The sequence below is a fragment of the Carlito syrichta genome, unplaced genomic scaffold (assembly GCF_000164805.1).
Source record: "Carlito syrichta isolate Samal-C Ts95f unplaced genomic scaffold, Tarsius_syrichta-2.0.1 Scaffold91100, whole genome shotgun sequence".
In the NCBI taxonomy this organism is placed as follows: Eukaryota; Metazoa; Chordata; class Mammalia; order Primates; family Tarsiidae; genus Carlito; species Carlito syrichta.
Genome location: NW_007035196.1, coordinates 620,663 through 692,751, shown reverse-complemented (window position 1 = coordinate 692,751; position 72,089 = coordinate 620,663). Strand labels below are relative to the sequence as shown.

Sequence of the window (72,089 nt, the reverse complement as noted above, 5' to 3'; positions counted from 1 at the left end):
CTGACAAGGAAGACCATAGATACCTACTGGTGGGGAAGGGGTTACACAGGACTGAGAACAGAGATTTCTGATTCTGCGTGGAGTTGTGACCAGATGCCAATCCCAGACACTCGCTTCCTCATTCTTAGAGCATGTGCTGTTGATTTGTCTTGGGGTGGGGAGTGCCACCATTCACCACACCCTTTCCCCTTCTCAGACTGACTCTTCACTAGGCAACCCCCACCAGACCAGGAGCCACCCCGCCTCACGGATGAGGCTGCTAACCCTAAAAAACATTGTTTCTATACGTCTTACAGGTGTGGAATGGAGGCTCAGAGAGGTTGAGCATTATGCTATGGTCACACAGGGAGGAAGAAGGGGAACTGGGACTAACATTCACATATTCTTTTATGGAAAGCCTTTATTTATGTTGTAGCACTACACCATTCCCTCCATATAGCTAGGACCAGGGTGTTAGCAAGGAGAACACAGGGATGATGGACAGGAAAATGGGCTTGCCATGAGAAGGGATGCAGAGTGTATGAATGGACCAGATAGCTGCTGAGATTCCCTGCCATGGGACCTCAGGCGGACTTGGACTCTACTCCATGCATTACGGATGCTCACAGCCCTCCACTGGATGCTGTGAATGTCCAGGAGGTTAACGAGCTCACTATCCCCTTGCTACTGTTTTTGGGCCTGTGGGTGCTTTCTCCATGCCACATAGTGTTGACCCAGACACGGTGATATATTCCTTTTATTAGGCAATGCCCTGACCCTAAGGAAAACGTGTACACACAGATTTTGTTAATGCAAGTATGGTAGCCTTCCTGAGGATTTGGAAGCTTTCTTCCAACAATGCAGACAGTCTCAGTTTGAATTAGTCACTGCCACCCTTACCTTATCTTATGGTCAGCTTTCCTACTCTTGAGTTTCAGGGGGAAACATAGAGTTTCACCCATTTTCTCATGCCTCTGAGCTGCTGGGTGCAAAACAGCTATTCTTACACTCTCTCATAGTCCCTGGCTGAGGCTAGAGCTTCTGTTCAAAAAAATAGAAAACCAAACTCCACATGTTCTCACTCATATGAGAGAGCTAAATGGCTACAAAGATGGTAGCAATAGACATGGGGGCCACCAATGGGGGGAGGTGGGGAGGGGGCTAGGATTTAGAATCTACCTATGGGACACTGTGCTCCCTGTCTGGGGAATGGGCCACCTGAGACCCAATCCTCACCATGACACAGTATGTCTAGGTAATGAACATGCTCATGTACCCCTGAATCTAAAATAAAAATGGAAAAAAGGAAAGCTCCCCTTCTCTCTCTGCCCTGAGGCCACTGTCTCCCTCCCCTAGGTCCAACCTTATTTGTCCCCCAGTGGTTGCAGCCACAGTTTGCGGCCACTCCTATCAATATCTGCTGTGGAAATCATTTTTCTCTGACAGCAGCGGCTTGACCCACCCCTGCCCAGAGCCTCCAGAAAGAAGCGGCTGTCCTTGAGGAGAGAGAGAAGGAACTTCCTCCAGGTGGAGCAGCCACAGAAAGGTATGGTAGCTGGACAAAGCAAGGATGTTTAATGTGTAATGTGTAATGGTGTAATGGTGGTAGGACCAAGGGACACACTGTTTGGGGAAGCAAAGCAGAAGGTTCTGCTAGCCTGGAGAGGACTCTGTGGGAATGGAAGGACTTCTTTGTCTCTTGGCCATGCAGGGAAAGTAGTGACTAGTCCTTAGACACCCTTATGTCTTCAGCAGAGTGTCTGATTCATAGAGGCACATGGTAAATACATGCTGAATGCATGAGTAAGCCCAGGGAGCAGTTTTGTCACCTGTGAAAGGGACTTAAGGTATTAGAGAGTAGGTGGGTCCAGGAGGGCATTTTATTTTTATTTATTTGTTATCTTTTTTGAGTCAGGATCTCCCTCTGTTGCCCAAGCTAGAGTAGAGTGGCACGATCACAGATCTCTCTGTAGCCTCGACCTCCTTGGCTTACGTATTCCTCCTGAGTCAGTCTCCCGAGTAGCTGAGACTACAGGCATGCATCACCATACCTGGATAAGTTTGAATTTTTTTGTAGAGACATGGTCTTGCTATGTTGCTCAGGCAGGTCTCAAACTCCTGAACTCAAGCAATCCTCCCACCTTGGCCTCCCAGGGTGCTGGAATTATACGTGTGAGCCACTGCACCTAGCCCAGGAGGCCATTTTATAATCTATGAAATCTTACTCAGAAAGGCTGTCCCTGCTCCCTACTGGTCAAGCCCTGGGGGTCTGAAGCTGACTGAGTCCCGGGGACCCAGACTGGTGAGGCCCATCAACCTGCAAACCCCTGAGGGACTGAGCCTATTTTATTCAGCATCGCACTGATGAGCCCCAGCACTTATGAGGCTTTGAGAGTTGATGAAACGTTCCCCAAAGGAAATCATTCCAAATAGGGACCATTGCGGCCACAGAGTGGCACCATTGTTCCAGCCAAAACCCACAGAGCCTGCAGGGAAGACCACATTGCTTGGAACCTTGAATTGCATCCAAACGCCTCCAACGTTATCTGTCCGTCTCTAATCTCAATACAATGATATGTTCTCATCCCATAACAAGGGGATTAACAACACCACTGCAGCTAATTTAAATGGAGGAAGTCTGTTTCAGAAAGCAAAATTCCGAGATGATTCTTTCCCTCAGGTGGCTGAGGAGGTACTGACAGGTTGGTAGGGGCAGTTTCTGCACAAATTGGAGAAACAACTTGCAGGCTGAACTCGCCAGACAGCTCTCTGCTGTGCCAATTCGTAGGCCGCAGAGTTCACTGAGCATTCCAGCCCTTGTGCACCATCTTGGTGGCTGTTACAAGGGCAGCTGGGGACAAATAGAGAAAGAGTCCCCAACCTAAATTCCCATCACTCTTCCCCAGAACCTTTTGCACCAAGCTTTTGATGTAGAATGTCTCACTTCTCCACATGCTACCCTTTCTTCAAGGTTCAATTCCCTAAGAGATCTTCTGTGCACCTCCTACCCCTAGGGAAGTATAAATTGCTATTGTTCCTCTTCTGGGAATTGACTGCTGTGGGGGGAAGAAGGATGGTTGAAATGTGAGGACACTGAGTGCCTGGGGAAGCAGGCAGGTGGGACAAGACGAGCAAAGGCATCCGGGATGCCTTGACACTTTGTTGATTTTGTGAGTGTGTTGTGGGTTGGCTGAAAGTATATGCATGTGACTCACAAGGCTGTAAACTTACATATTCAGTAGTTTTCTGGGTTATTTTTCTAGAGTGTCTCCAAACTTGGTTGGTTTGCGTTGGCTTCAGAAGGTCACATAGTGTTTCTCTGAGCTGAGCTATGGTTGGTTCAATAATAGTCCCCAAAGATAACTAGTTCCCCCCAAGACATCCAGGCCTTCTGAATTCTGGAAGCTTTCTGACCCAATGGGCACTCGGCAATCAGACTGCCACTCACCTTTTTCTGTACCTGTGAATTCTTGACTTCCCATTGAGAGGGCAATTCCCTTGAGGGCAAACTCCATTCCTTGATCTGGTTGTGGTTCCTATACACAGCACACTCTCAGTAGATATTTATGGGTGTTGAAGAGAAAAGTAAAACATATTGCTCCATATTCAAAGGGCTGGGAGATGTTTAATAGCAAAACATAAAAAGGGAGCATTCTGCGGGTCATTACTCTTGTTCTCAGTGAGCTATACATTATGATTTTAGATCATAATCTATAAACTAGTAGTGTGACTCTGTATTAATATTGTTATAAGAAATAACATTAATAATAGGTGCATTTATTGAGTGCCTGATATATAGTAGTCACTGTGCTGTGCATTTTACATATTTAGTTTTCCCAGTGACCCTGGGAGGCATTATTTCTGTTTTCCACAGGGAGATGGCTCAGAAAGATTAAATGACCTGCTCAGGTGTCTAAGTTAGTGCCGGCTGAGCTCTGTGGTTGACTGTGGGGATGGAAAGTCCAAGCTGCTTTCCAGGATCCCTGCCCAGAGGCACCAGGCCCCACAGTGGGTGCTGGGGTTGTGCAGAGCTGCACATCATCAGCTCTCACTCTCAAAGAGCTCAAGGGCACAGAGAGACCATGGCTGGAAGAACAGCAGCCTTGGTTGGGGGGGGGAGATGTGGTCAAAGGCAGTGCATCTTGGGAATCTTGATGGAGATGAATCCCTCAAATTGTCCTTTAGTAGGAACCAGACCAGGCTCAAAGTACAATGTACTTGCTCAGCAGGCCATGTGCAAAGAAGGCGTATCGTTGTCCATTTGGTATGATCTAGGAATTACCTGGGAGACTTTCTTGTCCCCAAATATCTCCCTCTCTGGCCTATTATGGTGCCCTGAATGTTACCATTCATTCTTATTTCCTTTGAGTTTTAAATGTTTTAAAATCTCTCAACATCCTCCATCATCTATCAAACCTAGCAAGGGACAGGTTGAGAACCATTTAGGAAGAGGACAGGTGCTTGGAAGTGGCAGTGGCTGGGTCGGGTCTGGCTGTCTGTGTCTCCTGCCATGATTGGTGATAAGGCCGGGAGGCAGGAGAAATTCTGTTCAATGAACGTAGCAGGTGCTGCTAGCAATAGAGATGGAGGAGGGAAGACAAGTCTTCAGCAAAAGATGCCTGCAACAGAAATGCATTTGGGGGGACAAAATCTCTGACTTGGCACCATGCATTATTTTGGTGGTAAAAAAAGGCACAAGGGTCTCCTGGGTGCCTGCGCAAATACTGGGAAGCTCACAGTCACTCCTGGTTGCTGGAAATCCCTTCTGCCGAGGACAGGCTTTTCATCCTACTATTAAAAATTATTAGGCTACAGCTGCAAGCCCTTGGAAGTGGCAATTGCTAGTGTTCCTCTCTCCTGAGAATCTATTGATGCGGAGGAATGGAAAAGGGTTAAAATGTGAGGGCACTGAGCTCCTGGGGGAGCAGGCAGGTGTGGCAAGACGGGTGGTCAGAGGCATCAAGGATGCCTTTTCACTTTGCTGCTTTCATGAGTGTGTTGTGGGTTGGCCTGAGGTGTGTGCATGTGACTCACAAAGTTGTTATCTTGAGTATTTAGTAGTTTGGGGGTTACTTTTCCAGAGGGTCTCCACATTTGGTTGGCTTGGATTGGTTTCAGGAAGTCACATAGAGTTTCTCTAAACTAGGTTGTGGTGGGCTCAATGGTAGTCCCCAAAGATCCAGGGCCTAATCCCTGGAGTTTGTTAACATTACCATATATATGGAAAAAGGGACTTTGCAGATGTGTTTATGGATCTTGAGATGGGAAACGTCCTGAGTTGAAATTGTTCTGGATTATCCAGGGGACCCCTCAGAGTAATCATATTTCCTTATTAGAGAAAGGGAAGAGAGACTTGGAAGAGAGAAGACCATGTGATGGAAGCTAGGGAAGTGGAATCAGAGTCGGGGAGAGATGCTGGCTTTGAAGATGGAGAAAGTGACCATAGCCAAGGAATGCAAGAAATGCAGATGTAGAGGTTGGAAAATTCAAGGAAAGAGGTGTTCTCCTAGAGTCTTTGAAGAGAGAGCAGCCCTGCCAACACCTTGGTTTTGGCTATTTGACCATTTTGAACTTTGATCCCTAGCACTGTAAGAAAATAAATGGGAGTTGTAAGTCACCAAATTTGTAGCAATTTGTTATAACTGCCACAGGAAACTAATACACAGTGATTGGATTTGAATGTTTGTAGGTAAGTTTGGCCTTTTTTTCCTCCTTTCATTTCTTCTTCCATGTGATGATACAGTGTTTTTTTCTCCTCCCAAAGATGCAGCAACAAGGTACCATCTTTTTATTTATTTAAGTTTTATTTTTTATTTGTTTCAATAGTTTTAGGTTTCATGGTTGCATTGTATAGTGGCAAGTGAGTCTGGGCTTTAAGTGTACTCACCATTCTTTCCTGTACCCATTGTAAGGCACCGTCTTGAGCAGAGCGTACAAGCCCTCCCCAGGCACCAAGCCTGCTAGTGCCTTGGTCTTGGACTTTTCAGCCTCCAGAACTGTGAGAAATACATTTTTATTGTTCATAAATTACCCAGTCTCAGGAGTTTTTGTTATAGCAGTGCAAACAGACTAAGACAATAGGCTAAGATGAGAATTTTTATCCACGAGACCCTGCCTTTAAGAAGCTTTCATTCTAGGAGTTGAGATGAGACCCACAGAAATCTTTGAATGCAAACTGTGCACAATACTGTTTCCTTTCACTCTCAGTTAGCTGTGGTATGGAGCAGTGGGTCACAGATGGGTTTGGGCTCAGAGGGACCTGAGCCTAAGTCCTGGTGCTACCATATATTAGCAGATCAACCTTAAGAACGTTACTTGAACTCTTGAATTCCAGTGGCCTCATGATAAAGTGGAGTTACAAATACAGGCTGCTGTGGACATAATGAAATAAAGGCTGAAATAAAGTCAGGGCTACCTCTGTGCCTAGTCTAGAAGTCTTAAATCCTTCCTCCTTCTCCCCATAGTTATACAAGGTATCGATGGTTCTGAGTAAGTGGGGAAATAATTGCAAATTAGATGAAACATATGAATTTGAGACTGCTTGGAGAAAAAAAAGACCAACAACTTCATTTTGAAGATGGAGAAATTGAGACTTAGAGAAATTATGTGACTTGCCTAAAGTCATACTACAAGTCAGAGCCTGACTATAGCTCTGGTCCTGCCACTCAAGCTCCTTATTATGCTATGATATGCCCTAATACTCCTTTTCTGTATTGCTCATGACCACAGCCCATGACTAGTTATTTGGTCTTTGGTGTTACTCCCTCTTGCAGGTAGAAAGAGACAGAGCCGGGATTAAGTGATTAGGCACAGACAGAGAAATGAAAAAGCGATTATTCCTAAATCAGCTTGGCATGTACATTATTGACATTAGGCAAGCAGAGTGGACATTTAGTGATGTCATCTACTGTAGCAGAAGGGATAATGGTGTTAAAAACAGAGCCCTGATGATGCTGAAAGGACAAGCGCTTCATTTTCCTTTAATATAATTGAGTTCCTTTATGAAGACAAAAGAAAGAAAGAGAAGAAAAGAAAAACCTAAACCCTGTAGGATCTGAACTGGTGTGTGCAGGGAGTACCTACACACATGACTGGGGAAGTAGGGGTGAGGGTATGCGTGCCTATTTCCATGTGAGCTGATATAGGTATGATGCCCTGGACTAGAAAGCCTCAGAAAGCAGAGCCTGACACAAGGGTTTGTGAGCTGGTGCTTTATTTTGGTAAGTGATTGCAGGGAACAGGAGTGGGGACTGAGAGAAGGGAAACAGAGAAGGTGGGGCAGGCAATCCAAGTGTGCATCGGCAAAATGGCCACTGCTGAGGACTGCTGGGATCAGTCCTGCTGGAACCCTCTGTGGAGCTGTCCAGGATGTGCCTGGGAGTGGCTCACTTGAGGAAGAGAGAAGTCATTATCTGGGGGTGTTAACAATCTTTGCCCTTTTAGGCTAGCTCATGCTTCAGAGTGACTGCAATGTCTCTTGTTGTTTCATAGGCAGAGGGTGGAGAAGCCTGGGAACAGAAAGGGACACACACACACACACACACACACACACACACACACGGCAGGGGGAGAGAGAGAGAAAGAGAGAGAATGCATGCAGTCAGAGAGGCAGGGTTGCCTGATTACATCTGCTTGCAGTTGGTGGCTTTGGTAATGGATGGGATTAAAGACAGGCAAGGAGGATGTGATGATGCACAAGAGGTATCTGATACATTCTCCCACCAGAATATTATTTTTCATTGTTGAAACCTCAATCCTGTGGTGCTGTTGAAAGCATCTTCCACACATTGGAGACCATAATTAGATGGGTTTTGTCCAAGCTTAGGAAACTATTTAGAACTTTTGCAAGCTGATGGTAAATAAAAGGAGTGACATTGGCCAGGGATCTATGATACATTATAGACTGTGCTAGAAGAAGGCATGAGGAGATGAATATAACATGAGTTCCTGTCCTGAAGAAAGTGTCAGAGCAGAGGAAGGGTGCGGGCTTGTAACAATCAAATGGGGGTTAACATTTCAGTTCCTCAACTTATTTGCAGTGTGGACCAGGATTACCACACCACTTCTCGGAGCTTGTTTCCTCATTCAAGATGGGACAAATAATTACTTCTCCAGGGGCATGATATCAGGATTAAATGATGCAGTGAATGGACACTGCTTAGTTCAGTCCCTGACACATTGTGTTTAAGATGGTGGTAGTAAGATGCTTACTTTCTTTTCTTTTCTTTTTTTTTTTTTTTTTTGAGTTGGAGTCTCACTCGGTCACCCAGGCTGGAGGGCAGAGGCATACTCCTGGTCACCGCAGCCTGGATCTACTGGACTCGGGTGATCCTTCTGCCTCAGGCTTCCAAGTAGCTGGAACTATAGGCACTCACCACCATGCCCGGCTAATTTTTAAAATTTATTGTAGAGATGAGGTTTCACCAAGTTGCCAGGGCTGGTCTTGAACCTATAGGCTCAGGCAATCCTCTCACCTCGGCCTCCCAAAGTGCTGGGATTATAGGCGTGAGCAACCGTGCTCAGGAGAAGCTTATTTTCATATGAGAAGATGTCAGTCCATCAGTATTCCAATGCACCATGTTGAGTAAGTTCTATGTTAAAAAGAAGCAGAATGAGGGGTATGTGAAGGCTTCCTGAAGAAGCCTACTTCAAGATAGTTGATTCAAAAATACACAGAAAGTTGACATAACATGGGTATATTTTGAGAAACCATTAGAACTAGTAGCAAGTTCAAGGCCCCTAACAGGGCCTGGTGAGTAAACCTAACCAGAAAGGAACATGGTCCACATGAAAGAATGTTTGAGTAATAGATATACCGTGTTTCTAGATGGGAAGAGACAATATGTAAAAGGTGGCAATTCTCAAATTATTTTATAAATTCATTAGGTATATTTATTGTTAATGTTAAATCCATGGCTACCTCATTGTTGAAAAATAAGTTTATCAGTATCTACCATCTTATACCTTTTGATGTAGAAATTTCATTTCTAGAAATCTGTTCTTCAGCAATATTTAACCAAGCACAAATATGTCCAAGATTCATTGTAATAGTTTGGAATTAGTAGAAAATTGGAAGCCATATAACTGGTTTCCAATAGGGAACAATCATATTATATTATGAAATGGAATGGAATGGAATGGCATATACGACTTCTGACAATCTATATGTATTGACAGGGAGATTTTCTAAGATGTTGAGTCACAGAATAATATGTGGAGTATGATTCCAATGACATAGAAGACATAGTGTGTGTCCATGTGCATAATGAAGATATGGGCTAGAAAGGGCACCAATTGCCCTGGAAATCGAGCAAGGTTAAACAAGGACTTCATTTTTTTTTTAAATGAAAGAATATTGTGTTTGTTAATGTAAAAAAAAGTTGAAAGGAATTAACAGATTTATTTTCTTTATAGGAACAGACTCAATACAGTTTTGATATATAATTGTTCCAAAATTTAATTCTTAAGTGACACTACTAAATTCATGAAAATAGCATAGTCATCAAGTAAAAGTTCAAATGGGGTTATTTATTTCTATTTTTCTTGACTTATGGCTCAGTATTTAAAATATAGCTTTTAGTCATGATCACTGACTACTGATTTTTCCATTTTAAAGATTTTTTAGATTAATCCCCCTATTCATGTGAAAAATCAATGTTTGGGTGACTTCTTAAAGTTTTATGTTATTTTTTATTCCTGATCCTCCATATTTTTTGCCTTTTGACCTAAATGACACTTGAACACACTCTTGATTTTCACATTTTACCTTACATCCTGCTGTGCTGCTTAAATGTATTGTACAGCCTGTTAGTTATGCCCAGGAGACCTGTGGGTCGTTGTCTTAGTTGACAGAGCCTACACTCATAATGTTCCCCTCCCTTTCTCACGGAGTCACCAGCTGGTTTTGCAGTTCCAAAATGGAGGGAGTTCAGGAGCTGGTCTTTTCCTTTCATTTTGCCATTTCCAGGGTCATGCTTAAGAACCTCAATCATGGTGCACGCTGGGGGTGTTAAGGGCTATCAGAGTCTTCCAGGAAGTTCCAAGACAAGCAAGTCTTCCTCTTTGTGGCATTTTCTAGCATTCCTTGATGGGCTGTCATGATACTAACCTTTTGTTCAGGAAAGGGGTGTATGGAAGGAAAGAAAGCCAAGAGAGAAAAAGCATACCTCTTTCTTCCACGGCTTATGAGAAAGTAAAGTGAAAGGTGAGCAGGAGTTTGCCAGATGAAACAGGGAGGGTGGTGTAGGCAGAGAAGGTGGTCAGAGAGAAGGAACAAACTGGGGCAGGCATGAGCCACAAGCAACTCTGGACCCTGGAGGAGGCCTGGCAGGGACTACCATGTCAAAGACCAGATTTTGACTTCACAGAGTTTCTCTCTTTACCTCCTGTTTCTTTATATATATATATATATATATAAAATGGTGATGATTCTAATGTATATCTCACAAAATTCTTGTGAGGATTAAATGAATTAACATTTGAAAAGTGCTTAAAACAGGACCTGGTGAGTGGTTTGGACTGTATGTATTACTATTATTATGAACAAGTTGTGACCTTTAATTTTTTTGATCGTTTCCCAGTGTATGATTGATCTGTTTTGTTATTTTTCTTAGAAATTTTTTTCCAGTTTTTGGAGAGAAAAGAAGCTGTCAACTTTGTATGTTTAAACAACACAGTGGTTTTATTTTAGAAACAGTCCCTATTATCTTGTCCTGGTCAAAAGCTTTTTGGCAGTTGTTTTTCAATTGGGTTCACCTGTTCTGATAAAAGGTTGGCTGGCCTCTGAGCACATGTTCTTTCTGCTGCTGTTTCCTCTTACTGGAAAATCAATGACAGCTGACATTTAGTGGGACTTTGAGTGGTCCCGTGGAACTTGTTGAAAAAACTTTTTACTTTGGAGGAAAGCTGGGCTTTTGGTCCAAAGTTCCCCACAGTGTCTAGCCTTCTGCCTCTGTGGGCTCTGGGTGGCCCCTGTGGGTGAGGATGGTGAAGTGTAGTCTGCCAGCAGGGGGGTGCTGGCAAACCGGTTCTGGGGGATGGGAGCTTTGATTCATAGTAGTATTTATTGATAACTGTGGTGTAAATTCTCCCATCATGGCCAATTTCAGTCTACCAATAGGAGGTCACTAGGTGCAGAGTGGGAAGAGAGGAGCTCACACAAGCTGGTGTGAGCTGACTCCGGAAGGATGCGGACAGGATGAGAGAAACCTTACTCCTATAGCAAAGGGGCTGAGGCAGAGGAGGCTGAGAATGATCCTGTGGGGATTTCTTCCTGAGCAGGGAATGTTGGAGGAACCAGAGGAGAATTAACATTGACCGAGCATCTCTTGAGTATGTTCCGAGCTGGGTGCTTTGCAGACATGATCTCATTTGATCTTTGTGATGACATTGTGAGTCAGCAAACTTCAACCCCATTTTCATACAAAGGGACAGAGTCTCAGAGGAGTTAAACACTTGCCCAAGGTGACATAGTGACCGAGCTGGGATTGAAAACAATAGTGGTAAAAGCATAGTGACTCCTGGGATTGGAAAACCGCAGGGAATAACCTTAATAAAAAAGTTATGGGTAATTCTCTATAGGTTTTAACTTCACCCCAAAATCATGGGTTTAAGACTGAGGAAGAGCTTTTATTCAGCTCGATCCCTCATCAAACAGATGAAGAAAGTGGGCTAGGACAGTCTACTTTTAGTATAAGGCAGGGCTAATATGAGAGCATGTGTTTGCTGAGAGTTAGGAAGGTGCTCTGTGCTCATGAAAGAAAGGGGCTAGGAAGGGAACTTCACTCTCCCAGGCCCATGCCCCTCAGGGCGAGAAGCAAGGGCACCAGTAGCCTAACTCTGGGAAGACTGAGTGACGTCTGGAACCAGCATAGCCGATGGCCCACAGGGGTATGTGCATCCTCTCTCCTCCGTGGGGAAGGCTGCACGGGCTGAGGGGACACAAGTGCAAGGCTTAAGGATGATGATGAATTCGAGTTTTCAGCTATACCATCTAGCCGGGGACGCAAGCTCCATGGTGCCCACCAGAGGAGGGCCACCTTTGTAAACATAGTCCTTGGCATTGTGGTCCTTGCTGGTTTTGCTGTCCTGTGCAGGGTGGATAGGGGAAGGTTGCTGGCCTCACCTCAGTTTAGCCTTTGTCTATTAGGGAGGAATTGAGTGGGGACATTTCAAACCTGCTGTCGTTTCTACTTTGGTATCCTCTGTGAATGTGATTAATGAGCACCTGGTTAGATGAGCCACGTTGACTAGGGGTGGGTTACCATGTCTTAGAGGAACTGCAAGCATGCTTTCCTACCACATCCTGTCTCAGGGCAGTGGGCTCTCACTTTCTGCCTGTGACCCATGTGCAAGTTCACCTGGGCAGGGCCTGCCTCCTCAGCTCTTGCACCACTTTTCTCACTCTAGATGGTTAAGTGGGTAATTCGATTTAGGACTACTTGTCAGGACTTGATCATTTTAATGGTGGAGGCATAAAATAGGTACTCAGTGGAGATAAACAGAATTAGGGTTTTTTATTACCTACCATACTGCCTTCTGGGGGTGGTACATAGCCTCCTATAACTTATGGTGTTGTGCCATATAGGGTTCATTCACTTTTTCACTCTTTAATGCATTTATCAATAGATATGTATGTGCCAGGACTCTGCTAGACCCTTAAAGATCTCAGAGGCAGGACCCTCACCTTTCTCCTCTGCCCCCACCCTTGGGTCCTGACTCACAGCTGCTTACTCAGGAGTACTCAGCAATGCGATAGGGTGCATCCTGGTCTTCAGCCTCTGGAGCCCCTTGGGCTTACTCCAGGCCCCCCTTCACCCAGGGTCCTCAGATGCCCAGTTACAGGCTCTGAGCCTGCGGTGTCAGATCACGTGCACACTGCCCCTCCACCACTGCAGATGTTAGCTTGGACGATTAATCTCTGGGATTTCAAAATTTTCAGGCTTAATGACCCAGCTCTGGCTCATGTCTATAAAAGTCAGGGAACCTTAGCTAAGCCAGTCGGCACAGCAGGCTGGGAGATCCACAGAGAAAGGGGGTCTCAGAGCTGCAAGGGGTTAGGGGAAAGGAGCCAGAACACAGCTGCCCCAGCTCCTGGCAGACCTGGGAGTCTGCACTAACGCAGCAATGAGGAGGCCAGTGAGCTGGACCTCAGTGATGGATGAGCCTCACTGTCTGCAGGGGCAGAGCAAGGAGCCAGGGTCTTCACTGGATGGAGCAGGAAGTTATTTCCCTTTCCAATGAAAGGGCAATTTGTCCAAGTGGAAAGAAGAAGGAAATTATTAGCATGGGGTGTCTTCAGCTTCTCCAGGCAGAACGGCAGGAAATGGTTGCCTGGGGAACCCCTGCAGCCCAGGCTAATGTGAGATGGACCACAGACTGAGTTCAAACTCTGGCCTGGAAAACTTGTTGGTAATGGGGATGCAGGGGTCAGCAGCAAAAAGATAAGTTCTCTGTCCTCAGGGGCCCAGAGTCTAGCTGAGGAGACCCACAAAAATGACAATGGCTGCACTGAGTGGAAGGAGGCATTGGTGGTTCTGGGGATTCAGAGAAGGGACCCTCACCCAGCTCTGAGGGGTGGAACACTGAGAGTGGGAGCAGAGTGCTCCCAGGGGAGGTGATCTGAATCTGAAAAGGTAAGAGAATCTGAAAGACAAGAGAGACTCAGCCAGGTGAAGAAGTTGGGAGAGGAAGCGAAGAGTAATATTCTCATCAGGGAGATTACATATGGAAAAGGAATTCAACTCAACTACAGAAAAAAAAAAAAATGACATGTCCAAGAGTAGACCTCGGTGGAGAACTTTCATGTATTACTAGATATCTAATGTTGAGAGACAAACTACCCCATTATCCCACCATTTCCAAGGGTCAGGATTTAGGGAGCAGTTTAGCAGGGTGTTTCTGGTTCAGAGTCTCTCATGAGGTTGCAGACAAGATGTTGGCCAAGGGACCGGAAGGCGAGGCTGGGGATGAGGATCCATTTCCAAGGTGGCTCACGTGGCTGGGGGTAGGGAGGTCAGGTCCTCAAGGTCTGTTGACTGGAGGCCTCAATTCCTGACTGCGTGGGCCTTTCTGTGGGGCTGCCTGGGACCTGGCTTCCCCCAGAACAAGTGAACAGAGAACAAGATGGAAGCTTGGGCAGGGGCCGCTGCCTGAGAGGGGCCCTGGGCGGCAGGAGGAGAACCTGCAACTCTCCTGGGTAGAACTGTACTTTGGCAATAAGGAGAATGCAAGCAGTGCTCCAGCCTCAGTTTCTTTCTTTTCTCCTCCTCGCCTCTGCCCTCCCCTCCCCACCCCTTGGTCAGAGTCTCACTCTGTCGCCCAAGCAGGAGTACAGTGGCAAGATCACCGCTCACCGCAGCCTCAACCTGGGCTGAAGCCATCCTTCCACCTCAGCCTCCCAAGTATCTGGGACTACAGGTGTGCACCACCATGCCTGCATAAATTTTTGATTTCTTTTTGTTGAGGCGAGGTCTTGCTATATTGCCTAGGCTGGTCTCAGACTCCTGTGCTCAAGCACTCCTCCCGCCTTGGCCTCCCAAAGTGCTGGGATTACAGGCGTGAGCCACCGCACCAGCTTCAGCCTCAGTTTCTATTTAGAATAGTAACAGAAAAAATGCTGCTGGATGTCTAGGTAAGTCTGGACAGAGTAGCTCCGAGAGGTCTCACTGTGACAGCCCTCCTGGCTCACAGACACATAGAGCTTCTGAAACAGATACACATAGCATTGGAGAGGACAACAGCACCCAGGCTGTTTGTTTTATTGAGAGAAGGAAAGACATTGAAAGCATCTTGAAGAAAAACTCAGATTGACTGTGGGACTGGTCAAGCTGGCCAGAAAATATACCCCTCAAGGAGTTCCTCTTTAAACACTTGAAGCACACAGCTACTCTCAGCATGAGAAACACAAGCCTTGTGAAGAAAGGGGCACATTCTCAGCGAATTTCCATTTTTCTTCCATCTCTGCAGCCGTTGGATTGGGGATCTGTATTGGAAGGTGTCTGACAACCTCCACCAGCATCACTTGACGAAGAACTGGAATCCAACTTTGTTTCTACAGTAGGATTATATCTGAGCTTGCCACATCACTGACTAGAGAGCTGTTAGAATCCCTGGGTGGCTGCATCACGGGTGTTTATGTGCTCTGTAAATGCCGCATTCCTAATTTAGTAAAATGAAAGAATATACACTAACATCATGCTGACCTATAATTATACCCGTGGGATCAATTAATAAGCAAATCAGACTGATTAATATCTACTGCAACAAGTTGGTAGTGAATTTTCTTTGGATATTAGAGATAAATATCTAAGTATAAATTTAATATACTTGTCATGATGTATGTAGTATTTTAAAAATGAGCTGTCACCTTAATTCAGTTAAAACACTTTATATTTCAAAAAAATGAAAAATGGTGACATTAAAATCACCACTTTAAGGAGTCTGTCCAAAATATTGTGGGCTTATTCACACGATTATAGAAAATATTGTTTAATTTAAATGGATGCAGGTTGTCTACTAAAGACTACATGGAACTATGCTAATTTTTCTTAAGTAATAAATAGAAACCAGGGTGTAAATAATAAAAGGAAGCTGCATGCCTTTACCCTCAAAAGTCATGCGCTATAATTTTTGCCACATTCTCTTCATTAGAAGAAAGTCACTAAATCCAGTCCACATGTAAGGGGTGGGGAATTAGCCTCCATCTGTTGAAGAGAGGAATGTCAAATAATTTGTGGACATTTTTAAAGTTTGCCACACCTCATGTTTGTTTGGATCCAGAGATGAAAGTGTGGTTTGTGTCTCTTTTTTCTCTCTTTTTGTCTCTCTCCCTCTCTCTCCCCCACCCACTGTCCCTCCCTCCTTCCCTCTTTCCCTCCTTCCCTCCTTCTCTCTCTCTCTCTCTCTTTCTATCTCTCGGTCTCTTGGGTGTCTTTCTTTTTTGTTTCTTCTTTTTTTGAGTTGGAGTCTCACTGTCGCCCAGGCTGGAGTGCAGTGGCACACTCAAGGCCACTGCAGCCTCAGCCTGCTGGACTCAGGAGATCCTCCCACCTCAGTCTCCCAAGTAGCTGGAACGACAGGCATGTGCCACCATGCCCAGCTAATTTTTTAAATTTATTGTAGAGATGAGGTCTCACCATGTTGCCCAGGCTGATCATGAACCTGTGGGCTCAGGCAATCTTCTCACCTCGGCCTCCCAGAGTGCTGGGATTACAGGCTTGAGCCACTGCACCCAGCTCTCTCTCTCTCTCTCTCTCTCTATTTAGGCCCACTTCTCTTCATTGGTCCCTCAAGAGTCTTCTGACAATGGTGAGGGAGGAAGTTTCCCTCAGACCCCAATTTCTATTGCATGTGATAGAGGAAGGATGAAGAATGTTGGCTGGGGATGGTGGCTCACACCTGTAATCCCAACACTTTGGGAGGGCAAGGTGGGAGGATTGCTTGAGACCAGGAGTTGGAGACCAGCCTGGGCAACATTGTGAGACATTTTATTACAAAAAATAAAAAAAAATAGCTAGGTGTGGTGGTGCATGCCTGTAGTCCCAGCTACTAGAGAGGATGAGGTGGAAGGATCACTTGAGTCCAGGAAGTTGAGGATGCCATTAGTTGTGACCATGCCACAGAGTAAGACCCTGACTCAAAAATATGAAATAAAGATGGGCGTGGTGGCTCAAGCCTGTAATCCCAGTACTTTGGGAGGCCGAGGTGAGAGGATTGCCTGAGCCCACGGGTTCGAGACCAGCTCAGGCAACTTGGCAAGACCTCATCTCTACAATAAGTCAAAAAATTAGCTGGGTGTGGTAGTATGCACCTGTAGTTCCAGCTACTTGGAAGGCTGAGGCAGAAGGATCACCAGAGCCCAGCGGGTCAATGCTGGGGTGACTGTGAGAGTGCCACTGCACTCCAGCCTGGGCAACAGAGTGAGACTCTCAACTCAAATAAATAAATAAAATAGAATGTGATACTTCCTGCATAGCCATGTTGTGTGAAGGATTAGAATGTTGGCTGGTGAAGAGGGAGCTGGAGGCAGCAGTAAAAGACAGAGCTCGAGAAGGGCCCAGATGTGATGATGGAAGGTCCACGCCACACTGAGGAACCAATATCCATCTTGAAGCAAATGGCATTAGAACAAGTTACAGCACGACCATATCTATTTGTAGAAAGATTATCCCACAAATAATGTAGAGGCTGAATTGGAGCAGAAGACAGGAGTGCTGGTTCAGACACTATTTCAGTGATACAGTTGAAAAAAGTTATTTTAGTAAGAATTTTAAACATCACATGTGGTGAGATTTTAGTTATTTTTGGGTGACTGGTAGAAGATTCTGGGCAACTTTTTGGCTCTTTTCATTAAAGTGTATGTTAAAAATGCTTTGACTGTTCCTGTTAAACCTTTTTCTTGTGTCTCTCATTTACTCAATGAATATCTGTGAGGCACTTAGACAAAGCAGTGGCTAAGCTGAAGGAATGAATTTCTAATGATAAACTATCAAGCATCTTGACAGGTTGGCAGGGGAGATATTTTGGGCTAGGAAGGATAACCACCTTTTTGTTCCATGAACAAAATGATCTCATTCCATGAGAATGAAATATAAAAGCCCTCTGCTTCTCAAATTCTTTTTCATTTCAGCCTCATCGCACTTACTAGTCATGCTGTCTTATGAGCACTGAGGGCTTGGCTGTACTCATCATCATAGACTTGCAGAGCTAGGCCAAATAGCACCAGTAGCAATAGTCAAATAGAAAAGTTCAAGGCACCCTTTTGAGCATTCAAGACATATTATCTCATTTGACTCTCGTAACAGCTCTCAAAGGCAAGTACTATTACTATTTTGCAGTTGAGAAAACTGAGGTTCAAAGAAGTTAGTTGTTTGAAGTCACATGCTAGAAAGAGGTGGTTTTGAACCGAGGCAGGGACTCTTACTGCACTACCCTGTGTACACTGCTGTGTGGACTCTTGCCAACGCACCACAGTCTAAGCCAAGAACACGAACCTCGGGTAGAAACTCACTCAGGTGGGCTGCATGTGGCATCTCCATGTGTTCTTTGGAGCTGGCAGATGGATACTGTTGTAAACATCCCCCTGGGATCATTTTGTTCTCTGTGAATCTCCAGGCAGGGTCAGGATTTCAACCACCAGCATTCCCCTGGGAAATGTCTTACAAGACACAGCAAAGAAAAGCTTGGCAAAAAAAATACAGCATCTTAGAGCAGGAGAATATAGTATGATGGTATGCATTTTCTCCCTGTAACTTTCCACAGGGACTTGTGCATTGAGAAGGGGCTCTGAAAACGTCTTCCTCAGGGAAAATCCTGAAAATGCCCAACCCAAGTGTAGTCATTAAAAATGCAGTTCTCCCATACCTCCAGCTCTGCTCCTTCTGGGACATGGCAAGGTGGGACACACCTGCTTCTGTGAAGTGAGATGTGGCCACGAGACTTGTGTTGGCCGGTGTGTTGGAGGGGAGGTGTCTCACTTCTGGGTAGGATCCTTTAAGAGTTCATGTGATCTGCAAAGGCATAGAGAACGGTATAATGGACATTAGTGACTCAGAAGGAGAAGAGAGACAAAAAATCACCTATCTGGTACAATGTGCATAGGTGGGGGTGGTGGGTACACATAAAGCCCAGACTTTTTTGTCACTAGACAATACAATCATGTAAACTGTTTGTACTCCCTAAAGCTATTGAAATAAAATAATAATTATAATTATAAGAAAAAAAGTGTTTGTGTGCAACTCACGGCACTCCCTCCCTCTGCCATGGTGCCCAACAAGGCTGCAGATGGTTCATGCTCTGTCAGCCTGCCCTCTCTGAGTCCCTGCCGACCTGTGATAGACATTTAGTGAGAAAGAATTACGCTTTTCTTATCTTGAGCCATTGATTTTGGGGTTGTTAGTTACTAGATTGTAATCAAGCATGTGTGTTCAGCCGAAAGAGCCCTGTGTTCTCTCATTGAAGGAATTACCCTGGGTCCTTAATTGGAGTTGGTCTAAAAGACAGATAAAGTTTTGGAGACCATTGTAGCTGGATTTTAACTGGGCCCATTGCTTACCTCAAAGCCACACTAACCATAATTGATTAAAAAAGAAAAATTGAAATGATGATCATCATGGCACTTGATCGATGTTTGGAAATTTGACTTTTCAAAGAGTTTCTGCACCTATCCTAATTTCTTCCCAAAATAACCACAAAAACAGTATGTGACAGATTCTATTTTCCAAAGAAGACTTAATGACATCTGCCATCCTACATGCTTTTCTGCGATGTGACCTTGCCACTCCTCCACCAAGATGGGAGATTGATTTCTTCACTCTTGAATCTGAATGGGGACTGAGACTGCTTTGACCAACAGAATAAATACAGCAAAACTTATGCTGCACCAGCTCTAGGAGAGGCTCCAAATTGGCTATAAGCTTCTGCTTCCTGCCTGCCATTGGGAGACAGCCTCCACATAGGAAGTCTAACTGCCCTGAGATTCCCAGGTTGAGGGAAAGCAAGAGATGTGTTAAGACTCTGGGATGAGTTACCATGTGGAAAGAGAGGAAGAGAGATGGGGGTGGGGGAGAGGGAGAGAACTGTTGTGCCAGATATGTGTGTGAAGAAGCATCATGGAACTGAATCCTTCAGCCCCAGAGTCCCCAGCTGATGCTGTGAAAGAGCTAAGATGAACCAGCCAGCTGAGTCCTTCCCCAAATTCTTGGCCCACAAAACCACGAGCAAGATAAAGGGCTCTGTTGACACCATGTTTTGTGGTAGTATGTTCTGCCAGCACTAGACAACCAAAACAAGAAAAAGAAAGACCCAGGAGATAGAGAGGCCAACATTAATTTCTTATTTTAAAGATAAGGAAACTGATCCAAAACACTTAATTATTTGCTTAGAATCATAGTGTCCCTTAGTGAAATAGGAAGGACAAAAACACAATGTTCTGATGATCAATCTAGCTCAGTGTTTTCTTACAACAGAACATATTCTGGCATAAAGGATGCTTTGGGCATATCTTACAGAGAAGAAAAATGAAGCCCAGAGAGGTCGAGGACCCTGCTTAAGGTGACACAGTGAGTCTGGGCCATTGACCAGTTGAGAATCCCAACTTCTGACTCCTGGGTCCAGTTCTCTGGACTCCAGGAATCTGACCCCTCCCTTATCTGAAAGAGAAAAGCCAGATTGCTAAAACAATTAAAATTTTTTGTTGCTGTTGTTGCCTTTGTTTCTCAGTAATACCCTGGAAAAGCAAATGGCAATTCTTATGGGGATATTAAATAAAAAGCTATAAAAATACCTCATTGCCACAGACTGAACATTTGAAGGGAAATTTGCTGAGGAATGAGCTGTATTGTTGGAGCCAAGGGAACTACAGAAAGGAGAAGGTGAGGGGTCTGTCTCCAACCGCAGGAGCCCCCACCCAGCACTGAGCCCCGACTCAGACCCACAGCAGGTCATTTGCTTTCTCCAGATAGAACTCAAAATATAATATCTCTATTGACATGCTTAATATATGACAAGTATGTATATAATTATATATATGTATATATATTATATATATACTAGAACACAGATATATGTTATATATTATCTATATAAGATATATGTATATATATACGTATATACATTTAACTTATATAATGGTGCAACCATTCTATTGACTGATCTGAATCTCCATCATTGTCTTTCAATATGTTCTGTCAGATCTCTTTCTCTCCTCATAATGCTACCTTGAAAAGATTCATAGCTTTCTGGTCACTTTTCAGTTACAAGAGTCTCATTTTCAGGCATTAAAAAATCCAGTCAAATCTAAATCAAAACCTTCATCTCACATCTCACTTCTCTCTTCCTTCCAGTTGTGATGACCCAGGGTTAGGGTCCTGTAGTGGAAAAGGAGGGTACGGCGATATCTCTTTCTTGTCTTCCCACTGCTGCTGGTTGTACCCTCCATTTTCTACCCTTCAAAGAATACCCATATCCTCTCACACATGGGTTTCCTTTAACTGGAAGACAGCTTTTTTGAGTCAGGGTCTCACTCTGTTGCCCAGGCTGGAGTACAGTGACATAGTCACAGGTTTATTGCAGCCTCGACCTCCTGGACTCAGACAATCCTTCCACCTCAGCCTCCTAAGTAGCTGGGACTACAGGCATGTGCCACCATGTAGTTAAGTTTTTGATTATTTATAGAGACGAGTTATTGCTATGTTCCCTAGTCTGGTCTTGAACTCCTGAACTCAAGTAATCTTCCTGCCTCAGCCTCCCAAAGTGCTAGGATAACAGACATGTGATGCTGTGCCCGGCCATGACACTACTTTTGAGCAAGATCCCATCAAGATAACTCAAAGCCACTAACTTCCATGGCATCCACTTGACATATGGGAATTCCACACATCCATGGAGTGTGCAGATAAGGCAAGTTGGCTATGTTCACTTTTTGCAGAGTGCTATATTTGTGTCCTTAGGCCCAGGGAAAGCCCAGAGTGCATCTCCCAATCCATCTGGGGGGAAGCCAAGGCCACAAATTAGTACCATAGATCCACCAAGTCCCATTGGGAGCTCACCAGCATACCCCTCCTGAGTCCAATCGGTACCAAACAAATCGCTGTCTTTAAGGACAATAAGGTTTTGGCATTGTTCTAAAGGGAGTCAGCCCATGTGTTGGGTCACATTCAAAAGATGTTGCTTTGAGTGGTTTTGTTTTTTTGTTCCCAACATAAGAGGGCTGGTTTTTTTAGTCTACCATATTCAGGTATGAGCCATATAATCCCATCCCATATCTGATAGAACCCTTCAATGGTTCGATAATTGGGCTTATGCTGATTATGTTGGCTAAAAAATAGTATTATTTTTTATGGTAGATACGTATGAAAAGGTGAAGTCATGGCCTGTTTTATTTATAGTTTTCTTAATGGGCCACTGCTGTGAACTAATTCTTATTAGGTCATCACTATTAACGGCTCAACTTTTTACTCTGTATTACAGCTCCGACTACTTCCAGTTGTTCCCCTGGAGGGGTGAGACCCACCAGGGAAGCCCAGAGGCCCCTGAGACTGGAAGTTGCCCACAGATCCAACAATTTGAATAATTGAACGTACTAGCATAGGACTAGACCCATTCTAAATACATATTTCTATTGGTAGTTATAGCATAGGGTTACAGAATAAGAATATTAAGAATCATTTTGTTTGTTTAAATAGCAGCTTTAAGTCCTATACCAGCTCTACTGTCTACTGAGGCTGTGCGCTGGTTGGGGAACAGGGTCTCTCCATTCAGGCGTATACTTTTTTACTCGGGAATGGTGTATCCAAGGCTTGATGCCCGCGAGCTTTGGTGCAGTAGGAGCGATTAGTAGGATGTCATAGTTTCCCTTCCAGTTTTCTTGCAGCTAGTGGTTGGGACCTTCCTCTCTCCAGTCCTTTAGGAGCACTTGCTTCCCTGCGTGGAAGAGATGTCTGGGTTCTCCATAGTCCAGGAAGCTCCTAAGGGAAGCAAGCTTATGGACCGCAATTAAGATTTGTCTCAAATGGTCAATATATTTTCTTATGAGCACCTAAGTTTGTGGCCCCACTTCCTTCAGAGGTATAGGAAAAAAACCTACCATAAACAATTTCAAAGGGACTTAATCCCACTTCAGGGACCAACTTGGACCCTGAGCAATGCAATACCAAATACTTGTGTGCAGTTTACTTGTGTCTTCAAAAGATTCCTAGTGATTATTATGCTAAACCATGAATTGACAGGTTGGGCTGTCTTAGCCTTACATCTGATGGAGTTTTCTTTGGATTTGCTGGGGGTGGGGTAGGCTGCCACTTGGCCTGCAGTAAAATGTAATTTTATAAATGTCTGAATGCTTCCTAAAACCTACCTATGAGAAATTTGTCTATGTCTAACCTGTGCTAGCTACCCTGCCTCAAAATCACACTCACATGCACACGTCAGACCTCTGCTCATACCATGTCTGCTAATTTCTCCTTGGCTAGAGCACATCCTATGACTGTCCAAAGTCCAGAGGTGAGGAGGTAGATAGACTCTGCTCACAATAAGGACCAAAACAAGTCCCACGCCCAAACCCAACATCAACAGGGTGGAAAAGAACACTTGTATGGAGATGGTTGATTGGAAGGAATATCAACCTAATAGCAATCTCGTTTATCACAATCACTGAGGTGGGATTCTGTTTGTGCAACTCAACTTCTGAACATGTTCACTCTTTTTAAGCAATTCTCTTTTTCTTGTTTTGTGGGAGTCAACCGTTCCCCTCCATTACAAAGGAAGGGAGGAAACCCATTCTCTGATTCTATTTTATAGTTATTGAACTCTGTTCGAATAACTCATCTTCTCATTCATAACCAAAATGAGGTCGTGGTTACTTGGACTGGTTTTGACGTCTTTCAACAAGTCCTGCATGGATGTGTCTGGGGATTCTCTCTTTAATGGGTGTAATATGCATCACCTTTTATTCTCAGCTTTGGCACTTCAGCCAACCAAAGAAAATTCTCAACCAAAGAGAAAGCCTCCTTCCACAGGATTATCCTATAATTCTTTTCATATTATAATATCAGTTTCTTCCACCCCCAATACCAATCAGTGGACATCTTTTCATGCCAACACATAAATGCTTCACTCATTCCTTTTAATATATGGATATATCATTATTTAAATAACAAAACTTGCAAAAGGTAGACATTTAGGCTGTTTTTATTTTTGTATTATTTTGAACAGTTTTGCCATAAGAATTTCTGATATTTATCTTTATATAGTTGTTTTATTTCCATAGAATTTATTATTAAAAATGAGATTGCTGGATTTGTAGTAAACTCTAATAAATAAAGGTTGTACCAACTTTTTATTTTTGGTGGAGAAATGCAAATCCAACATAATATTTTCATATAACATTTCTTTATAACCACTATTGTAGGAGGCATTATTACTCTTTTTAAATTTTGTAGACTGGCAATTCTGATGTAAAAACGGAAAGCTCTAATGGTAAATATGATTTAGAATTGAGAAGATAAAGAAAAGAAAACCTCAGTTACCTCCTTTCTGCTCCCTAAATCTTATCATGCACTGGGTGTCAGGCCAAAGGAGAGACCAGTCACTGGAGTCCCTCATATTTAGATTTTTTGCAGCAGCAGAAGTTGGTGCCACCTTCTTGAGCTAAACTAACACGTAGTTTGTAGGGACAACACAAATAACCAAGCAATAAACAGCCACTTAATGGATAGGCAAGCTACAGACTGTGAATGCTTCCAAACTTTCCAAATTTATCATGTACACCATGGAACGTATGCACCTATATTTTATAGTAGTAAAGGGATATATCCTAGCATCCATTCTGCTGTCTTTGTTATTTGAGTGATACAATTATAATGTTAAAAACTTTAAATTGGTCAGGCATGGTGGCTCATGTCTGTAATCCCAGAATTTTGGGAGGCCAAGATGGGAGGATTAATTGAGACCAGGAGCTTGAGACCGGCATTGGCAACATAGTAAGACCTTGCCTCTACAAAAAAATAAAAAGAAACAGCCGGGCATGGTGGGGTGTGCTTGTAGTCCCAGCTACTTGGAAGGTTAAGGTGGGAGATTGCTTGAGCCCAAGAGTTTGAGGTTGTGGTGAGCCATGATCATGCCACTGCACTCCAGCCTGAGTGACAGAGTGAGAACTTGACTCAAAACAAAAATAAAGAAACTTTAAAATATTTTTTAACATTTCTTTTCAGATTATCAAATAAATTGTTCTTTTTTGAAAGTAGAGAAAAAAGCATAAAGATGCAGAAAAGGATTTGCTTATAATCCCACTACCTAAATGCTTATAGAACAAATGTTGGTGTTTTGACTCTGAGATTAAACAAAAATAATTGCTGGGTCTGCAGCAATGGAGTACCACCCACTGGTGGAAGTTTCTCAAATTGCAGGTAATGCAGGTGACTAATCATTTGCAGAGAAGAAATGGAAATAAGGGAATGACAAGCTTGCTCACCTTTAGTTCAAGACAAAAGCCCATAGGTGGGTAAGAAGGGGGAAGAAATAGTATGGAAGGAGCACAGGCTTATAGCCAGAGGGAGAATGCATAGAGGCAAAGAAAAAGTCTTCAAAAAAAGTTTATTTACTCAACTCTCTTGTAAGATATTTGCTTGCTACTATTGTTAAATTTACTGCTGTAAGGCATTTCTGATTGATAGTGTTATTAAATTTCTTGGTGCTTTCATTCACTAAAGTACAGTAGATTGAAAACAGTTTAAATCTACAATTTTGAGTAACAGGAGCAAATGGAAAGATATGCTCCTCAAACTTGAGAAATAGGTAACCTGGCTTTTAAAATCTAACTGTTTTAGTCTGCTTTCTGTTTCTGTAACAGACTACCTGAGACTGGGTAGTTAATGCAGGAAAAATTATTTGACTTATGACTCTGGAGACTGGGAAGTCCAAGGTGGACAGCTGCATCTGGTGAGGCCCCTGTGGAGCATCACACTATGGCATTTTGGAAAGCAGAAGAGGAAGTGGGCATGTGCAAAGAGACCAAACACAAGGAGCAGCCTCGCTTACAACTTGCTCTCATGGTAACCAATCCAGTTTACAAGAGCAAGAACTCGCTCGCTCCTGCCAGATGGCATTAAACTATCCATGAGGGATCTGACCCCCCATGATCCAAATACCTCCATGTAGGCCCTACTTCCCAATATTGCTACGTTGACAATTAACTTTCTTTTTTGTAGGGAGGGGTTGGGGTCTCACTCTTTTACCCAGGTTGGAGTGCAGTTGTGTGATCACAGCTCACTGCAGCTTCCGCCTCTGGGGCTCAGGTAGTCCTCCCACTTCAGCCTCCTGAATAGCTGGGACTGCAGGCACACACCACCATGCCTGGCTAATTTTTTTGTAGAAACAAGGTCTCACTATGTTGCCTAGACTGGTCTTGAATTCCTGGGCTTAAGTAACCATCCCACCTTGACCTGCCAAAGTGCTGGAATTACAGGTGTGAGCCATGACACTTGGTCAGCAATTACATTTCAGGATGAATTTTGTGAGGACAAACTACATCCAAACCTTAGTACTAACTTTAGTGTCTGTGACTTTAAGAGAGCAAGACAAACAAAACAAAACAAAGAAACAAACCTTTCTCTTTGTGCATGAGAGGCAAGTATGGAGAGCTGGCATAGTGGCTGTGAGCAGACAGTATAACCCAGGGACTCTGGAAACGGGGTTTATTTGCAGAAACTAAATAAAGGAACCCTTGGATATGGCATGATTCTCTTCTGCTTAAATCATGCTCTAAAAGGTCCCCACTTTAATTATATTAGCTGATCCTGGTGGCACACCACTCAGGCATTGCCTAGGCAACCTCCGTCATGAATGCCTATGCTGGACTGTGGGCCAGGAAGAGGGTGGCTGGGCCACAGCAGGGATTTCTGACCCTGTCAAGTTTGAGGGTCTCCTTAAATGTCAAAATATTCCTGGTACCGTCACAGGCTGATGCATGTGCATTTAGCAACTCTTTGTGGGCTTGGTATTTGTTCATTGCCACAGTGGCTTCCTACATTTGAAAGGTACAAATTTATGTGGGGGGAGGGGGTAGGTGCTGTTATTTTCACGGTCCGCACATGATGCTTGGTGTGCAGGATGATACCTGGAGCTCTTCGGATGCTCTGCGGCCCAGACATGGGGCTTCCCCCATCAGGAGATCTCTGTAGGCTGTTCAGGGTGATGATGGTGACAGGTCTCCTAAGGTTGTTCTGGGAAAAAGTGCTAAGAAGTCACCTTACTCTGATCTCAGTGCAAAATAAATGAGCTCAGAGATAGAGAAGTTATCTTGAATGCAGGGCCTCTGAATCCAGAGTCCCTGGAACTCTGCAGGGACACAGTGTGGGACTAGAGACCTCTTGACTTCACCGAAATCCTGTGCAAAAAGTCTTGTGGGTGTGTGCTTTTTGCCAGGGTCTGTTATTTTTCCGGAGTCTCAAAGAGAGTCCATTAGCCTGGAAATCATTCAGAACTCCTCTGTCTTGAAAGATGCAGGACACATCAAGACTTAGCTAGTTGGAATGCTGCCAGTCACATAGACTATCATTGGAATTGTAGCAGTGAACCTCAATAGTGAACATCTGTAGCAATGGGCCAGGCACTGTGCTTGAGACTCCAGGGATATGTTCTCATTCTACATCCACATAGACTTGACTATTTTCTCTTCTTTCATGACTTTCCTTCCCAAGGGTTGTCACTATCCCCGTTACATAGCAAAGATCTGAGATCAAAAGAGTGTAGATACCTCAATAAGTTCTGCAGAGAGTGGCAGAGACAGGGACACAGACCCAGGTCTGTGCACCTTGACATTGGTGTTCTCTGAGCACCTTTTCGGAAAGGTGACAGTTGTTAAAATGTGATGTCCTCCTAGGAATCCCTGCAACTGGATCAGGGACTTCACCTTCCCGTCCTGGCAGTTCCTGGAGAGCTGGGAAGGAAGACCTTGTTTCTGTAGTTGGGGCCACGCCATTGAGAAAATCTGCTCCTCACAGGCAAGGTCCAAGTGAGGTCCGTCCCCTCCAACAGGAGGATTCTCACCTTGAAACCACAGAGGCACTGGGCTTGTCCCAAGGGAAGTTGATGCTTTCATTTCTCTAAGTCGTAGCTGTTCATGTTTAGCCATATGAGAATTGTGACTTCTTTTAAGCTGGGAAACAAGCAAAAAAAAAAAATTGATAATCTTGAAGGGAAAGTATTTGAAATCAGTTGAGAAGAAAGTAGGGCCATTAAAAAAAATATTCTCATCTTTTTCACTCTATTTTATGCCAGATTCCATTCATTTTCTCTCTCTTAGTCTCTCCTTCTCACTCTCCCTCTCCCTTTAATGAGAAATACCAAATGCCTTACATTTGGACACCAGTGACCTTTTTTCCAACCGTTCTTTGTGTGGAGAAATGGACGTCACAAGACACAGCTGAGACAAAGCCATAATAAAGGGGAAGTGGAAGGATCTGTCTGAAAAAGCCAGGAACTGTGCAAAAAGGCTACAGCATGTGAGGCAGGGCAGGGGTGTGGTGGCAACAGGAGGCCCTGGGTTCCCTCCTGATGGTGGATGGGGCAGTGTCTTCTTCATCTCAGTGGCTCTGGCATTGGCACAGTGCCTGGTACTTAGTAAGTACTTAGTCTAGTGCTGCTGAGGGAGGAACAGTCCAGCTGGGGAGGAGTCCCAATCTGATCATGGTAAATGGTAAATGGAAAGCCCTTTGTCTGTAGTAGAACCCCCTACTCCTGCCAGCCTGAGCCACAAAGGAGGATCTGGGAGGACAGGGGCAGAGCCTGGTGCAGACCCAGGAATGTGGCCAGGCCGTCTCTGCCTCTCCCCTGAGCTTCTCCTGCCTTTCCATATCATTCTTCCAGAGGAGTGCTGGGTGAGTCAGGGCGCAGTGTGAAGGCAAGGTGGAACCTCAACCCTCATGGCCTCCAGGGCAAGGGTTGGGTTTCATCTCAACCACTATGTGCTACTTACAGACTGTGAGACCTTGAGGAAGTTATTTAACCACCCTGTACCTCAATTTCCTCATCAGTAAAGTGGAGTCAATAATAGTGCCTATTTCACAGGGTTGTTGTGGAGAACTAAATGAGCCAATTATATACGTCAAATGCTTGCTGAAGTGCCCGGAATATAGTTATACGTGTGAGCTGTTCCTTTTAGACTCATTATTATTAATTTCCAGCTCAACAATCTGCATATGCTTCTCGTTAGCCACAGAAAAAACACAATCTGTATATCATTAGCCCCCACAATCTAGCCACAGATGCCTCTCTGTGCTTATCATTCATACATCTTATACATCTGACACACAGTCCAGCCTCTGAGTCTTTCTTCATGCTGTCCCCCTACGTGGCTTGTTTCGTCTCTTTGTCTGCTCCTCTAATTCTCTCCCACTTTCGTGACCCCAGGAATGTTCCGCTCCTTACAAGAAACTTGGGCCGGACACTGAAACCCACATGGTGTGAGCCTGGACGTTTCTCCCGCCGTCTCAGGTGTGTAAGCCCGCGGAGGGCAGCACCTGTACTCACTCCTTTCTCCTCATGCCTAGGGTCAGGCCAGTGCAGCCCTCAGTCCATTTTTTTTATTGAGTGAATTTGTTTTCTCTGTGCTTTGGTTGTCAGAGAGAAACGTCCCATGTCTGGCTTTATTAAGATGAAAGACTTTTTATTACGGTTTTCTTGGAGAAAAAAAAAAATCAAAGAAATAAGCCCTGAAACAGCTACAGTTTTATATAGAAAGCATTATTTCTGAGCTAAATGATTTTTTTTTCCTGAAAGAAAACTTAGAAATGCTATAGCTCCTGGTGGAATTCAAGGAATGGAAATGAAGCCATGCACAGATTCCCAGCATCTGAACAACTCTGTTTTGGACTCGATTTCGCTACCTTTCACAACTTGGCATAAACAATTCAAGCTTCCGGGCCCAGTTCAGCTTTTCAATAACACGTACCCCTTGGGCTTTTCTCCAAATTGCATGTTTTCCTGGATTCAGTCAATTATTTGCCTTGGAATGAATTCACTTTTTTGAGAACTTCTACACGACCTGATTTTTCCGGTCATTCGCTGGCAAAGAAAGCCTTTGATTTCAAACCAAAATAGCCTCACAGGTCATTTGGAAACCAGGGTGACAGGAAAATGCCCCATTTACCCCTTCCACCATGCCTGCCCTTGCCTTCCTCCTCATGGTCCCTCCTGTCGCAGATATCCAAGTGTTCTCTCAGCCACGCCTCCTCGATCTTCTAGTTCTTCAAGCCTCAAGGCAGGTGTCTGTTTCAGGAAGTTTTCACTGACCTCAGCAAGAATGATGTGGTCCAGAAACAGTGACTGCAGATGTGTGTGTATGGGTGTGTGTATTTAAGCATGTGTCTGTGTGTCTGTGTATGTGCTTGTGTGAGCCTGTGGGCATGCTCCCCACTGGGAAGCGGGGCTGGGTGCTGGTCATGCCTTTCCCAGAAAGGCATGGCTGTGGGCATGTGGGGGGACTCAGAGGCAGCAGTGCTCCTACCACCTTGGGACTCACACTATCTTTTTGTTTCCAATGTATACCCCATGCCTTGTCTCTGGATAGTTCTCCCTACTTTTCTCCCAGTGCTTCCATATTAAATGTGGGCATTTCTTACATTATTAATTATAACATATATTGAATGGAATTTGAAATTTCTTTTTTTGGGATGACGGTGGAAATGATGTCTGCAGTTTAAATGATATCACCATTTTCCCACGATACTCTTTCTTATGATCTCCCTGTCTTAGTTCGTTTTGTGCTACTACAACATAATAGCACAGACTAGATAATTTATAATGAATGGAAATTTATTGACTCACATTTCTGGAGACTGGGAAGTCCACGATCCAGGGGCTGGCATCTGTTGAGGGACTTCTTGCTGTGTCACAACGTGACAGAAGGCATCACATGGCAGAAGGACAAAGAGAGGAAGAGAGACTGGTGGGGGGGAGCGCACCTGAACTTGTCCTTTCATGAGGAACCCACTCCTGAGATAACAACATTAATCCACTTGTGAGGACAGAGTCCTCATGGCTTAGTCAGTTTCCAAAGGTCCCACCTCTTAACACTGTTTCATTGGGGATTAAGTTCCCAACATGTGCTTGTTGGGGGACACGTTCAAACTATGGCACGCTCAAAACAGAAAGAGGGAGCAATGGCCCATGGAATACTCTGAGAGTTTACCAACTGAAATCAATGAGCATTTTCTGAGTAGCTATTGTGCCTGGTTCCTCCTTCTTTCTCTCCTCTCCTCTCTTTTGCAAGACATCCTCTCCTTACAGTAATCTTTCTTCTGGCCCTCACTTTATTCAATTCCTGCCTAGTCCTCAAAACCTAACTCTGGTCCTACTGCAGCCAAAAGCCATTTTCAAACAACTCAGGCCACCATTTAGTGGTTTCAGATACTTGTTGGTTTGAGGAAGGGCTGTTCATGGGACTAGCTCAGAGACTTTTAGAAAATACAGATGTTGGCCGGGCACAGTGGCTCACGCCTGTAATCCCAGCACTTTGGGAGGCTGAGAGAGAGGATTGCCTGGGCCCAAAGGTTCGAGACCAGCCTGGGCAACTTGGTGAGACCTCATCTCTGCAATAAATTTTAAAAAAGTAGCTGGGCATGGTGGCCTGTACCTGTAGTTCCAGCTATTTGGAAGGCTGAGGTAGAAGGATCACCTGAGCCTAGCAGGTCAAGGCTGTGGTGGCCATGAGCGTGCCACTGCCCTCCAGCCTGGGCGACAGAGTGAGTCTCCAACTCAAAAAAAAAAAAGAAAAAGAAAACAAAACAAAAAGAAAAAAAAAAAGAAAACACAGATGTCCAAGCTCCTGCTCTGCAGAATCTCATCAAGGATTCTGGGGTGGAACCCGGGCATCTGAATTTAAAAAAAAACTTCATAGATGATTCTGATGCTTACGTGGGTTTGAGACCCATTGCTCCGGGGCAAAGATCACATATACAAGTGTCTCATTACTTTTTAGTTGTTCTTGGGGTTGTCTTGTGGACAGGAAGTAGCTTTGTGCCTTTTTGATTTGCCCTGAGAAGCCTAGCTGGGTTTGGGGCTCTCAATGTCATTAGTGTCCTAGAAAATCACAGATATATTCACTGATGATTACTGAGTGTGTGTTTCTAGCCCAGGTCTATCCTTTGAGCTCTAGTCTTGCATAATTGTGTTGATCAGGAAGCTGTTGCCTCTCAGCTCCAAACCTGCCTTTTTTGGGCTCAGTCTGCAACGCTGGGGCTGGAGCTTGTACATGGTTTTTTCCTTTGATCGACTGGCTCCATTAGGCTCTGCCACTAAAGGAAGAGAAGATTGGAAACCTGGAAGGGGAGAAGGAAGATGCTTCTTTCTGTTTGCTCACCATTCTGGACGGCATCACTGCTGTAGTATCATTGTTATCAGTTTCCAGCTTTTTCCCACAATCCTAGAACTGGCCTCGTGGAAGTCCCTCAGATATACCAGCACCAGATAGGCAGTAACTCCTCCTTAGAGGTCTGGGTCCTGACTCAGAGGCTTTTCCCTTCATTCTTCCAGCTCCATGGGTGATGGTGGCTCCCTGAAGCTAGTCTCTGTTATCCCAGTATTCCTTTTCTGTCCTCAGTCCTCCATATCTGCTTAATCAATCCCCCATATTAAATTCTCTCTGTTAAAATAACTGGTGAGGTCTCTGTTTTCCTGACTCAGTTGGATTGATGCAATACCCAGCTGCTGTCATTTGATTCCGCGTGGCTTTCCCTCAAGCATCTCACACTTCACTCACCAAGGCAGAACTCAACATTTGCTTGAAACGTGTCCACTTTCCACTGTATGGATCTACCACTGCACAGTACTTAATTCAGAATCTCGGGTGTCACCCTTGATTCCTCTCTTCCTCTCACTCACATGTACCTCATTGGCTGGAGAGGCTGTTGACTCCACTTCAAGTGCATTATCCAGTCCAGATGACCATAGTTTTGTTAGCAGTTCTCTTGCTTTTTCCTTTGGCCCTCCACAACTCATTTCCCCATGGAACTAAAAGTAACACTGCTAAAATGTAAATATGGGAGTGACATTGCCTTGTCTTCTGTCCTTCACCGACTAGCTGAGGCACTTATGCTCTGTGATGGCCTACAAGTCCTGCTGAGGCCATTTATCTGCCCTTCTCTACTTCTTGTTCTCTGCACTCCAGTCTTCCTAGCTTTGTTTCCTGAACAAGCCAAGCCTTTTCCTGCTCCAGAGCCTTAACACCTGCTGCCCCTCTGTCCAGAATGCTTTTCTCCTCCACTCCTGTATGGCCAGTTCCTTCTCATTCTTGAGGAAGCTGCTTGCAATTCACTTCTTTGGGGAGTCTTTCACTAACACCATCTTTGGAGTTGATACCTCCCAGCTCCATAACTCTTTCCTTCCTAGCACCTCTCATCCAGTCATCTATGTGTTTATACCTTGACTTGCTTTATCTTTTTTTTTTTTGAGTTGGAGTCTTACTCCATCACCCAGACTGGAGTGCAGTGGCATGCTCCTGGCCACCGCAGCCTCGACCTGCTGGGCTCCTGTGAACCTTCCACCTCAACCTTCCAAGTAGCTGGAACTACAGGCATGCACTACCACACCCAGCTAATTTTTGATTTATTGTAGAGATGAGGTCTCGCCAAGTTGCCTGGGCAGGTCTCGAACCCGTGGGCTCCGGCAATCCACTCACCTCAGCCTCCCAAAGTGCTGGGATTACAGGCTGAGTCACCGAACCCTGCCTACTTTATCTGTCTTACTCATTAGATTGTAAGTTGTGTGGAGTAGGGGCCGTGCCTGTTTAATTGACCACTGTGTTCCCACAGTCTCTAGGACTCATTACATTTCATTTGCTAACTGAAAGAATGAATATCAAATGGATATCAAAAAAAGGAGAGGTGTAAGAAAAACTACTATTAACTTGGCTAGCAACTTTTCTAATATCCTGCAAGATGTTCTCAAGTAGACACTGCCACTAATGATCTATAAATATAGCCATAGACTGTTCTCCAAAGAAAACTGTTAAGGATGTTGAAATATATGGCTGTACAGAGAGATTATGGTTCAACATAGTGGTATATATTTATACAGACTTACAATTTTCTAGATTATATTTGGCATACATACATATACACACATGAACTAATATGAATATATATGTTTGCACCTCAGAGATGGTCCTGGAAGGAGGGACTTTGTGTGAATCATAACCTCAGAGACCAAACAATGTGCAGTGGTCTCTGTGCTGCTAAGAAACCCACGTTGCACTTGGTGGAATGGTTCAACTACTGGTTAAGTGGGCTTCTCAAAAATTCAGCTAACTGTCTTGGTCATGAATGCAAGTTTACGTGTTTTCTAGAGACACAAGATCAGGGTTCTGTGGCTTCTTTAATTCTGCCCTAGTCCTTGTTAGCACCACAAGTAGTTGTGATCATTGCAGTGTAATATTCATACAGTTCTGTCTTTTTTTTTTTTTTTTAGTTTAATTTCATTTTAGTTTGTCAGTAGTAAAATCCCTGCTGGTATGCCATTTAATTCGTTCCTCGGGCTAATAATGATTCTGAAGACTTTTACAGAAATGATTATATGGTAATACCAAATCAGATGGTAGATTTCAGCCATCATTTACAGTCATAGGATCGTAAGGAAGCTCCCTGGGGTAGCCCTTCTTTAATACGGTTGGGGGGCAGGGCAGAAACCTGCTTGGCTCCATTTTCTCACATTATCAGCAGATCCTCACTAGGGACCTCTTACAGGGAATGGGCCTTTTCTGGCTCTGATGCAAACGAAAGTATTGCAAAGCAGAGGTCCCATGGTGAAGCTAGAGGGGCTGGCCACACTCACTAGTGGAACAGCTCATAAAGAGATGAGATTAGAGGAGGTGGAGACCAGCAACTGCCTGGCCCTTTCTGTGCCCACTTCCATTTCTGTGTCAAACCCTCATCATGCAGATTGTCATCTGTAGATGTGCAGAGTAGAGTCATGCCTTGAGCCTGTCTTCTAACTGTGTTGTGTTCTCTCCAGGCAGTGACATGTAACAGGTACCTCACAATGCCAGGCACTGAGGATAGAAATGAGACCCTGTCTCTGACCTAAGACCGAGGACACATAAGAGCTCCTAAGTATCACAGGGAGAGAATGGGGGATAAGAGTTGGGGGGTAGGACCCTGTGCTTCTAGGGAACACAGGGAAGAAGGGATGTGTCGTTCTCACTTGGAATGTCATTGGAGAAAGTGAGCTGAGTCTTGAAAGACAAGCTTTCTGGCCAGAAATGGGGTGGAGTTCAGGAGAGGATCATTCTAGGCAGATGAGGCCTTGTATGACAATAAACTTTGGGGCTTCATATTGTCTGAAGGGCCAGGTTGAGTTCAGCAAGGTTGTAGCTGATGCATGACTCTCATTTTCCCATACCTTGCTTCAAAGGACCATAGTGAATCTTTCAACCAGGCATCCTACATTTGTTCTGAGGTACAGAAGGAGCAGGAGAAAAGCGAGGGCTCTCTTTCTCCATGGCCCGGAGGCAGACCTCAGACCGTGGAGTGAAAGTTGTGGAAAGGCAAGTTTAAGCTCCACAGTTAGGAAGTACATTCTAACAATGTTGGCTACTCAATGCCAAAATAGACGACATGGTGAGTTCCCCATCAATCAGTGACTTGCCAAAACACCCAAAGCAAGTTTGGCCAACATTAGAATGCACACATCCAGGGTCCGGACTGTAAATAGATGCTCTTTTTACCACCCAGAACCTGGGTGGTTGCTCCACACAACACACCACGCAATTCTGAGAGTAGGACCAGACTTGAGATGATGGAGACATCCGGACTTGCCGACTGTTTTGTATCATACTGTCATCAAACAAACAGCTGTCATTAAACAAATAGCAAGCCATGATGTTAGGTATTTCCTTTTATTAACTCTTAGAAATTCTTGTTGAAGAACTCAGAGTTCTTTGAGACAGTCATCTATAACCGCCTTGAAGAATGTGTCAAGAAAAAAATATATACACATATGTGTGTATATATATGTTTTTTTTTGTGGTGTGTCTCTGAGATTGCTGCATGCTCTGAGGGGGCTCAGAAGCGCTTCTGGAGGGCAGACTGGATATTCTTCAGCAGGCCCCACTTAGCTCGGTTCTTCCCACGCCCGTCTGGTGTTACCACCTGCAATCAAAAGCAAAGAGCCATGGTACTCGTCCCGAGATGAGCAACAGCTCCCAGGATCCTGGGTTCTGCTGCATGCCAGACACTATACACGTCATCTCATGAACTCCTCCTGACAACCATGTGAGGCAGATGCCCTTGGCTCCACTTCATAGATGAAGGAACTAAGGCTCAGAAGGACCAGCCAACTTTTCTAAAGTACCACAGCTAATGTGTGGTGGGATTGTGACTCCATAGACCAGATCCTACTTCCTTTAAGGCAGCTCATGTACCTGAGCGCTGATGACAGTGGTGGGGACCACAGATGAGTTTCACCATAGAGTAGCCCCTGGATTCTTTCTAGCCCTTGGTACTTGTTTCCATCACAGTTCTTATCAGTTGTAAATTTCAGCTAATATGTTTGACTTTCTTACCAGACCATGACTATTTTGATTGGTATGTGGAAGAAATGACAGTCTTACCTCTCTGTGGTCCCAATACTGGATATGGTAAAGAGCAACTTCTTAGAAAAGTGAATGAGCAGTGAATAGAACTATAATTTGTACACTTGCCAATTGTCCCACTTTGACTTAGGTTGGAATGCTTCCTGCCATCTTTGATCACAGTGGATTGGTGACCAGTGTTACCTGCAAAAGGCAGATTGTACTGGGCATGAGGGGTAAATAGGACCCTCCTAGAAATGTCACCAACCTAGATTAGTGGATCTTCATGCTTTACCTTGAAGATAGCAGGTTTCTCCACTTCTCTGGCCTGGCAGCATTTGTTCCCAAAAGATATTTACTAAAGAGGCATTTAGAAAGTGAGGTAGAGATGCAGGGATGAATGGTAGTCCACACTGGATCAATGGGCTCTGCCTAGGTGAATGAGGCCTTGAGATGAGGTGATGATGGGGTTTGGATGATGAAGAGGAATGTTTATACAAAGCACAAAGTATCTGTGTAAAGCATTCACCTTCTATATTTGTATACAAAGGGAAAGGGTGAAAAATTCAGATACTAGCATTATGTTCTCTACTTTGACAAAATTAATTTTTGATTTTAGAGAAAACGGCTGCTTGCAAGGTAAAGGTGATATTATATACATGACATCAGATCATCCATTGCTGGGTAAAAATGGAAATAATGCATAGAGATGACAAAGGTAATAAGAATAATGTAAGATATACACACAGAGCAATACGGAAGGAGTAACAGTGTTATGAGGGGCTAGGAACTGACTCAAAAGTAGGAGATTTGAGTTTTTTCTTTAAAGTATAGTCAGGATCTTCAAAGATAAAGACTGTTTGTGGCATGTGAATGGGGCAGTGAGGACTGAGGTATGTCTATGCATGAGGGAATCAGATAGAACAGAGGACAGAGAAACAGAAAACAAGAACTAGAAATACTAAAGAAATTGAAACGATAGTTGACATCCCTCCCCTGCCCCAAATGCCCCAGGCTCAGATTGCTTTCCAAATGAATTCTAACAAACTTTTAAGAAAGAGTTGTTCTAGAAAATAGAAGAGCAATAGCTTTCAGCTCCTTTTATTAAGCTAGTGAAATATCGATTCCAGAACCAGATAAAAGCAGCATAACAAAAAATTATAAGTCCAATTCCCTTATGCTACAGATGCAATAACCCCCCAAAATATGAGCTAACTGAAATCAAGTGTATTAAAAAATAATACATCATGATCACATAGGGTTTATTCCGTGAATGCAAGTAGAGAAAAATTAGTCAATATAATTCACTTCATTAATAATGACCTAAAGGAGAAAAGTCATATAATTACTTGAAATAATGCAAAAAAAACTTTAATAAGGTTTACCTATTTATGTATAAGCTCTCAGAAACCTAAAAGTAGAAATAAAATTTCTTAACTTAATAAGCATTATACACCACAAAAGCTATATGAAAAAAAATAATAACCCAATGGAGAAACTTAAAGATCAGGACTAAGACAAGGATATCTACTACCGCTGCTACCATTTTATATGTGACTCAAGGTTCTGGCCAAAGTTATAAGGAAAGAAAAATAAAATTAAGTTCAAGGATTATAAGGAAAAGATAAAACTATCATTATTTATAGATGATAGAATCATATGCCTGGAAAAACAGGGAGAACAAACAGACGGGCTCTCAGAATAATTAGAGAATTTTTTTGAGATTGCTGATTTAAGATTACAAGTAGCAATGGCCTTTACTCTAAACCAGCTACCCATTAGAAAACATAATATAAAACATAACATTGACACCTCATCAACAAGGATACCTGCACAATGCATATTTGTATACTTAACCCTTAACTGTACCCCACAATTTTAAAATAAAAAATATGTTTTAAAAAAAGGAAACTAAAATACTAAATTAGCTAAGCAATATGGAAATATGTTTTATATAATTTTATATAATTATATAATTAAAATTATATAATCTTATTAAAATAGCATTCATAATATCAACAAAGTCAGTAGATTTCCTGGTTTGTTTATTTACGCATATATTTAAGGTATACAACATGATGTTTTGAGATGTATGTATATAATGAAATAATTACTACAGGCAAGTGAATTAGCATATCTACCATCTTACATAGTTATTGTTACTTTTTTTGTGATAAGAACACCTAAAATCTTAGCAAATGTTCTACAAGGGTTTGGAACCCCTTCAAAAGCCAGAATTTATTTCTAAAACTTGTATATTTATTCTTACATGTTTAAACTTCAGTCATCTTCAAAGTACTCTCTGTTGAAGGCAATATACCTTTCGAGATGCTTTTTTCACTGCTCAAAAGCAGTTTTGAACTCATCAATTTTTATGCTTTTTAGTGCTTTCTGTTTTTTGGTGTCACCTCTTCCACATTGGCAAACATTTCCCTTCGAGGACATTTTTCATCCGGGGAAACAAAAAACAGTCACTTGGGGTGAGGTAGAGTGAATAGGTCAAAACTACTGAATACTCAGAGTGGTGTGGGCAGGTGCTCTTGTAAATCACCCATTATGAAATGGGTAAATGTGTTGAAAGAATCTCCAAAAAAAAAAAAAAATTCATTCGAGACCCGCCTGGGCAACTTGGCGAGACCTCAACTCTACAATAAATCAAAACATTAGCCGGGCATGGTAGTGCGCGCCTATAGTTCCAGCTACTTGGAAGGCTGAAGTGGAAGGATCGCCGGAGCCCAGCAGGTCGAGGCTGCGGTGGTCGGGAACGGCCACTACACTCCAGTCTGGGTGACAGAGTGAGACTCCAACTCAAAAAAAAAAAAAAAAAAATTAACTGAAGCCGAGCACAGCCTCTCACAACGTTAGCTGACATACTGATGCCATTGTGGTCTTAGACCACTTACCTAGCAGGGGAAGCCTATACTACAAGGAGTTCACCCTCCAAAAAATAAATCCAGTTTTTTGGGGGTCACCCTCATATACAATACAATATTATTAACTATAGCCCCCGTGCTGTACATCAAATCTCTAAACTATCTGGTTTAACCAAAAATATTTAGTACCTCTATAGGATAAACTTCAAAATCCTAGTAAAACACGTAGACTATGGTTTTAATAAATGTTCAGACATATTAAAAATATCAATTGTCTCCAAATTAATTTAGAGACTCAATTCCTTTCTAATCAAATTCTGTCTGAATGTTTTTCTTTTTTAAAGAATTCAGTTGACTTATCCAAAATGTAAAGAAGGAATAAATTTTTGTGATTAGCTAAATAAATCTTTCAGAATAAAAAAGGCTAATGGACATTTTACCTTAGCAGTTCATCAAGACATGGCATAAAGCTGAGGTTAATCAACAATAAAACTAGAGTGTTATTGAGAAAGAGCAAAAATATAGACCAGTAGGATATCACAGAGAGCTCAGAGATGTACCCATAAATATATGGAATTTAATAGAAAATCAAAGTGGCACCTCTATTGTACACTAGTGAAGAAAAAAACACTGCTTGGTAAATGGTATTGGGAAAACTGGCTCACTAGATGGCAAAAAAGTATATCCCTACCTTGCACTACATAAAAAGGTAGAGACTGGATGGAATAAAGAACTAAATTTGAAAGATGAAACTGTAAATATAATAAAAGAATAAGTAGAAGATTATCTCTGTGGTCTAATTCCAGGAAAGGATTTTTTAAACAGAATTTCAGAAGGCCATAGCATAAGGAAAAACATAATTGATGATTTTGATTACATCAAAATTGAAGATTCCTGTTCTTTCATGAAGTACACTATGAGCAAAGCTAATAGACAAATGTCAGAAGAAGAGAAGATATTCCCAATATCTAAAACCATTATCTATAATAGACAAGGGCACCCTAAAAATCACCTAGAAAAAGGAAAATGTGGTAGAAAAATGGACAAACAGAATCAATAAGCTATTTATAGAAGAGGAAATTCTGAAAACTCACAAGGATATGACATGAGATTTAAAACAATAAGGAGATACCATTTTATACAGATTGGGTTAGTAAAATAACAGATGTTGCTAAATGTAGGTGGAGATCAGGATAGGACATCTCATCTATTCCTTATGGACATATACATGGATGTAGCCAAATTAAGTGCCCGCATACTCTATGGCTCAGAAATTGACTCATAATATTTATCTAATATGGGCTGAATTTGTGCCCCTTCCCTCAAATTTATATGTTGACATCCTAATCCCTAGTACCTTAGAATGTGATTATATTTGCCAATAGGACCTTAAAAGAGGTGATTAAATGAAAATGAAGCCATTAGATTAGGACCTAATCCAACCTAACTGGTGTTCTTATAAGAAGAAATTTGAGCACACAGAGACACCATGAAGCACATGCTCAGAGGAAGGACTTTGTGAGGACACGGTGAGAAAGCAGGCAAATATAAGCCAGGGAGAGAAGCCTCGGGAGAAACCAATTTCTGTTGTTGAAGCCACCAGTTCATGGCATTTTGTTACAGCAGCCTCAGGCAACTAATATAATCCAGAAAATTCTCACTCTCATCCTGCCCACAAGGTGCCATGTTTGAGACAGTTCACTGCCGCATTGTCGGAGGTCACCTGGCTGTCCATCCTGGCTGAGTAGACAGGTATAACATGCGGTGAGGTGAACAAATATGCATTGTGAAGGATGAGACAGCATCAGGAGTAAGGAGCAGAATGCCCATCTTTATGGATGGGTCATAAAGACACAGTATTCAGGAAAAAATAATTTAAAAAAAGATGAGAAGCAAAGTAAGATATATAACACAATGCCATTTGTGTAAGTTAATAACACATTGAAAACAACAATACACATCATGTAAGAGCACATAAAAACAAATGATTTGCATAAAACATATTAGAATGAATGCCACAAGGGAATATATAAATAGGAATAGGGCCTTGTATACACTAGTGCTCATAATGGACCATGAGCTGAGGTGTATGATTAATGCAACCCTCAGTACAGGTTCAATTTGAGTCTGAATTATACTTGGTCCAGGATTCAAGCCTATCTACAAGGCAAGTAGGGACGAACCAATATGGTTCTACTTATAGGAGCTCTTTGGAAAATAATAAATCCTAAGGAGATAGAGAAAGAAAATCACCTGGGTTTCATTACGGGGCATGGAGCCATTCTGAGTATGTGGGTGTCAGTAGGGATAGGCTTGGGGCAGTTAGTCTGAGTGTGGGATAGTGGGGGTCATTCAGATAGTCCTCTGACTCCAGCCCTTGAAGATGCATGGCTCAACCTGGGGATAGGGTCTGCAGTGGGGAGAGAGGAAAATCAAGAAGGGAGGTTTCAGGATGTCCAGGCAGTCCTGCTGTGTGGCTGGGGTCCCAGCAGGAGTCCAGGCTGTGAAGTGTGGCAGGGAGTCAGGGTAGCTGGCAGGACTACTTCCTGAGCACATATCAGACACTGAGGAGGTGGGATGGGGACTCTCAGTACAGACTGAAGAAGGCTTTGGGAGGGTGTGTGGAGGTGGGGCAGAGGTTGCCATATTTCCTGAAAAGTTATAAGGAAAAATCCAGAAGATTACCAATTTGTGACTACTGTTGGGCCTGAATTTCTATCTCTGAATGTGATGTCACCCTAGGACATCCAGTACAGACCGTGGTAGGCAGAATAACGAACCCCAAAGATGTCCATGTCCCAATCCCCAGAACCTTTGGATAGGTTGTATTACATGGAAAATGCAAATTAAGATTGCTACTCAGGTGATCTTAAGGTGGGGAGATTATCCTGAATCATCAGGTGGGCCCAGTGTAATCACAAGTGTCCTTCAAGGAAGAAGATGGAGGAAGAAGAGGACCAGAGAGATGGCAGTGTGAGCAGGACTCAGCTCAATATTTCTGACTTGGAAGATTCAAGAAGGGGCCATGAGCCAAGGAATGCAAGTGGCTTCTGGAAAAAGCAAAGAAACGTATTTTCCCTTAGACCTTCCAGAAGGAACACGGCACTGCCAACAGTGATTTTACCCAGTGAAACCCATTTTGGACTTCTGATCTCTAGAATTGTAAGAAAATAAATAATTTGTATTGCTTAAACTACTAATTTGTTACACCAACAATAGGAAACGAGTATACAGATAGACAACTAGATTTGTCATGGGAAGACTTCTTGAAAGTTAGATGAGATTTAAAGACAGAGAGAGACAGTGAGTCACCATAAGGAGACACTTTTCAAAAATGGGAATGATGTTCAAGAGATATATTGAGGACCGGAGAAAGAACAGGAGGAGAAACTGAGGCCAAATGGTACATGACTTATCTAAAAAACACACTTCTCCATCCCTTCAAAAATATCATTTAGGTTCTTTGATGCTGAGGTTCTCAGCTAGGGCCGTAGACACAGAGGGATGTATCTGACCCATCTGTATAGAGTCTACAGCTAGTGGAGTTGGGACTTGGATGCAGGTACACAACACCAAATCCAATGCTTTTTCCAATGCATGATCTTGCTTTCAAAAAAATAAGTCACCTCTCACAGCTGTTGGCTTTGACATCATTCTTCCGGAGTGAAGTACCATATCCCCAGGGCTGAGACCACCATGTCCCAGACTTAGTTGCATCTGATTGTGGTAGAGAGGGACAAAGATCGCTGGCCTTGGACACAGACTTAGGTGCCCATTCAATTCCTTCTTCCTGTTACATGAGGCCAGTCACTCTCCTTCTCCGCCGCAGTTTTCTTAACTGTAAAGTGGAGGTGATAACTCTCTCTCCTTTCTGAGTACCTGGGATGATCAGTGATAATAAATACACATTTTTGGACGCAGAGTTGACACTCAAAAATCATTAAAGTTAATTTTCTTGCTGTATCTATTATACACCAAATAAAATCTCTTTAAAAAATCAAGTCTTAGACTATGAAAATCAAATATAAAAGGTGTCCTTTCACTTCTTTAACAATGGTACATATGATGGAAATATTGCATTTCGGATAAGAAATGATTCTGCTGCCTCATTGCAGCATTTTAAATGAAACCTTTCAGAAATACCTGCATAGAACTGGTGCCAAAGGAAAAAATTTTGATTTTGTAGGGAAGAGCTGAAGTCATTACATTTATGAAGCTTTATAAATGTCATTCAAACACACCATTTTATTTTCATTTGCTATTGAAGGCTTTACTTATGCAAATCATGACAAATGTTAAGGAAACCAGCGTTTCCTCTGGAATGCTAATATAACCAGAGAGAAGGGAGAAAGAATTACTTCTGAAGGAAAAATCTATATTGCAGCTCTTCGAGTCAGATAAAAATGAAGCTTCGAGAAAACCTCATTAATTAGGGCTCTACTCATTTAGATATTGTAGAAAAAAAGAAAGGGACTAGAATGCATTTCCTTTTCTTACAGGGAGGGCAAATTAATTGCATAAATACAATTTCAAGGGAAATGTTGTTTCTTGGCTGATGGTATAATACACTTAACAGCTTTCAGGCATCTTGGGGTACTTTGTAATTATTAGTTTTATTTATCAATTTATTTCTTCATTCTCGAATTTAGACATTCTTCATATATTCATTTGTTGGGTCATATTTTCATTCATGTATTCATTCAATAATCATTAAGAACCTGCTATACTCAAAGTGCTGTGGTAGGCATTGTGGGAGAAAGAACGATGGATTCGATGTGAGTTTTGTTCTCAAGGAGTTCATAGTCTGAGAAGGATGACAAAACGTCTACTTAAGAAAGGCCAAGAGGGACTGAGGTGGAAGACACACTTTAGTCTCTCCACCCATCCCTGTCTCTACAATCTAAAAGTGACAGAAGTTATATTTTTGAAAAGTTAGCAATAGTACTGAATGCCTTTCATGGGCAAGGCATTTTTGAGAAATTCCTAAAAACTGAGAAGGCAGATGCAATTAGATGGCAGGACCAAGTCACAGTCAAGAGGACATGCTGCAAATTGTAGAAGGAGCTGTGGGTATTCCATACTCTGAAGAGAAGGGCATCATGGGTAGGAACCAGGTGTAGTGGCTCATGCCTGTAATCCCAGCACTTTGGGAGGCTGAGGTAGGAGGATTGCTTGAGCCTAGGAGTTCAAGACTAGTCTAGGCAACGTAGTGAGACCTCCTATCTACAAAATTTTTTTAAAAAATTAGCTGGGCGTGGTGGTGCATGCCTATAGTCCTAGCTACCTGGGAGGCTGAGGTGGAAGGATTGCCAACCTGGGCAACAGAGTGAGATCCCCACTCAAAAAAAAAAGTGAGAAGGGCTCTGGGGCAACCGACTGGCAGTGTAATTGGTTGGTATATTCAAAGAAGGGAGGCCAGTGTCTGACCTCTGTGGGAGGGGATGGATGTGTGTGAGTTCTGGGTTCTGAAGGCAGAGCATGGCAGGGCCCCTGGGACTGGCACCCAGCACAAGTAACTCCACCCCAGGAGACTTGCTCCTGGAATATTGACCATCTGTACTCCTGCTTCCCCTTCACCATTGGAGGTAGCAACCACTCGGATTCTATTTCTCAAACATTTATTTGACCAAGGAGACACAGAGAGAATAGCTAGTCAGATGCTGTTGGGTTCTGGAGCTCTAGGTCACACAGAGGTTGGACCATGAAAATCCAAAACCACAAGCAAGCTGAACTTAGGGAAGCAGAAAATAAGGGCTAGGTGAAAATAATGTAGATTCAGAGAGAAGCGGAGATAGAAGAAGAGAGGAGAGAGAGAGAGAGAGAGAGAGAGAGAGAGAGAGAGAGAGAGAGAGAGAGAATGATAACTCTTTAGTTCTCTTGGGCATCAGATCATGGATCTGTATGGATCTGGAATGGGTTTCTTCAGATCTTCTCTGACTGTATCATAAATTTCTCTTTTCAAAAGCTGAAATGAATGGACTTTGTTTGCTTGTTTTGGTTCTAAAGAATTCCTGATTAAGACATAATCTAGGGGGAACCCCTCATCAACAAGGGTACCTGTATAGTGAACATTTGTATACCTAACCCTGAATTGTACCCCACATCTTTAGAATAAAAAAAATATAAGTTAAAAAAAGACATAATCTACCCTGATTCAAAGAACACCCTCATGGTTATACAGTAAAATAGCTCTAGAAAGTCTTGATATTTTCCTTCTCTTTCTCCTTTTAATATCAATAAAATTAGACTCATGAGTGTGTGTCCCCTGGGGATATAAAGTAAAATCAGCCTTGCATCACAAAGAAGATTGACATAATTTATTTTTCCCCTTTTGAACCATACACTGTCCTCAGTAACTCAGTGGTTACTTCTTGACTTTTAGATAAACAACAAATGTTTTTTTTAAGTATAAATAAATCTGAAATATTGCTCGAGACATTTCTTGTTTTCCAGAAGTTCAAATTTAACTGGGCATCCTGTATTTTTTTTGTAAAGTCTGGAACCCTATCCTTGCCTCGGACTAGAACCTCTTTTTAATATCTTTCTCATACCACAATTATTCATACCACAAATATTTTTTGTTCTTCTCACCCAACAATCATTTTTTTACTAGACCCTGAGAGCCTTGAAGGCAGAGATTATTCTTTATTTTTCTCTGAATCTCTACCTCCTAACACAATGCCTGAAACAAATGTTTTTTCAAGCAAACAGAACTAACAATTCTCAGGCTTGCAAAGTCTGATTGAAGCCATCAGCCCCCCTTTGGCCTCAATTTAACAAATTTTCTGGACTTAGGGAGAGAACCCTAAGGTGGGTTCTGTGATCTCACGATCATACTAACAGAGCCACCTCCAGAACCCATCAAAAATATCTGTCTGAGAACTAATGTACACAGTACCTTGCAGATGTCACTCCATTGCCCAGGACCATTGTCATTGATGGCTCTAACTTTAAACAGATATTCGGTGTTGGGGGTCAGGTTGTGCAGCTCCAAATTCTGCTGCATTATGTCCTGGATTTGTCCACAGAGCTCCGTTTGTACGTTGTTAGGTGAGGAAGTATTGATTTCATAGAACTCCACCTCAAAAGAGTCCACATCTTCTGTTGGGCATGTCCAGTAAACCTGTAGAAGAAATAACATTTCAGTGTGGTACTAGGACATACCATTCAACTTTCTTTCCCATATGTGTTGTTGACCATCTGTAGGGTAGGTTGAAGTTGGCCCCATCCCTTGTAGCTGCTGAAGACTTTGAGTTAGATCATGTGCAACAGTCCTGAAAGGTTTGATATGATGCTTGTAATGAGTTTCACAAACAGAAGAATGATCTTGTAGGATCTGTTACCAGCAGTCTACATGGAGATGACAATTGTCTTCCTGATACCACTAATAAACATAGTTGCCATTTATAGAACACCTATTATGTATCAGATTCTGTGTCAGGCATAACCATCCCTAACTAATTGAATCCTTACAACCACCTGGAAGATAGATTGCATTATCCCACTTTACAGATGAAGCTTAGAAATGTTACTTTTTTTTTTTTTTGAGTTGGAGTCTCACTCTGTCGACCAGACTGGAGTGCAGTGGCTGCTCCTGGCTGCTCCCGGCCACCGCAGCCTTGACCTGCTGGGCTCCGGTGATGCTTCTGCCTCAGCCTTCCAAGTAGCTGGAACTACAGGTGCGCGCTACCACACCCGGCTAATTTTTGATTTATTATAGAGATGACATCTCGCCAAGTTGACAAATCAAAGGGTCACAGAATACTGGAAAATGAAAAGTTCATCTATTCCACCCTCTTATATTATACACAGGAAAATAAAGTTCTGAGAGGTGAAATCACTAATCCAGGTAATAAGGAATATATGTTCACACTTAAAGTATAAAGTATCAGCTCTTGTGAAGCGACTTATTAACAAGTTTTAATTAGCAGATGGTGTCTGGCATAGAAATATTTTATAATTGTATTTTTTTTTTTTTTTTGAGTTGGAGTCTCACTCCGTCGCCCAGACTGGAGTGCAGTGGTACGCTCCTGGCCACCACAGCCTTGACCTGCTGGGCTCCAGCGATACTTCCACCTCAGCCTTTCAAGTAGCTGGAACTCCAGGCACACACTACCACGCTCGGCCAATTTTTTATTTATTTTAGAGATGAGGTCGCACAAGTTTCCTGGGCGGGTCTCGAACCCATGGACTCAGGCAATCCACTCACTTTGGCCTCCCAAAGTTCTGGGATTACAGGCTGAGCCACTGAGCCTGGCTGGATATAATTGTATTTTTTAAACAGCTATCTCATGCTTTTAATAAAATTTTAATTTAAATATTATGATTTTATAAAATTAACTTATAGTTTTATGAGTCTACACATTTTTAATTTTAATACATATGATTTATAATTACTTTAATATATTTACAGTTTTAAAATGTTAACAAATTTATAAAATGTAATAAAAACTAGCATATTTTAATGATTATCAGAACAAACATACTTATCGTAACATACTTGAAAAATATTAAAAAAGTATAATAAAATAAAATAAACATCACTTATAATCCCACAATTCAGTTAATTCATTATTAATTCTTCATAATTTTGGAATATACACAAACACAAATATATGTATATAATTTGGATTATATTGCTTTGATTCCTGATTTCTTTCACTTATTATATTTTACATATTTTCCTATATTACTAAAAATCCAGGAAAGAATCATATTTAAAAACTGGCCCATAAATGATTTAATCCTTCTACAGTTGAGCATTTAGTTTTTTTCTGATTTTATACTGTAATAAATACAGGCTGAAATGAACACTTCTGAGCATGAATCTTTGCCTGGATTTTTAATCATTTCCTTGGAAGGGATTTCTATAAATAAACTTGAGTTTTAAAAAATCTCTAAGATTTTAACAATACATATTGACAAGTTATAAGGCTAAGTCTAAGAATATTTTCTGTGCTAAAATCCTAAAGATGTGAGAGAGATGTCAAAACAGACTTAATCTTCTGCATTATTGAGCACTATGATTCCTGTGTAAAGTCTGTTTCATTGTCTTAAGATAGGGATGGTAGTACTTTTAGGTTTTCTCTCTTGATGGTTAAAGACTTGACTTGATTGTTTTGTGTAGGCTGCTTTCTTGAGCTCCTCCAGCGATGACTAATAAGTGGCATGTGGTGACTATTTCCCAAGCCCAGTTATAGAGCAGACACCACCAATCCTTTGGCTACAGAGCAAAGATCCTGCCAGCTTCCCAAGAGGTCTCAGTTGACATGGAGATGAGACCTTCTGCCATCCCAGAGCTAATGTCACATACGCTGTAGTCCTTGCTGATCTGGTATCACTTGGAAATGAAGTTCAGCTGCTCAGTTATAGACATTGCTTATGTAAAAGGAAGACACATTTATTGTGTCTGATAACCCATGGCACGATCTATCCTGCAAAGTATGATCATTCTTAGTGTCAATTATAGACTTCAAAACATAGATTATGATGTCTCAAGGGAATAGGAAAGTAAAGCTTGGTTTGTGTCTGGACTTCATTTTCTTGTGTTAGGCTTTTGATACTAAAATGTAGTCTGTAGACAGCAGCATTGACAACACCTGGAGGTTTATGAGAAGCAATCTCAGGTTTTACTGAAACCTAATAAAATAGAGTCTGCATTTCCAAGATCTCTAGGTGCACATTAATGTTTGAGAACCACTAGTTTAGTCTTTCAAGGATGCTAAAAGTCATTGGGGGTGTTTTCAAATTATGTGGGGGCAAAAGACAAACTCTACCATATGGGAGCAGGCCATGGGCTGACCCTCTAGAGAAATCCAAGAGAAGGCAACATGCACTTTAATAGAGTATCTAGTTGCATGTTAATCTTTTTTCCTTCCTGAACTTTAATAAAGTGTTCTATTAACAGATCAATCTGGCCTGGCACAGTGGCTCAAGTCTGTAATCTCAGCCTGTTAGAAGGCTGAGGTGAGAGGATTGCCTGACCCCACAGGTTCGAGAACAGCCTGGGCAACTTGGCGAGACCTCATTTCTACAATAAATTAAAAAATTAGCCAGGCATAGTAGTGCGTGCCTGTAGTTCTGGCTACTTAGAAGGCTGAGGCAGGATCGCCGGAGCCTAGCAGGTTGACACTGGGGTGGCCATGAGATGCCACTGCACTCCAGCCTGGGCGACAGAGTGAGACTCCAACTCAAAAAACACAGACAAAACAGTTCAATTTAGGTTCAGCTGGATTTGAAAAGGCTATCTGTTAATGAACAGGCCACTTATCCATGTTAGGTCAAGAGGGTCAAAGGGGAGTCACGTCCCTTGAGGCCAGGTGACGGCATTTGTAGAGGTCTGTAAGAGACTCCACTCTCCACCCTCTCTTTCAAAAAAAGTTGAATTGCAGAAGGGAAGAGTTGGAATTCCGTTGGAGAGTATCCAATCTTTTTGAACCATGAGGAAACTGGATATTTTCTTTAGCAAAGGTAGCAGTTTAGAGAAATCACAAGTGATAGTAACAGAGCCTGTGTTTCCAACTTCAGTTTCTGTGCTGACTCTATTACAGCATTTCCTTTGGGAAATAGTACACTTCCAAGCAGTCTCTTCAAGTTTCTTTGGTTCCCAAATTGGGTTCTCTTTCAACAGAGAAGCTGCCTTTGGAGTGGGGAGAGACTTTCAGAAGTATTTCTGACTAGATACATTGTTTGGTTTAAGCTAATCTTGGGTTACTTTAGATTTCAGGAACTTATCCCTTTTGAATGGGCTGACCAAGAAGAGTCCAGAAGAGTAGATATGAGTGACCAGGCCCTAGAGATCAAAGAGGTATGTGCAACCTTTCCCAACTACCTTCTTCCATTCTGTGCCCCACAACCTTCCACCTTCTCCACTGGGCCCAGAGCCTTTCTTACCTTGGCAGCTCTTGGGTACACCAGAGTCTGGTAGATAACAATCGGGCCTGGGGTCTTCACAGAGCTGTCATTGAACGAGTACCAGTTGTGGAAGCTGCTGCTGTTCTGTGCAGGCTGGCTGTCCGCCGTAGCATTCCAGTAGGTGTAGAAGCCATCTGTGGTTTGGGCGGGTGAGGCTGACTGGGGTCTCCGACCAGCCTCCAGACTCATCTTGGCCTTCTCGCCAGTGTTGAAGGACAACAAGGAGGAGCTTCGCTGGTATATCTGCCGGTTGCCGAAGCTGTGGGTGCTGAAAGTGACCTTCCTGGCAATCATCGTTTCCGAGTGCATGGGATAGGGGGAGGGCAGCGAGTCCCCCGAGGAGTTCACCTTCTTGGGTCCCGTGGGAAAGAGCTCCTGGATGGCATTAGAGAGCTCTGCAAAGTCCAAGGGCATGCAATTAACTGAGTGCAGCCGGAGCTGTGGGTCAGGCCTGTAAGTACTCAGAATGCCGTCCTCGATCTGGTCCACAAGGATCTTGGCAGACTGCAGGAACGCCACTTGGCCAGTCTCCTTCAGGGCTTCCTTGGAGTAGGCGATCAGACCATCCATCTCATTCACTTTCATGGTTGTCACGTAAACATACTTTTCAATCTCCTTCTGCCTGGACACTTCTAGATTCTCTATCTGCTCCATGATGGTTTTCTCCTTCTCGTGTAGGATGCTGCGCAACTTGAGAAAGCCATTTCTGATCTCCTTTCGCTTTGCCTCCTTGCCAGCTTTGAAGTTGTTCTTTAAAATGTTGAATTCCATCAGGTCATTATCAATTTCATATCGGACTGAAAAACAACCAAGTTAGTTACTGTTAAAATTTTTACCTCCCCAAGTGTTAAAGCCAGTAGCAAACTGGAGCAAGCTACTTTGGGCTCAAAGGAAGTGAGTGGAGGGGGAGGAAAGGAACACGTAGTTGGACTGAGACAGGCAAGAGTAGGTTTATGAAATGAATTTGGCTTTCCTCAGTACACTCTTCCCTTTCTCCTCCTCTGATACTTCCCTCAGGTATAACCAGCCATCCATCCCTGGTATACTTCTATCTTGTAACAGTAATCTCTGTGGCCTTGGGTCTGAGGTTGAAAGTTCAAGGCCTCCCTTGATATTGATTTTCACCAGATCTCAATATCCTGCAATTTGGCCTTCAGAAGAGGGAAAGTCACAAAGTGAGTGGGCCCTGCTCTTCCCTGTAGGGAAGTTAAGCTTTTGCAGTGGTAGGAGAAAGAGCTACACTTCTGATGACTACTTCTAAATGCTACCTTGCCTCATTCACCAAGAATCCAGCCTTAGGCAACAGTCGAAAATCAGCAGACTTTTCCTTCATTGAGCTGGCTCTTACACACCATTCCCCCCCAGAGGAAAGGGTCTGGTCACTCTAGGGTCTTGGTCTCTCTCTCTCATGGGTCAGCTATGCTGCTTCTCTTGCCTTTCTCCCAATTCCTTTCAAGAAAGGGTAGACTGTCACACTTCAAGGAGAACTGATTCATCCTGCATCCTCTCACATGGCGTTTGGATTTTAAGTTCACTCAGTCAATCATTCAACAAATATTGACTGGACTCCTGTATAATGGGACATTTACTGGACATGCCTTTCTAGGGATACAACGATGAATTTGAGAGGACACCTGTGCTCAAGGCACTCATTAACCCAAAGATACTACAGTTGGAGGGTGCTACAGAAGTTTGAGCATGTGGCACAGTCTGTGTGTGAAATGAACACCCTTATTGGCTTTAAAGGATTTTAGGCATTAGGAAGAATTTGAAGAATGTCAGCCTTCTGTGGCTTATGCTATAGGTTAGATCCTCCTCATGAAAGGCTAACTCTGCAGTGAATTGACGGGCTATAATCCTCACCAAATTTTACTCAGGAGTGGGTGTGGTTAAATATTTTTGCATTTGGTTCTTAACATTATCCTGGGTCCACAGGAAGCTGGATTTCTATGGGTGGTGGCCATTGTCCCAGTGATGCACATTTGAGTATGAGAAACCCTAGAATTCTGTCAGACTCTGAGAACAGGGACCACAGCTACCTTGGTTACCACTGTGACAGTGACGTGTAGAAGTGATCAAAGGTGTTTGTTGTGTAAAAGCCATTCTTTCTTGTTGTCTAACATCTCTGGGGTGAAGCCAGCAGCGTCACTCTCTAGATGACTCTCTGAAGGCCCATGTTCTCTGTCCACCTCCTCCCTCGTACTGGTCCTGAAAGGATGGCATGATGAAGGTGGGGCTGAATGGGAAACTATTAGGGTGCAATTTCTGTGGTTTCGAGAAGTGCTCCTTGCCTTCCCTAAATGCGAGCCCTACCGTGACTCATGGTAGCTGAAATTCTACTTTGCCCATTATTTTCTTTATTGATTCAATAGTTAACTACTGTCAAAGATACTTGGAGAGAAAATGTCTTGCTTTGTTATGGTTTAGTTAAGCTTTATGTAGAGCGAAGTCCTAAGAGGTAGAATAAAAATTTCTTAAATGAGGAGAAAGAGGCAGCTACAAGAGGGGAAGAAAAGGAAGAGGAGGATGGAAGCAGCCTTGTAAGCTTTACAAATATGACAACTTTGCAAGAGTGATCTTAGAGTAAAATCAAATTAAGATATCTTTCAGGCAATACACTTAAAACTAGCTACTATTTATCACACATTGATTATGGACTAGATCCATATATATAATATGTATTGATTATTATCATCTATTATACACATTGTAGACCAGAGCTGTATATTATCATATATTACATATATTGTCCTATGGGGAAGATATTGTTCCCACTTATAGACGAGGAAACTAAGGCTCAGAGAGGGTAAGTGACTGCCCAGTGTTGCACAGCAAATAAACAAGAGAAACTAGGCCCTGTTCCTAATCCTATTTGTCTAACTCCAAAGCTTATATTCTTAATTGCTCTAGCTGTTGTTCTCTGCCCTCTGTGAGCACCAGAATCACCTGGGGACCTTTAGAAAGATTCTGAATCAATGGGGTTCAGTAATCCAGGTGAGGCAGTTGTCAGCTGGGTTTAGAATCAAATCCAGAGACTCTCCTGGAATCATGTTAAAAATGCAAATTCCGATACAATAGTCCTGGGGTGGGGCCTGAAATTCTGTTTCAGGTGATGCCAAAACTGCTGGTCCTTGGACCACACTTAGAGTGGCAAGAGCTAAATTTCTGAGCTCCATGAGCTCAGTGGTGCTCAGCCTTGGCTGCAGAACAGAACCACATGGGAGCTTTTTAAAAATCCCTGGTACTCGGCCTGCACTTCTGGGGATGGGACAATGGCATCAGTTGTTAGTAAAGCCCCAAAATGGATCTTCTCCCTAGGGCCTAGGGTTTCTCAGTGTGTATTCTCAGTGTGTATGCTTGCTTTTGGGTAACCTGGGGTTCCACTAAAAATGCAGATTCATGACACCGCCTAGGAAAGTGAATGAAGTGTTCAAGAATAAGTTTGAACGCTAAAGATTTTTGTTGTTGTTGATTTTTCAGCAAGGATGGACAGGTTAAGCTTTTTTTTTTTTTGTGCCTATAGCCAATAGCCAATATCTAATTTACCTATTATCCCTTCTTCCCTCCTGATTCCTGGGCTCCCTGGAATTTGAACTGGTGTTGTTTCCCTGACCTTGAATTGAACTTTGCTATCTGACTTTCAGTTGCCCTCAACTTTGACAAACATCTTAGGTCTCCACCGAGTGAAGGAGCAAGACTTCCTACAGCTGTATGAGAGTCACAGTGGCTATAGGCAGAAGCTCCTTTCCATGCTGAAGCCCCAAAGAATTAAGCCAAGCCCAGCCCTGGGGAGACAGTGAATCCTACCTCAAGAGAACCCTTTAGAAACCAACCCATTTACTTGGCAGCATGGCTCCTACAGGGGTTCTTTAATATAAAGTCTTCCCTGGCTGCTGGTTCCAAAACTGAATAAACTAGTCTTTTGACAAATTCTCCGGGTATGTGGCAATTGAGAAAATCAAGATAATCCTGAAATAGCCATGCTGGTCAGAGGTTCTGGGTGACATGATCATTAGCAAAGTTTATCTCTGACCCACTTTTATATCCAGTGGGACATTTCTGTGCAGCTCAGGGAAAAGCCAACTCCCTCCCTAGTGTTTACTATACGATGAAGGCTGAAATATCTGACAAAGGAAAAGGCCTGGGTGGATCTGGTGCACTTTGGTCACTGATGATAGGTCACTCCTTAAGAAAATGGACTCTGGGTGGTGGTGGTGGTGGTGGTGTTGACTCTCCCTTCCCCATCAGTCTCTCTATTTTTGCATTCTGGTCACTGCTGAGTACAGAGTGGTTGTCAGATGATTGTTGTGGAATTAACATGGTCAGTGAAGTCAGATAGACTGCATCTACCACTTGTCTTGTTTATTTCTTTGACCTACAGTTGTCTTATTCATGGAGGAGATTTTCATGCCTGTACTGTAGGATTTTTGAGATTGGACATCATGTGCTCCCAAGGTCTGCATAAAATAGTGCTTTATACAAGGAGCTACACCCAGGGACAGAAGGCCCTAAAGGTGTCCTCATGTCTAACCAGGTAGAGATATACCCAGAAATTAGGGGGCTCTTTGCTCAATCCTGTGAAATATTATTGTACTTGGTTCCATCTCTGAAACCAAAGTCAGTTTCCCTATAGAAACTACAACTATATGACTATGTAGTCAATATAAAACAACCATAAGCAAGCATGCAGAGAAAAAATAAGCTTATGATCAGAAGGTTATTGGTTATTTCTGAGTTTTCTTGTTATTAAGCATTTGCTACAAGTTCATTTACTTTGTTGTATGTGAGTTTCGGGAAACATTTGTGGGGGAAATTTTAAAATGGAGATGATTCTCAGCATTGACTTAATTCTTTCCCCCTTGCACATTTGGAAAAATGGGGAAATTCAACTTTAATGACAAAACATCTTAGGAAGGGTCACAGAACTTCAGGATACTATAAGATCAAACTCTTCATTTCCCAAAGGAGAAATGAGACCCAAGGACATGAAGATCATAACCCAGATTATAGATTTTTTTTATGCCCTTATATACCAGGTAATTTTTTTTTTTTTGAGTTGGAGTTTCACTCTGCCACCTAAGCTGGAGTGCAGTGGCATAATCACAACTCACTGCAACCTTGACCTACTGGGTTCAGGTAATTCTTCCACCTCAGCCTCCCAATTACCTGGGACTACAGGTGCATACCATCACACCTGGCTAATGTTTTTATTTTTATTTTTTTAGAGATGAGGCCTCACTATGTTGCCCAGGCTGGTCTCAAGCTCCTGGGCTCAAGCAGTCCTCTCACCTTGGCCTCCCCAAATGCTGAGATTACAGGTGTGAGCCACTGTGTCTGGCCCCAGATATGTAGTTTTTTTTTTTTTTTCTTGCATGTTTCACATAGAATAACTCATGCAATCTTTACAACAACCCAGCGAGGGGGTTACTACTATTCCCCCCATTTCATCGATGAGAAAACCAAGACCCAGGGAGACTAAGCGGTTGGTGGGGCCGGCCAGGTGTGGACACCAAGCCGCTGACTTGCAGGGTAGCGCAGTGTCTCCCAGCCCCTCGATTGCTCCACTAGTGGCCTTAAGGCCGTCGCCACCCACATTGTCCCAAACCACCGCCCCCAGCTCCTGGACTAGCAGGCGCCCAGAAGGGGGTGGAGAGGGGACTAGGACCTGCTTTGAACTTGGCAATGGCGCTGAAGAGCGCGGCCGCCCTCTCGGAGCAGGCGTCGATGAGGCTGACGGTGTCGTGGCCGCTGTGGAAGGCGAACTTGCAGAAGGTACAGAGCAGCTCGTCGTCGCTGCGGCAGTACTCGATGATGCGGCTGGACGGGTGGTGAATGCAGATCTTCTCGTCCTGGTCCTCGGGGCTGGTGTCCACGAAGACGTGGTCCTGCATGGTCACGTCCGTGTGGAAGGCCTTGAGGCAGTCGTTGCACAGGTTGAGGCGGCAGGTGATGCAGCGTTTGTAGGCCACGCGCCGGCTGCGGCACACCTGGCAGAGGATGGGCCCGGAGGAGCGGTCGAAGCGCCACTTGAGGTAGCCGTGCTGCTGCATGTAGCGCTTGGTGAGGCGCCCGCGCAGGTAGTTCTCGGGCAGCTGCATCTTGTTGCTGTAGGGCATGCAGTGCGAGCGGTTGCACACCGGGCAGATGAGGATGAAGAAGTTCTCGGTGACCTCGGCGCGCTTCTGCAGCTTGCGCAGGCACTTCTCGCACAGGCTGTGGTGGCAGGGCAGCATGAACGAGTGCAGGCGCAGCCGGTTGCACATGGGGCAGGTGAGGTGGTCCACCAGCTGGCTGCTCGCCGGCATCGACTTCAGCTCATCCACCTGGGTGTCGCTGCTCCCCACGCGCAGGGCGGTCTTGGAGCTGAAAGCAGAAGCAGACACTGGCTTCAGGAGGCAGGCTCAAGAGTTGGCCGGGTTAACCTCCCAGAGGATACTTGGTCATGGAGGGCAGACCAGTGTGGTGGGAAGGAGGCTAAACCTGGTGCGAGGGTGCCTGGGTTCTAAACCTGCTCCCACCATCCTTTTGAGGGGAACAGGTTAGCCTCTCTACTTGTTTGCTCGTTATAAAATTAGTGTTGTTTCCGAGAGAATTACGGTTGAGAGTAATACCTGTAAGGGCTGAGAAAAGTCCCTGGAACAAGTTAAGATTTACAACTGCTTGTTGTGATTTTTGAGCAGGAGAAAAGCAACAGAGACCAGCCAGGCCTTGGTATTCTGTCGGACACCAGTAACATCAAAGCACACCAGCCAAGGCCACTCTGTGACTGAGATCGGTCAAAGCAGAAACATAACCACTACATAATGTTTGGATTCAGACAAGAACATTGTCCAAACTACAATGACCTAAGGTCCCTTTATCCTGGTTAATGGGAATGCCTGCTTCTTCCTTTTTTTAAATCAGTTGTAGCTTTAGGGTTACTCTGTTCTTCCTGTTCTAGATAAGATTTATTAAGATACCCAATAGGAGATTTGCCCCCTTGTCCTCACCTAGCATGAGCCCAAATACTATAATAACTTATTGATGCCTTCTTACTGAGGTACCTCACACCGGCCTATGGTTTATGTTCTCATTTGTTGCAATGAGTCAATAAATCCAATCTTGTCCAACTACAGGTGTGCTCTTGGTGGTTTCTGCCTGGAGGGTATTGACATTATTATGATGATTGTTGTCGTATGTAGGATGTAGGAGAAGAATGGGTAACAGGTAAGTGTTCTTTCAAGAACACCAGGAGGCCCATGCCTGAACCATGCCTAGAGCCCCTGAGAGCTATTAAGCAGACCAGTAGGTGATGGTGAAGGGTCTGGGCTCTAGAAACAGGCTGTATATGATGGAATGCACCACTTTAGAGGTGCACCTTTGTGATGAGCTTCTGAAATCTCTCTTGTCTTACATTTCCTCATTTGTAAATCAGTACGACTTCCTTCGTGAGATCTTTATAAAGTCTAATTGAGACACTCCATGATAAGAGTTTAGCTGCTGGTACACAGTAAGCATTATTACTCCCTTCTGCAACTAACCAGCTAATGTCTGCAGTAGAAAAAAATCACAGCAGAGGAAGATAGTGGCCAAGTCCATGTAAAAAGTCTACTGTTGTATTTGTGTGTATTAAGGTTCTTTATTTGTCTAACGTCTGTGGCTGATTTTGTATATGTAATTGTAACAAGTATGGATGAAGTAGAAGTATACTTGTAGAACTCAAATGCATGTTCGAAGAAGTTACAGTCAGAGCAAAAGCAGATTAGGAAAGTAAATGAATTAGCTGTGGCATGGAGGTGTAAACAGGCCCACAAATGTAAGACGAGAGATTCAGGAGCTCATCACAAAGGTGCAACCCTAAAGTGGTACCTCTAAAGTGGAATATTTATAACAGTTCCTCTCTCTTCTCCTCTGTTCACATAGTAATATTTGGGCATTGATGTTGCCACTGTGGCACTGTGTTCCTTTCTGCTTTTGCCTTCTTGCATTTTCTATGTCTCTGTTTCCTTTCCCACTCCCTTGGCCAGACCTAAGTCTCAGAGCCCAGACAGTCAAAGGTGCTTCCTGAGCATACTGGATGGATGGTCCTATGGTGACAGAGAATGCCTTGTGTAGACTATGGCACCTAGACATGCTGAGCTCCAGACATGTTGTCCTCAATTCTGTCTCCTCTCTGTTTTCCCAGCCTCCTGCTTGGGCCCTGAAGGGGTCACCTGCAGGTATAGGCCAATTGTACATGTGGCAGCTGGATGAACTTCTTTGGTTTGGTCAAAAAGTAGGGCTCTGCGAATGAAGGTGCAATATAAAGAGAGGCTGTGATGAGGCCTTCACAGTGATGTGCCTACTGGGAAAGAGGGAGGGAAGAGGTGTTCCAGGAAGAGAGAGAAAAAGGAATAAGACACAAGTGTTAATGGCCCAGGGAGTGGTGGTAGAGGTGAAAAAAAGTGAGAAAAAATGTAAGGCAGAGAGGGGTGAAGGAGACCAGAGTGAGGCTAGACGATCAAGCTGCTGAGCAGAAAGTGGTGAGGCAGAACAGGGGACAGAGGTTCAGAAACCAGGAGAGCATCAGGTGGAAGACAAACACCCAGAGCTGGAGCCGGCCACCTGACAATTGTGATGCCATCTCTGCCCGTTCTCCAAAAGCCTCAGGCTTGGACTGGACATCCAGTGGCCATGGTTCTACTCTCCAACAATCGCCAAGCCCAGCAGCCCTGTCTTCTTGCTGAGATATCCTGCCTCTGCTGCTCTGCACAGCTTCCTCCACCTCCCAAAGTCAGGCTGCTCTTGCACCCGAGTTCCTACTGTATCCCCTGGCAGGTCTCTGGGCGTCCCTCCTACACATGAGAATCACCTGAAGGGGGGTGGGGGTTTTACAGTACGCATGCCCAGACCAATTTGTAGAAATCAAATGTGTGTTCTAAGAAGTTACAGTCAGAGCAAAAGCAGATTATGAAAGTACATGAATTAGCGTGGAATGGAGGTGTAAACAGGTCCACAATTTGTAACTGTTCCTCTCTCTTCTCCTCTGTTCATGTAGTAATATTTGGGCACCAGACCAATAAATTCAGAATATTTGGGGGTGGAGACCAGGCATCGGTGTTTTTTAAAGAACCCCAGATGATTTCAACACACAGCAAAATAGAGAAGCTACTGATACCTAAGCCATCTTCCCAAAGCACCAGTTTTATCCCTCTCCTGTTGAAATGGGCTCAGTGATCCTCAGTTACTGACGCATAGAGAATGGACTAGTTGAGAGGAGTGTGGACACTACTATCCACACCCTAGGATTTCTGGACTTGTATCCAGAATTCCTGGATCCTCTATTCATGCAAACACCATGAGAGGGCCATCAGTAGAGAATAACGCTTGTTAAGCATCTACTGAGTGCTTAACTGCTAATGGATCATTTTCTCCCCTGAATTCACCAAACCTTTGTCCACAGAATTGCTTTCTCTACCTTGAAAGCCTTCAAACCTGCCTCCCATATTTCTACCTCTTCTAATCCTGTCATCTTACAGTGCTGTCATCTGTCCTCTTCTAAGAAGGTTGCTCTCACTACTTTAGACTCCCCTCACATGTGACATAAAAGGATTGGGTTAGTAGATCAGGAATAGGAGAGCTAGCACCCCAAGTAGGAAATGGAGACCCTGAAATGGAGAGTTAACACCGCAAGTGAGAAACGAAGACCCTGACATGGAAAGTTAGTACTTCAAGTGAGAGATGGAGACACTGACCAACATGACTTCTACATGAGAGAAAAAAGAAAAAAGAGAGAAGGCAGGTAGGAGTTTGTGATGTCTGGGGTGCAAATATGGCCATTGGGGTCAAAAGTGACTGTGGAAATTCTTACTTTTCCAATGAATGTTGCAGATATTAAGAGTTCACAGAAGGAAGAGAGAGAGCAATTTATATTTTTATATCATCTTCAGATTATAAAGCACATATGAATCCTCATAACTACCATGTCATGGCAAGTATTGTCTCCTTTTGCAGTACAACATTTTAAAGTTATGACCACAGACTCCGGGTTCAAATTCTGACTCTACATCTTACTACCTATGCAACCCTGGGAAACTTAAACTCTCAAAGGCTCAGTCTCCTCATGGATATAGTGGATGTGGGGTGAAGTTAGCTGGGGCCATGAGTGCAGTGCCTGGCAAGTTGCTTAAGCACTAGGTATTTCTATTTTGAACAGATGACAGAGTTGGGGTTAGAAGAGTGCAATGCTTATTCGCATGGTTAATGGAGCTTGGATCTGGAACTCAGGTTCTACCCCAGGTTAGTTTAGGATACACTCAATGGTCACAAAATTCTTGGGTCCTTTTTTTTTTCAGATAGAGCAATGGCCTCAGGGGAGCACTGGCCTGCCCTGTGGGCTTCACAGCTGGCAAGGGGTCCCCGTTTTCCTGAGCCAACGGGGTCCCCATCGAGTACCCAGCACTTACGAGGTGCGAATGCTTTTGAGGCGGCCCTTGCGGAACGTGATGGTGGTATTGCGGCAGCAGTGGCTCTCATAGTAGTAGAACTTGACATTACTGCTGGCTGTGCAGCAGTACTTACAGTTGGGATCATTGGCCCAGGAGCAGCAGCACCAGTGGCAGTTGGGGTTGTCAGCACAGGTGCAGTGGCAGAACTGGCAGTTCCTCTCATCCTTGTAAGGGCAGGGGAAGCAGGTGCAATTCCTCTCGGAGGTGAAGATGAACTTGCAGCACAGACAGGAGCATAACCGAGGACAACATCTTTGCCATGTACAGCATGGAGAGCAAACACACATAGCAGTGTCCATGGTGTCTCATAATCATTACCCACTCCCCAGGACTCTTGATGGCTCCTCTACCAGGATTCTGCTGTCAGTTCTCCAATGAAGGGGTCCCTCCTCCCCCTGGTGAGGCTGTCAGCTTGGGGGTGGCAAGAAGTTGACTGTTACGAGGGCTTTGCAGGTAGTGTCTCTACAGGAAGCTCATGGGCTGGCAGTTACTTACAGCAGCCTGAGGGCATTTGCTTATGTCACAATCCCTGTCTCTTTACCAACCTGGAGGGTAGTAGAATGAGGCCTGGGGCATGGTGGCAGCTTTGTTGATGGGCACCCCATGATTCCGGAGGAGTGTTGATGCAATGAGCATTCTGGAGGTTTGGCTGTCACTTGTTACCTTTTGAGTTACGGGGCCTATTTCCAAAGCTGTTTCTCCTTACTTGGTGCTTTGCCTGCAGTTTGGAAAAGTTGACTTTGTGATATGTCTTCATAGACTGAAAGGCCTGGGTATGGTTAATTGGAAAAGCAGATTGACATGATTTTCCTCTCCTTGGACTCTTTCTGCTTTGATGGAACTCTATTTGATGAACAAAGCACAGTATTTACAAATAATAGCAATGGGGTCCCATTCAAAGAAAGAAGGAAAGGGAAAAGGATATAGGTTCATTCAGGCACTTCTTTTAGTAGTCATTGAAGTTGTCAGTTGCTGTACAGTCACTGCTTGTTTTCATGAAGCTTCAGGCCTAAGTTACTCTGAGTGTTTCTTGGTTTTTCTTCATGGGGTTTGGCTGAGGCTCAAGATTTTTTTCTCCCCCACCCTACTCCTACTCCAACCTGATTCCTTTTATCAAGAGGCCAGAACTCTACTTGAGGATCTTTAACTGTTCTGCTAGTATATGCTTAGAATCCCTCGAAACAAACCAACCCCTATAGTTTAAGAGACAATGTCACTTTCCGTTTTATACAGCTTGCAAAGATTAAAAGAGCAGAAATTTCATGGTCATTCTACATTATAGTATGAACAACTCTTGTTATTTTCCCAAAAAGAAGCAAAGTGAAAGCTGAATTTGGCTGCAGGAGCTTACTGCATAATTTATTCTCTCTCCCTATGATTATCACCTTTATGATAGAAAAGGACATTCACCGAGTGCTGACTGTGCCAGCCACACATTGATATTAGACTTCTATGAGTGAAAATTCTGGATCACAGGGGAATATGCTTTATCTTTTTTTATAGATATTACTAAATTGCTTATTCAGATAAATGTGCCAGTTCATACTGACACCAGCAATGAATGAGAGACACCCTTTCCCCACATTTTTGGTCAAATTTAATTGTATTAATATTTCTCTCCATCTTCAGGCACAGAAATTTGAATTTTCTTCCTAGACTTATGGGGCATCATCATCACTGGTCTCTGTAAGGCTTACTTTTGGTTTAAAATGTTTTAAAAATAAGATATGATTCATTTATTTCAGTACATTTATAAAATTGTTCAACTCTCACCTTTATCTGACTCCAAGATATTTTTTATCACCTCCCAAAATACACCCATTAGTAGCCATTCTCTAGTGCCCTTTCCTTCAGCCCTTGGCAAGCAATCTACTTTCTATATTTATGGATTTGCCTATTGTGGACATTTCATATAAATGGTATCGTACAATACGTGGCTTTTGTGTCTGGCCTCTTTAATTTAGCATGTTTTCAAAGTTTATACATGTTGTGGCATTTTTCAGTATTTCATTTTTTATGGTTGAATAATTTTGTATAGATAAACTGCTTCTTGTTTACTCATTATCAGTTGATGGACATTTGGATTGTTTCCATTTTCCAACTATTATAAATGTTGCTGTGAGCATTTGTGTACAAGTTTTTGTATGAATATGTTTTTGATTCTCTTGGGCATATATTTGGGAGTGAAATTGCTGGGTCATATCTAACTCTATATTTAACTTTTTGAGAAAATGTCAAACTGTTTTCCAAAATGACTACATAATTTTACACTCCTACCAGCAATGTATGAGGGTTACAATTTCTTCACATCTTTACCAAAACTTTTTATTATCCTTTATTCCCTTCTTTTTTTTAAATTTTATTTTTCAAATTTATATAGATTTAGGTAGAGATGAGGTTTCACTACATTGCCCAGGCTTGTCTCGAACTCCTGGACTCAAGCAATTCTGTCACATCAGCCTCCCAAAGTATTGGGATTACAAGCATGAGACACCACACCCAACCCCTTTTCCCCCCTCTGATTACAGCCATCTTAGTAGATATGAAGTGGGATCTCATTATGGTTTAGATTGAATTTCTCTGATGGCTTGGGATGCTGAGAAACTTTCCATGTGCTATTTGGCCATTTGTATATCTTCTTTGGAGAAATGTCTATTCAAATCTTTTGCCCATTTTTAAATTGAGTTAGTTGACTTTTTATTGTTGAGTTTTAAGATCTCTTTATATAAACTAGATGCTAGATCCCTACCAGATATATGATTTGCAGCTGTTTTCTCCATTTTATGGATTGTCTTTACAGTTTAAAATAGTATCCTTTGAAGTGCAAATTCGGAAGTCAAATTTATCTCTCACTCTTTTTTTTTTTTGTAGCTTACTCTTTTGGTGTCATTTAAGAAACCACCACTAATCCAAGATCATGAAGATTTACACCTACGTTCTCTCTCAATGGCTTTATAGTTCGAGCTCTTACTCTTAGGTATGCAATCCATTTTGAAATAGTTTTTGTATTTTGTGGAGGATAGGGGTCCAATTTTGTGGAGGATAGGGGTCCATCCTTTTGCATGTGTATATCCAGTTGCCTCAGCAACATTTGTTGAAAAGACTATCTTTTCCCATTGAATGGTCTTGAAACCATTGTTGGAAATCAGTTGACTATAGGTATATAATTTATTACTGGACTCTCAATTCTATTCCTTTGATCTATAGTCTACCCTTATGCTAACCACACTGTCTTGATTCCTGCAGTTTTGTTTTGAAATGAGCAAGTGTGAATTCTCTACTTTTGTTCTTCTTTTAAGATTGTCTCAGATATTTTGGGCCCCTGTATTTCCATATAAATTTCAGAATCAACTCTATTGTTTTTGCACAAAGTCCACTAAACTCTTGATAGATGCTGCATTTAAATCTGTAGATAAATTTGGGAATATTGTCATCTTAATATTGTTAAGTTTTTAAATGTATAAACAAATTTATTTAAGTCTTCTTTAATTTCTTTCAACAAAATTTTGTCGTTTTCAGTGTACGACATGTCTTGTTATTATATGGCTAAGTTTATTCCTAAGTATTTTATTCTTTTGATGCTGCTATAAATAAGAATAATTTTCTTAATTTTATTTTTGGATTGTTCATTGTGAACATGTAGAAATACCACTGATTTTTCTATATTGACTTTTCTATTGATTTTTCCTACATATCTTGCAATCTTGCTGAATTCAATTATTGCTTTTTTTAATTTTAAAAGATATATATATGTGTGTGTGTGTATATATATATATATATATATATATATATATATATATATATATGTATATATATCTTCCTGTCATTTGTGAAGAGAGATATTTGTACTTTTTTTCTTTCTATTTGGATGACTTTTTTTGTTTTCTTGCCTAATTGCCCTGGCTAGATCTTTGAGTTCAATGTTGAAGAGAACTGGCAATAGTGAACATTCTGTGTTGTTCCTAATTGTAGGGGAAAAACTTTCCGTTTTTTATCATAAGTATGATATTAGCTGTGGGTTATTCACAGATGTCTTTAATCAGATTAAAGAAGTTTCATTTTATTTCTAATTTGTTGAGTGTTTTTTTCTTCTTTTTATTATGAAATGGTATTGAACTTTGTCAGATACTTTTTTTTCCTGTATCTATTGGGTGGTTTTAGTCCTTTGTTCTATTAATATACAGTTTAACATCATTTGGCTTTTATATTCTGGATCAATCTTATGTTTCTGATATAAATTCTGCTTGGTTATCAGGTAGTCTTATATTTTTTGGACTTGGTTAGTTAGTGTTTTGTGAAGGAATTTTGTATTTATCTTCATAAGGAATATTGGTCTACAGTTTTGTTTTCTTGTGATGTCTTCAGTTTGGTATAAGCTAAGACTGGTCTCAGAATATGCTAACAAATGTTTCCTATTCTTTTATTTTTTTAGAAGAGTTTGTGAAGCACTGGTGTTAATTTTTCTTTAAACATTTGGCAAACATTTTCACCACTAAAACCATCTGATCTGGTCTTTTCTTTGTGGAACCCTTTTTGATTATTAACTGAATCTCTTTACTTAATATAGGCTTATTAAGACTTTCTATTTTTCTTAAGCTAATTTTGATAGTGTCTTTTAAAGAATTTTTTCCATTTCATCTAGGTTATCTAATTTCATGGCATACAGTTGTTAGAATATTCCATTACATCTTTTTAATGTCTGTTAGATTGGTAGCTGTATCCTCTCTTTCATTATCAAATTTAGTAGTTTTCCCCCCTTTTTTATAGTAAGTCTAGCTAGATGCTTGTAAATTTTGTTGATATTTTTAAAGAACTCAGTTTAGTTTCGGTTAATTTACTCTACTCTTCCTATATAATCTTACATTTATTTCTGTTATAACCTTTAATATTTCCTTCCTTCTGCTTGCTTTAGGTTTAGTTTGTTTTTACTTTTCTAGTTTATTAAATTGAGGGGTTAGGTTATTAATTTGAGATCTTTTTTAAGTAGGCATTTACCCTCTGAGCCTTACTTTGTCTGGATATCATAAGTTTTGGTATGTTATATATATATATTTTTCACCCATATCAAAGTATTTTCTAATTTATTGTGTGATTTCTTCTTTGATCTATTGGCCATTTAGGAGTAATTATTTAGTTTCCACATATTTGTGAATTTCCAAAATTTCCTTCGGTTATTGATTTGTAATTTCATTTCGCTATGGTCAGAGAATACACTTTGTAAGGGTTCAATCCTCTTAAATGTATTGAAACTTGTTTTATGGTCTAACATAAAATATATTCTGTATAATTTTCCATGTACATTTGAGAAGTATATATATCTGCTGTTGTTGGAGAGAGTGTTTTAGTTCTGTTTTCTTAATAATCTTGTGTTGAGTTTTATCCATTTTTAAAAGTTGGCTACTGAAGTCTTTGAATATTAATTAATGAATTGTCTGTTTCTCCCTTAATTTCTGTCAGTTTTTGCCTCCTGGATTTTGGAAGTTTATTGTTAAATGCATAATGTTTATTATTATTGTATCCTCTTGATGTATCAACTCTTTAATTCTTATAAAATGCTTTTCCTTGTCTCCAGTAAAGGAAAAACTAAAAATAAGTAATAGCAATTTTTGTCTTAAAATCTATTTTGTCTGATGGTATTCAAGCTACTCCAGCTCTCTTTTGGTTATTTTTTGCATAGTATATAGTTTTCTATTTTTTAACTTGATTCTCTTGTAGATATCAAATATTTGGATTTTAAAAAAATATATTCTGCTAATATATGTCTTTTTGGAGAGTTTAATTCAGTCACATTTAATGGGATTACTGAGACGGTAATAGAATGTATATCTGTTGTTTTCTATTTGTTTACTATATGTCTTATGTTATATTTTTCCTCAATTGTTCCATTATTGACTTCTTTTACATTATTGTCTAGTGTATCATTAAAACTTCCTTGATGTTTCCTTTAATATATAATTTTTAGTTATCTTATTAGTGATTGCTCTGGGAATTACCATTACCAACTTAATGTCTAACATCATAATTCTGATGAACACTAATTACATTTTAATAGTACATACAATTTTTACTCCTTTATAGTCCATTTCCCCCTTTTTATGCTGTTAACCTTACAAATTACATATGCCCATTAACATAGATTTGTAAGTATTGACTTAGGCAGTTATCTTTTAAGCCAGATAAGAAAAAATTATAAGCAAAGTACATTTATGCTCTTCTTATCTTATCTATTAAATAGTTACTAGTACTCAATTTCTTTTTGTGGATTTAAGTTACCTTTTAGTGTCCTTTCATTTCAGAACTCTGTTTAGCATTCTTTCTAGGGATGATATTCTAGAAAGAAACTCTCCCAGTTTTTGTTTATTTTGGAATACCTTAATTTATCCTTCATTTTTGAAAGAAAGTTTTGATGGATGCCCAAGTCTTGATTGACATTTGTTTTCTTTCAGCACTTTGAATACGTCATCCCACTTCCTTCTGGCTTCCATTATTTCTGAGGAGAAATTTGCTGTTAATCTTTTTGAGAAGCTTTTGCATGTGAATCATTTCTCATATGAAGGAAGTACATTAATTGCTTCTCTCTTCTTTCCAGTTTTTTCTTTGTCTTTGAACAGTTTGATTATGATGGATGGGTCTTATTGAATTTATCATATTTGGGGTTTATTGAGCTTTTTTGATATACAGATTAATGCTTTTCATTAACTTTGGGAAGTTTTCAGGCTTGATTTCTTCAAATATTCTTTCTTCTTCATTCTCTCCTGCTTTTAGAGCTCCCATTATGCCTATGCTGGTATGCTTGATGATATCCTACAGTTAGGACTCCTGAAATTCTATTTCTATTATTTATTTGATGAGATATTGTTCTTTCTTTTAGTCCTTAGACATAATTTTCCTTAGTTATTTAATTTATTTGAAGTAGTTTTTAAGTCTTTTTCTAGAAAAAAAACAATGTATGGTCTTCAGGGATCGCTTATATTGATTGCTTTTTTGTTCTTCTGAGAATGGACCATGCTTTTTTGTTGTTGTTGATAACTGGACATTTAAAATAATATAATGTGGCAATTCTAAAATTCAGATTCTCTACTTTCCCCAGGTTTTTTTCTGCTTGCAGTTATTTGTTCAGTGACTTTTTTGAATTAATTCTGTAAAGTTTGTGATTTTGTGTGTGTGTGACTACAGAAGATTCTACTCTGTTAGGTTAGTGGTTAGCTAATGATTGGAGAGAGATTTCTTTAACCATCTGGAACTAATAAGTCTCCCAGCCTAAAGCATTCAAGTTGTTTTTCTTACATGTATGGCACCTTGGCAGGGTTCATTCAAAGACTGGGTTTAGCTAAGACCGTCATGGTCTTTTTAGTTTAATAGTCTCAAGTAATCAAACTTCTTGCATGGCGGCTCAGGCTCCCAGGGATCATATTTTAAGAGATCTATCTGACAGCTGCAATATTGATATTGAGAGCTTACAACATCATTTTTGCTGCATTCTATTGATCAAGCAGTTACTAAAGCCAGAGATTTAAGGGGAAGAATTAGACTTTATAGACTTTGTTTCTCAACATAAGAGTAGAAAAGAATTTTTTACTACCTTTGATCTATTACAGTAACCATTAGAAAAAAATAATGTCTTAAATGCAAAAAGATATACTAAAAGTAGAAGAACATAAATAAGTAAAATGACAAATAAAATAGAGCACATAGTCTTTATATATAGTAAAAATAAAAATATAATGTAGAACAATACGGTAGGCCTGAAGCAAAACATATTGCTCAAATCAAACAATGTAAATAGACTTAACTCATCTATCAAAATAAAAAGACTTTAATACAACTCTTCAATCAAAGACAGATCAATTGTACAAAAAATTGTAAGACTGTATCTGTAGACACTATAATGAATAATTCTGAATCTTAATAACAGACAGTACACCATCTTTTCCAAAGCACATGGGTCATTTATGAAAATTGGCTATATTCTAGCAAACAAAAGATACCTCCATAAATGCTAAGGAGGATAATTATTATTTTCTGATCACTGTTCTGTAACACTAGAAATTAATACTGGGGAAAAATTTCAAAGGATCTTGCTCCTGGGAACTTAAATATAAATGTGTATTAAATAATATTTAGGTCAAAGCAAAAATGCAGTCTGGGCAAAGTAGCTCATACCTTTGGGAGGTCAAAGTAGGAGGACCACTTGAGGCTAGGAGTTGAGACCAGCCTGGGTGACAAAAATGATACATTGTCCACACAAAATTTAAAAAGTTAGTTGCGTAAGGTGGCATGTGCCTGTAGTCTCAGTTACTGAGGGGGCTGAGGCAGTAGGATTGTCTGAGCCTAGTAATTGGAGACTACAGTGAGCTATGACCCCACCACTCCCTTCCAGCTTGGGTGACGGTGAAGGTTCTATCTCTGAAAACTAAAAAGCAAAAAAGACAAATGAAATTGCAGAATTTCCTAAGAATAAATATAAACCAAGCATTACATATTACAATCTATTAGATATAACCAAAACCATTTTCAAAAAAATTTATAGCATTAGCTGTTTTTTTTTTTGAGTCAGAGTCTCACTCTGTCACCCAGGCTGGAGTGCAGTGGCACACTCATGGCCACCACAGCGTCAACCTCCTGGGATCAGGCAATCCTGGCCTCAGCCCTCTAAGTAGCCAGAACTACAGGCATGCACTAACAGGCCTGACTAATTTTTGAGGTATTGTAGAGGAGAGGTCTTGCCAAGTTGCTTGGGCTGGTCTTGAACCTGTGGGCTCAAGCAGTCCTCTCACCGTGGCCTCCCAATGTGCTGGGATTATAGGTTTGAGCCACTGCACCTAGCTGCATTAGCAGTTTTTACCAATTAAAATGAAAAGTGTATTTGAGTTAAAGACCAAATTCAAACAGCTTGTAAAATAACAACAAAGTGGACCAAAACAAACAAACAAACAAAAGACAGAAGGAAAAAATTAATAAAGATAAAGGAGAAATTAATGAGTTAGGAAATAGAAACTGAAAAGTAGATAAATTAAAAAATTGATCCTTTGAAAAAAATTAACCACATTGACAAAACAGCAGCATAGCTAGCAGAAAAAAATGGAGCAAGTATAAATACATAAAATTAAAAATGACAAGAAATAATCATCAAGACAGTAGAAATTTTAATATTGGACTGTTGTGCACAACTCTGCAAAATAATTTTAAAACCTAGATGAAATGTACAATTTTTAAAGAAAAATGCAACTTACCAGATCAATACCAGTAGTAATAAAAGTATAAACAGACCAACTGTCATAGCATAAGTAAAGATGATAATAGAAGAGCTCCCCCACGAATGAGCACCAGGCCCAAATGTTTTTTGATCAGAGAATTCTAACAAACTTTTAGGATTAGAGAATCCCACATGACATGAACAATTGTAGAGAATATGAAAAGAAGGAAAACTTCCTATTTCTTTTTTAACTTTCATTTTAGAGTTATGGAATACAAGTGGGGATTTACTGCATAAGATTGCATGCAGGTGAAGAAAACATCCTATTTCAAATTATTTTTCTGTGACCAAAGGGAAGTCATGAAAATTAACCTAGAATTAAAAAAAGACGACTGGAGCCAATCTAACTTAATGCAACACCAATGCAAACCTTTTAATAAAATATTCAAAGGATTGTGCTAACACATTGCAAAAATTACAGCTGACCAAGTGTTTTTTTGTTAAAAACACACAAGGTTGTTTCAATACTAGGAAATCCATTAATATGGTTCATCATATTATTAGGGCTAAGAAGAAGAATCATACTGTCATCTTTATATATGCAAAGAAGGCATTTAACACAGTATGACTCTTCAGGCTAAAAACACTAAGATAGGAATTTATCGTTATTTTCTTAATATTATAAAATAGAAATAATTCATCCCCAAAGCTAATAAAATACTGGAATATACAAGAAGATTTCCTGCAAGTGTCAGGTAAAAGACAATGATGCTCATCCACTATTATTTAACCTGGTATTGGTGTTGGAGGTACTAGTCAATGTGTCTAGAATAGAGAAAGCACTTGAAGAATACTAACTGGAAAGACACAGGCAACAAAAGCAAAAATAGACAAGTGGGAATATATCAAACTGAAAAACTTCTGTATAGCAAAGGAAATATTCAACAGAATATAAAATTTACAAACCAGATATCTCATAAATGGTTTATATCTAAAATATATAGGGACTCCCACAACTCAATGGCAAGACCAAAAACCAAACAAGTCCTCCCCCCAGAAAAACCCCCAAACCCAAGTAATCTGATTAAAATTAAGTAAAGGAAGTGGATGAACATTTCTCCAAAGAAGACATACAAATGGCCAACAGGTATATGAAAAAGTGTTCAATATCACTAATCACCAGGGACATAAAATCAAACCCATAATTAGATACCACCTCACATCTGTTAGAATGACTATAATCAAACAAAAGATACTAAATGTTGGCAAGAATGTAGAGAAAAGGGAACCCTTGTATACAGTTGGTGGGAATGTGACCTGGTGTGGGGGCATGAAAAACAGTATGGAGTTTCATCAAAACGTTAAAAATGAAACTATTGTATTATCCAGAAATCCCACTCTGAGTATATATCAAAATAATTGGAATCAAAATCGCAAAGAAATATTTGTACTTGCATGTTCTTTAAAAAATTTTTGACCAACTTAGTCTAACATGATGAACTCCCATGTTCATTGTATCATTATTCACAATAACGAAGACATGCAAGCAACCTAAATCTTTATTGTCAAATGCATGGATAAAGAAAATGTGATATAGAGTTGATCCTTGAACAACATAGGATTGAACTATGTGGGTCCACTTATATGGGATTTTTTTCAATAAACATGTTGAAACATTTTTTTTGGAGACTTGCAACAATTTGAAAAAACTTACCGACTAACCATGTAGCTTAGACATATTAAAAAAACAAGAAAAAGTTAAAGATATGTCACAAATGTATAAAATATGTTTTATTATTTATTATCATAAAATATGCATAAATATATTCTAAAAAGTTAAAATTTATCTAAACACATACAAACATAGACTGTACAGAGCACTATTTGCAATGGAGAGATGCAAACAGATGTAAAGATGTAGTAATAAGTCAAAGCTTCATAAAATGAATTGTAGAACATACTGTACTACTGTAGACATTTTATATCCACCTCCTGTTATTGCAGTGAGCACAAGTATTGTAAGTATCCACTTAAAACACCATATGATGCTAATAATCTCTACATGAGCCGTTTGTCCCTCCAGTACATTGCATAGTGTAGTAAAAAGTGATCTCTAACAGTTCTCAACTATTTTTCATTGTGTTTAGTGCCAATATTACAAACCTTGAATAAAACTATGGGACCCATACAAAGTGCCACTAGTGATGCTCAGAGTGTTCTCCAGAAGTAGACAAAAGTTATGTCATGACAAGAAAGAGTTGAATTGCTTAATATGTACCATAGACTGAGGTCTGCAGCTGTAGTTGCCTGCCATTTCAAGATAAATAAATCCAGCATAAGGGCTATTGTAAAAAATACAAAGGAAATTCATAAAACTGTCACTGCAGCTACACAAGCAGGTATTAACCTTGCATTTTTTTGTAAAATCACTTTTTGTCTTGTGTTAAAAATGCAACTTTTGAAAAAAAAATTAGGTTCAAGGGCTACACATGCATGTTCACTGTGTCCTGTAAGTATTGGGTCTCTGGTGGCCCATTCTCCAAACAGAAAACATTGAGGCTCATCGGCAGTTTCTGAACCCTAATCACCTTCCTCCCTTC

General features: G+C 41.7%; 1 protein-coding gene across 2 annotated transcripts; it reads right to left on the bottom strand.

Annotated features, from left to right (window-relative positions):
- Positions 1-35,353: 35,353 nt before the first annotated feature.
- Positions 35,354-60,796, bottom strand: TRIM42 (tripartite motif containing 42). 2 transcript variants are annotated; one of them, XM_008059163.1, is made up of 5 exons: positions 60,252-60,796; positions 55,493-56,190; positions 49,807-50,624; positions 45,812-46,036; positions 35,354-35,618 (listed from the first exon to the last, which is right to left on the bottom strand). In XM_008059163.1, the coding sequence occupies exons 1-5, from the start codon at positions 60,590-60,592 to the stop codon at positions 35,532-35,534; spliced, it is 2,169 nt and encodes a 722-aa protein (XP_008057354.1). In that variant the 5' UTR covers positions 60,593-60,796; the 3' UTR covers positions 35,354-35,531. The 2 variants fall into 2 exon arrangements, with proteins under 2 accessions (XP_008057354.1, XP_021568524.1); XM_021712849.1 differs by lacking the exon at positions 35,354-35,618 and adding an exon at positions 40,583-40,653 and having other exon boundaries at positions 60,252-60,790.
- Between the last annotated feature and the right edge of the window lie 11,293 nt (positions 60,797-72,089).

Coding starts and splice junctions, on each gene's coding strand:
- TRIM42 (XM_008059163.1), bottom strand. CDS start 60,592: ATGGACACTGCTATGTGTGTTTGCTCTCCATGCTGTACATGGCAAAGA. Junction 50,625..55,492: donor CATTGCCAAGTTCAAAGCAG/GTCCTAGTCCCC, acceptor GTTGTTTTTCAG/TCCGATATGAAATTGATAAT. Junction 35,619..45,811: donor AATGGAGTGACATCTGCAAG/GTACTGTGTACA, acceptor TTTTGATTGCAG/GTGGTAACACCAGACGGGCG.